General features: G+C 44.1%; 1 protein-coding gene across 1 annotated transcript; it reads left to right on the top strand.

Annotated features, from left to right (window-relative positions):
- Positions 1-51223: 51223 nt before the first annotated feature.
- Positions 51224-54356, top strand: LOC123936086 (thyroid receptor-interacting protein 11-like). Its single transcript, XM_045996858.1, is given in 2 exon segments — positions 51224-52173; positions 52175-54356. Coding segments are annotated over 2 exon segments (3132 nt in total).
- Positions 54357-72089: the final 17733 nt, after the last annotated feature.

Genomic DNA, 72089 nt, shown 5'->3' with positions numbered 1-72089 from the left:
AGGGAAGCAGTTCCAGGCAATTTGCAGAACTTGCAGCTGCACTGGGGTTTACAACTACCAGCACTGTTTGCTATGCCTCCAGGCTTGGAGTGCCCTGGGAGACAGCAGGCCTCTTTCTTATGGCCCGGGTTCCCCTGTTCCCTTCTGCTCTTCTGCCACCAGGAGCTTTGGAGCAGCCTCTGCTAAAGTCCTGGCCTCCTGCAGATACCCCAGTCCTAAGCCCCTTCCCAGGTCTCTGAGGCAGGAGAGAACTGTGCCCAAAGGGTGTGGCACAACTAAAGGTTCCCCAAAGCCCTACTCAAGGACGCCACCTCCCGCTTGAGACACCCCCAAACCCCCACGCCCCTCACCAGACCCTAAATAGGGCATTTCCCTAGGGAATTTGCTCAGGAAAGGCCCTTCAAATAAATACTAAGCATGAAGAGGTGCAAATGTGCACCTGTTCAAATAGAACGAAACTTTACCTTGGGGCATAACACAGTATTAACTATTTCAGAAATACACTTTCCAAAAAAAGAAAAAAAGAAGCACTGAGTCTTTCTTTTAAATAACAAGACTATGATGACCCCTATGGCTGTAGTACACCATTCTGTAGTTAATACTCCTCCCACACCAGGTGCTTTGACAGAAAACTCTTATCTTAAAGATCTGTAAATAGGAGGATAACTGAATCTAGTCATCTGGTCAGTCTGTGATGAGTTTAAGTTCTTAGACTGGGAAAGAGAAGAACAAATATTTTTAAGTCCATAAATGAAAGATTATTAGTGAAGGATTTCAAAATAAAAACCTTAATCATACCTTAATTAAGGAAATTTCAATTACACATAGTTTTTTAAAAAGACATTATTTATTCGACAGAGAGAGAGAGCATAAGCAGGCAGGGTGGCAGGCAGAGGGAGAGAAAGAAGCAGGCTCCCTGCCTAGCAAGGAGCCCCATGAGGAACTCGATCCTAGCACTCTGGGATCATGACCTGAGCGGAAGGCAACCGCTTAACCGACTGAGCCACCCGGCATCCCACGACTACACATACGCTTGCCAAAAAATTTTAACAGATAAAATCTTCCTATTCAGAGATTCAGAAATGTGTAAGTATCTACTGACATATCCTGAGGGTGGAGGAGTGAGACATAACCAATAAATTATTTTCAATAAACTTTAGACAAGTCATTTGGCATCGTGATATTTCATTACTACATTTGAAACTGCCAAAACTGACATAAACCACAGCATAACTGGAGGAACCAAGAAATCATCCAGTTCCATGGATTTCAGGGAACCTCAATTAACTGCAACCCACGATTTAAAATCCCAACCCTCTCACACCAGTCAGAATGGCTAAAATTAACAAGTCAGGAAATGACATATGCTGGCGAGGATGCGGAGAAACGGGAACCCTCCTACACTATTGGTAGGAATGCAGGCTGGTGCAACCACTCTGGAAAACAGCACGGATGTTCCTCAAAATGTTGAAAATAGAACTACCCTATGACCCAGCAATTGCACTACTGGGTATTTACCCTAAAGATACAAACATGCACCCGAATGTTTATAGCCACAATGTCCACAATAGCAAAACTGTGGAAAGAAACTAGATGTCCATCAACAGATGAATGGATAAAGAAGATGTGATATATATACACAATGGAATACTATGCAGCCATCAAAAGAAATGAAACCTTGCCATTTGCGACAATGTGGATGGAACTAGAGGGTATCACGCTTAGTGAAATAAGTCAATCGGAGAAAGACAACTATCATATGATCTCCCTGATATGAGGATGTGGAGATGCCACATGGGGGGTTAGGGGGATAGGAGAAGAATAAATGAAAGAAGATGGGATTGGGAGGGAGACAAACCATAAGTGACTCTTAATCTCACAAAACAAACTGAGGGTTGCCGGGGGGTCGGGGGGTTGGGAGACCGGGAGTGCGGTTATGGACATTGGGGAGAGTGTGTGCTATGGTGAGTGCTGTGAAGTGTGTAAACCTGGTGATTCACAGACCTGTACCCCTGGGGATAAAAATACATTATATGTTTATAAAAAATAATAAATAAAAATTTAAAAAAATAAAATCCCAACCCTGCATATATGTCTACACATACATAATATCCTTCAGTGTATTTTTAAACCTTTTATCCTCAACGTAATTGCAGTAAACGGACACTGTGTATACTGTACTTTTAGACACCCTAAAGCACTGAGAAAAAACCAAAAATCTATGAAACATCATTACACTGAATTTCAGTTAGTCTGGACAGCCACATTCCACAATCCTCGCAACCCTTCAATAAAGAAAAAAAAAACAACTCTAATTGCAGATTTTCATGTTGCTAAGATTCAACAAAATCAGAAATGAGTTCTTCATAAAGAATGCTGAGGCATTCTTAGTACATTTACAGGTCCAGTAGACAAGAAGAGGCACAGAACAAGGAGGCTGGGGGCCGGGGGAGGCAGAGAAAGGGGCAAGGAACACTTTACCTACCTACCTCCCCCAATTATCACTCCTGTCTTGAGCACCAAAATGCAATCTCCCCTCTTATAAAGAAACGTCAATGATGTACACCAAAAGTACAGGTCACGATGAGTTCACTGTCATACATTTGGTTCCAGAGTACTCAACAACAAATTTCAAGACTTGTGACTCCCTCAATTTTCTTAATGGAGGAAAAAAACCCCAAAAACAAAGACAGCAATGCATATACTGGAAAGCAGAATCAACACAATTAGAACACAGAGGCCAAAGGCCTAATTATACGTGCTCCATCCGACCCTGTCCAGACACCACTGCCTTGGCAGAGTCAGTCATTCACAAACTCACTGCTGACTCTGACTACTGATTTTCATGATGCCATGCCATGTTCTTTCAAAGAATTATGTAATTTTCTGAGTGAGTCTAGTGATAAACAGTACTTCAAAGGTGATTTGAGGACAGTCAACAGTATTATAATGCATATTCTCCACCCATTTTCAGGAGTTTATTTCATCAAGAGACAGAGTGAGAAAAACTCAACATTATAGAGAGAAAAACACAACAAGCAAACTAAATTGCTTAACCTAATAGGCTTATGTTAACCTTTTTCATCAGAGACGATATGAATACCTAGTAAGAAATAATAATCTCAGCATAATTCTAAACAAAGTAGGCACTCTATTATTGCCCTTATGTAATTTAAATGGCCCTGGAAAAGTGTTCTCCCTTGAGACAGTGAAGAAGGAAGGAAAGAAGTTAAGAGAATGCAGTTAAAACACTTTGGTTCCATATTAATTTGTCCATTTAATTATGTCACCTTTCTATTTCTTCTATCCTACTAACTGGGTATGAAATCAACTAGGTTACTTCACTTTTATGAGTGTAAACTTCCTCAGGTATGAAAGTTGGAAAACCAACTCTGTATCAGGATTGCTTTGAGTGTTACACTGGAAAAAAAAAACAACAACAAAAAACTGGTATGGTTGATGGAAAGTGCTATACAAATACACAGTATTTGAGAATATCCTCTGAAGACTTACAGTCTACATGCTCATGTGCCTGGTGCAATACACTGCACACGAGTGCTCAAATATGTGTGCCTTTATTGCATCCTTATTTAAAACCCAGGTCCCAAAAGTTCCATTCTGGAAACAAATACTATCTCATGGACTACTTACGTAATTTTCAGTAGTAATATCATTAAGAAATAAGTTGTGCCTTGTGAATGATGAGTCATTCAATCCAATCCAATCCAAACCACCAACAGCTTTATTACTCTTAACTATGTATTCTGTGTTAGGTCCTGTGCCAAGTTCCTTCAAACATTCTCTCACTGAAACCTTAGAATACCCCTATGGAGAAGTGACTGTTCACAAATGAAACACTACAGCACAAGGTTAGGTCACCTGCCCAAGGTCACCAGGTTAGCAAATGACAGGGCTGCTGTTACTCAAACTGGGGTCTGACACCAACACCTTGGCTCTCAGCTCCAACTACTGCTCTCCAATATGGTCAACACATGGGGCTACTGAGCACTTGAAAGGTGGCTAGTCTGAACTTAGTTGTGCTGTAACTGTAAAATGCAGACCACATCATAGTATCGATGAAGTTCCAGAACATAGGTGAGGTTCGGTGGGGTGAGGTCCAGAGCCATTGACCGAGAAAGAATTCTTGAGACATCTTGGATGCAAAATGGTGCTTTATTAAAGCATGGGGACAGGACCCGTGGGCAGGAAGAGATGCTGTCCTGAGGTTGTCAGGAGTGATCTATTATATGCTTATAAGTTGGGGAGGGGATAAGTTAGGGATGGTGTCAGTCTCTAAGGAATTTTGGAAGCAAGGTTTCTAGGACCTTGAGGGGCTAGCTATTGTTTTGGGGAAAAGGTTATTCATTACCAGTAATAAAACCTTTTTCTGAGACCCTTTAGATGTCTACCAGTGGGCCATATGCCTGGGAATGACTGTCAACGCTATCTTGGAAGATTAGAGATAAAGTTTCCGAAGGAATTGTTAAAGTAGACTTACAGGATCCTGGTCGGGGGTACAGGGTCAGTCAGGCTAGGATTGCCCTTTGCCCTTCGCAAAACCTTAAGGTGGGGGTAGTTGAGTCCCTAGAGGAGAGTCACTCTACCGGTTTTAAGGGCTTGTCAGGAGGTAAGGAAATTTAATAATTTTTCTTCTGCCTCTGTTTCCCACATCATTCCCCCCCTGAACAATGTTGACCCTTAAATCTTTATGGTAGCTGAAGGGGGAAGGTCTCATCTTCTGTAACTTCTTCCTGCTGAATAGGGGCGTAGAGTTGTCCCTACCTACTCGGGTCAACATTGATCAGTTGAAGAATTCGTAGGGGAGTTACAAAAGAGGGAGGCAGCTGAATCCAGCGCTGACAGTGAAGAAGTGTCTCTGTGCGGGGTAAGGATCATCTGTCCTCGTGAAGTCATTGCAGCAATGGAATCACGGCACCAAGTAGAGAAACACTGAACAAGGCAACACATTAAGATTACTAAGGCCGTAAGAATGAGAAGTCCAAAAAGGAGATTTTTAATTGTTGGCCATAGTCCTCCTTTAAACCAGGAACTTAACCAGTCACTGAGAGAGAAAGAGAGAGAGAGAGAGAGAGAAGGATGCTGTAGAGCCTCAATCTGGGTATTCTTATCTTTTATTAGTCCTGTGACATTTCGGTGATATTCTGGGATGTACACACAACATTCTGCTTTGATGATGGCACATGTGCCATCCTGTGCTGCTGTCAGGACATCTAAGGCAATCCTATTTTGTAGGACTGCCTTGCGCATCTGTGAGACTTCGCTATTAAGGAAGGAGATGCTATTTAGTGAATCACTGAGTGCTTTTGCAGTATATTTATTAAGGGCTTCTACATGCCAAATGACATCCTCTAGTCCCACAGATGGAGCAATTATGGATGTGCAGTGATCAAACCATTTAAAACAGATCATGTCCATCTTTGCTTTAAACTGGTTGATTAGCTGGAGTAGTGATGACTTTAGTACTGCGCCCATGAATCCCGGCAAATCCAAAGGTGCAGCGACCTATCCACCCTGGAGGAAGCCAGGTTAGTTCCACATATCCAGTGGGTTCCATTTGGAGCTGGCCATCTCATGCCAGGCTGCCTGACCCAATCAGAAGCAAACCAGTCAGTAGGATGGAGTACTATTCTTTGGGAACACATTTCTAATGATAGCCATCCTAGATGTCGTGTGTTATTTGCCCAAGTATCATATGTATGATTTCTTTGTTCCCAGAATAAAACAGCCTTTTGACTGAGCTGTCCGATAGTGGGTATGAGCCACAAATATGTATCCCAAATTTGATATATGCCATCGTTGGTATAGTGATAAGGAGGGTTTTGTAGCTTAGGTCCTAGTTGCTGGGTATTAATTTGTGGGCTTGTATGGTCAGTTAGGACTTTAATAGTTTGAGAGTATGAAAAAGTTTGGTCATGTCCTGGTGAACTCCATGTTTCACTGAGCCTGGGCCAGGAAGAAACATCTTGATTAGTGATAGATTTATCCTGGTACATACTGTCTCCATATATTATATCTGAAAGATAATCCTGCAGAGAATGCCAATCAGTGCCGCTAAAGGGGAAACCCACCAGGGCAACCCAGACGTACTTGACATAGGCCAAATTCCACATATTCAACAAGCTGTTTGATTACGTGGTTCAGCATTATGCTATGCCCACTGCAGAAAGGAACTATCAGTTAAGATAGGTGAAAGGAAGACAAAGAGAATTAAAACCTTCATTTCTGTTTGAAGAGAAGTTTGAGATCTTCTATGGGCTCACAGGAAGAAGCACATTAATTTGTTCACTGGGTTCCTGTGAAGGAGGTACAGGTTTTATTCTAGATATATGGACCCATGAAGAGTGTCCTGCTAGCTTTCCCACAATGGGAGTACATAGTATGACCCGATATGGACCTTTCCATTTTGGATATACGTTTTCTGTTGTACGGGACTTCCAATTTTTTTTTTTTTTTTAATAAACCATGTCTCCGGGATTTACATGGGTGGGCTTGCAGCTACAGTTAAATCAGGTTTGGGGAGTATATGATTAGTATGTTCATTGAGTAACTTATAAGTTAAACCAGTCTCTAGTGAGTAATTTAAAAAGGCATTAGAATCTTCATCTAATAACAGATCTACAGAAATAAATATAATATAATATATATTATAACTCATTACTACATAAATAATTATTATAATAATTATTATTATATAATACTATTATGTAATAACTCACAAGAGCTGAGTCCTAGAGGTTCTTTTGGAGAAGTTCTCATCCTGCGAAGTCCCATTGGTAGGAAAGTAACTCAATTTTCCTGGGTTACTAGACTAAGCTTAGTACGAAGACTTTTTAAAGTATGATTAGTTTTTTTCTACCTTTCCAGAGGATTGTGGATGCCAGGCTGAATGCAGCAAATATTTAACTTTTTAAGGCTTTCGCAATTACAAAGTGATAGTGAGCACTATGCCACACCTAGCTTTTCTTATTCTTTTCATGAAAACTATTGTCACCACTAAACCAACTATCATTTGTATTTTAAACAGGGGCATCTTAAATCTGGCCAAACAGAGGAAGCAAGACCAATAGCCGCTGAACAGTTATGCTCTATAGAGAAGGTGATAGTTAAGTTAGACAATTGTTGGGGAATCAATTCTGTTTTTCAGTTGTTGAATCATGTGCCATGGGCTCTTGTTATTATCCCCACAGAATAAAAATGCAAGAAGATCAGCTAAATGAGCTACTGTGCAACCTTTCTGAAGTTCACCTCAAATTGTCTAGCTTAGGTAAACAAACATGTAGAGACAATCCAATCTAGAATTTAACATCCATAAAGGTGTGTTATTACGATGTAATTTTTCTCTCTAAAATAACCCTCATTGTCAGAGATAGCCAAATCAGGACTCGTTTATTTGAAAACAAGTCCATTTTAAACAAACATGGCCTAATTATTTACATAAGCTCAGCAAGAACAGTGAGTGATCATATAGATCTTTTAGAATCTGCTTTGCTGGAACTTCTTATAAGGAATCTCTAGGTTGAACCTTATTAGCCTCTCCAGGCCAGAAACCAAGCCCCGTACTTGCCATCACACATGCCTGCAATACCTGTCCATTTGGGTGAATTCCTCTTCCTGAGGTTCCCAAAGTATCCCGAGGTTCCAGCACCTGCCAGGAAGTGACATTCTTTACTCACCTGGTGAGGCTGCTGGGAACTCTGTAAGCAAGGTATCGGGCCAACAGTTCCAAGGGGCTTTATGGCTCCAGGTTTCAAAAAGGCAACCTTAGTTCTTTAAAGCTGTCTGGTCATATCTGAGTCGTTCTTTCTGTCTTTCTCAAATAGGACATTCCAGTCAAAGCCTTGGTAAAATAACCCATGTTTCCAATGGTGTCCTGTTAAAGGAGAACAGATTCTTATCGAACTTATGCAAATGATCGATTGCCATGGAGGAAAGAATTCTTACTGAGACCTTTTGAGTTTGAGGGCTCAGATAGAAAAGTTGAATGCTTTATTTACACATAAATATATTTACATTTCTGTAACTCACGGACATCTTAAGAAAAAAGTGTCCTTAGTCTGGAAGAGCTAACATTAGAGAACCAGCAATGTGTAAAATAACAGCTACAACACTATAAGCTTTTAGTTCATTTAGACCCATGTTATGAATTCTGGTTTAGTCTGAATGCAGCTTTAGTTAGTTCTGGAAATTCTTACCCATTTTAGTTTAATATATTGAATACCTGTATTTGTCCTGAAAGTCCTTTATATGAATCTCCGTGAAGATAAAAACTCATTTTACAAGAAAATCAAGACTTTGTTCCAGATTTAGATCTTGGGGAAGTTTGATAAAACCTTTTAAAGCACATGCCTAAACAGGATTAAGGATGTTAAAGATCTGTTAAGGAGAATTACAACCTTCATTTTTTTTGAAGAGAAGTTTGAGGTCTTCTATGGGCTCACAGGAGTAAGAAAGCACATTAATTTGCTCACTTGGTTCCTGTGAAGGACATACGGGTTTTATTCTAGATATATGGACCCATGAAGAGTGTCCTTCTAGCTTTCCTGCAGTGGGAGTACATAGTATGACCCGATATGGACCTTTCCATTTCGGATGTAGGTTTTGTGTTGTATGTGACTTCCAATTTTTTTTTTTTAAATAAACCATGATTTACGTTGCACCTGGGCCCACTCCACTTTGAATGTTTACCTGAGACACGGGTGGGAAGATCTAGAGTGGGTGGGGGGGGTGTTAGGTTCAGGGGGTGCTTTCTTCCTCCTTGGAAGTGAAGAGAGAAGGTGCATGAAGCACCAAGGATGGTCTAGAGGCCAGTTATGCAGGCCACACCCAAGCTGGTGCAGAAACAGGAGAAGGGGGAGGCAGAAGAAACAAAGTCCTTCCAGGAGGCAGAGAAAGGATTTTAGAGCTCATCAGCTCCAACAGAGGGGCAGAAGCCATGTTTTCCCACCAGGAAGGGAGGAGGGGTTCAGCAGTCCACGTAGGGCCAGAGAAGACAGGGAATTTCCCCGAAACAAAGGGAGTACTGGCAGCTGCCTGGGAATATTCCTCGAAGTCTCTGTCTTGAGTTAGACTAACCCCAGTTGGCTCCAATTATAGCCATTAACATCAGTATAGGAGAAATGAGTATAGGAGAATCCCCACATTTATTAGGAGAAACAGAGAGACATAAATTCAGAGTCCCCTTTCCTAGGACTGGCCCTGCAACCTGGCTTTACTAGAAGGCTTATTTATGTAATTATCACCCAATATGTCAGGAGGGAGTTTACTAGCGAACTCGTTCAGGCAAACACATTCTGCAAAAGGCCCTTAGGTCGGGCTCCTGGTGTAGAGCAATGAAGGCCTATGCATGAGCAATGAAGGCACCCTAGGATCATTCACTCTGTCTCCTGCAGAGGACATCTAACTGATTGATCCCACTGAGGCCATGCAGTGTTACAGGAGCTCAGTCCTTTCCTAAGTTTTGCAATCCAAATTATTTCCAGTGGGTTAAAAGGCACCCCACGGTAGAGTCCTTGGGACCTAAGGAAGCCTACTGAGGCCATGCTCCCAGAAAAGTAAAGAAGGTCCATTACGAAATCTCCTCTGATGCCTGGGTGGCATCCCACACAGGATATGTCAGCGGCGCCCCTGTGTCAAAAGCGACCAGAGGCGTCCCTCAAGACATCGCTAATGATCACCATTCTAACTTCCCAGGAAGGCATACGTGCTATAAAAGGCCCTGGAGGGGTGCTGGCGTCCCTCCTCTTCCCCATCGCATCCTAGGCTACAGATGGGTGCCTGGTGAATGGACTAGGATATTGTGCCATCCCATACTGTAAAAGTTGTATGACTGCCCTGCCATTTTTAACCCACAGGAAACATAAAAATGTTTGGCAAGGGGAAATTACCCAATTTCTTAGCTTTAAGTAGTTTGTAGAAGACACTGACATGAAACAGTAAAGACTGAAATCCATCATGGTCTATGTGACATTCCAACACATGTGGTCCTTATAGCCAACTTCCCTAGGAAAAGATCCTCGGTTGCATTTTAATTCAATTTGGTACTGCTTCCCGTCGGCTCCCAGTGGAGGGAAGGAAAGGCAAGAAGGGCTACACCACACATGTGGAAGGGATCACATTAGATCAATCAGGAAGAAACCTCACACGGGAGTCTTAAGATTGGCCGCTGTCCTTCCTGGTGACTTAGGTGGCTGTCCTGTGCCCAAGAAAGACAACTTTATGTAAGAGCAGGAATAAAGAGAGGGCATCAAGTTTCTGAGTCTTATTACCATTCTGGCCAGGGTACTAACTTCCAGCCAAAGTCAGATGTTCTCCTCCCCGTGGGGTAGCCACGGGCTAGAGGATTACAGCCTGAGCAATCGACATGCAAGTGTTCCAATAAGACCATACTCCTTGAAAAGCCCTGAAATGAGAGTAAAGGAAGAAGCGAGAAAGTACTCACCAATTTTGCACCAAAGCTCAGAGTCCAAATGTAAAGACTCACAGCCCCACGTTGGGCTCCAAATGATGAACGTCTAGAACATAGGTGAGGTTTGCTGGGATGAGGTCTGGAGCTGACGACCAAGAACGAATTCTTCAGACATCTCTAGTGCAAAATGGTGGTTTATCAAAGCACAGGGACAGGACCTGTGGGCAGGAAGAGATGCTGCCTGGGGTTCACAGGAGTTCTCTATTATATACTTGTAAGGTGTGGAGGGGATTAGGGATGGTGTCAGTCTCTAAGGAATTTTGGATGCCAGGTTTCTAGGACCTTGAGGGGCTAGCTATTGTTAGCGGAAAAGGTTAGTCATTAATAGTAGTAAAACCTTTTAGTGAGACCCTTCCGTTGTCTATCAGTAGGCGACATGCTTGGGAGTGATTGTCAACACTATCTTGGAGGTTTAGAGATAAAGTTTCCAAAGGAATTGTTAAAGTGCAATGTATAGACTTACATTGGACAACACTGGGGAGTCATAACATCAATACCAAGAGCAAAAAACAGCTTTAAGTTTACATACACAACATGTAGTAGAGGATAAATATACTCTCCCATCTCAGCTAATAGCTATTTAAATGCTAACTTGGTGTAACCAATATAAACAAAACTCTACAATCTCAATGTAAAGGTTATTTAAATTTCAAAATTCCAGATTTAGATTTTTGGAACTTATTATGAATACTGTTTTTCAAACTACAGAAGTGATACCAACTCATCTAAACCACAGAAATTATAGAGAAGCATACATATACACAAAAGAATCCAAAGAATCCATCACGCTACTGCTCAGAATATTTGGATCCCTCATGACTTCCAGGTAAATATACTAAATTAAGTGATATGAAATATTAAAGTGGGATCATATGCTTTACCACTTTGAAACTTCTTTTATTCTAATACTGTGAACATTTCCTTTTATTACATATTCTTTCTAAAACTTCACATTTTATTTTGAAATAATTACAGATTCACAGAGTGCTACAAAAACAGTATGAAGTCCCATATAATACGCACCCCATTTCCCAGACAGGGTTGCATCAAAACCAGAAACTGACATTGGGACGCATGTGTACCATTTCAGGTCACCTTATCACATGTGTAGATTCATGTAACAACCACCACAATCAAGATCAGATTTCATCAACACAAAACGTTCCCTCTCAGTACCCCTTTCCAGTCACAACCACCCACCCCCGTCCCAAACTCATCAGCCCTAACCCTTGGTGACTGCTAATCTAACTCTGTGATAACAAAAACGTGAATGGCTGCCTACAGTGTATGACCTGCAGAGATTGGCTTTTTTCACTCCACATCATATCCTTGAAATAAAAGCCAGCTGCTGTATGCATCCAGAGTTTGTTCCTTTTTAATTGCCGATAAGTATTAAATCTGGTATGGATGTACCACTCACCTACTGAAGGACATTTGGGTTATTTCCAGTTTTATGGTATTTTAAGTAAAGCTGGTATTTTTAACAGCTGCAAAATATTTGTAACTATTGCATAGCTTTGTATCAATTCTCTGATCTCTATGTAGGCTGTTTCTTTCTTTCTTTCTTTCTTTCTTTCTTTCTTTCTTTCTTTCTTTCTCTCTCTCTCTCTTTCTCTCTTTCTTTGTTTTTAACTTGCAGCAAGAATTACTATAAAGGCGCCTGGGCGGCTCAGTGGGTTAAGCCTCTGCCTTCAGCTCAGGTCATGATCTCAGGGTCCTGGGCTCGAGTCCCACCTCGGGCTCTCTGCTCCGCAGGGAGCCTGCTTCCTCCTCTCTCTCTGCCTGCCTCTCTGCCTACTTGTGATCTCTCTCTGTCAAATAAATAAATAAAATCTTAAAAAAAAAAAAAGAATTACTATCAAACTCCACTTTTTGGGCCACAGACCCTTGTGGTCTTAGCAAAAGACCTGCCCCTCATGAAGCATACTACCAACATTTAATGAGTCCATCGGCCAGGCAGCTAATTTTGTTAAAATAATGATGCAACAAACGTATTTACACAGAAAAGATATATGCAGAGAACACGAATTCCTAGTTAAAATGCTGGGTCACAAGCCACAAATATTTTTAAAGGAATTGCTACCAACTGACCTTCAGAAAATTTGAAGCAGCTTATCTGAGCCACCAAGGCTCTGTTACCAATGTCCACTTCTTCCTAGATGCACTAACAGTTTTGTAGTCTTTAAAATTTGACTTGCCAAAAATGTTGTTTTGTATTTAAGTAATAGAAGTTATACATTCCTTATGGTCGCTGACTTAATTTGTCGTTCTTTGATTAACTACTTATTCATATTCTTTGGCCAACATTCTACTGAAACGTTAGTCTTCTGACTGTCAAACTTGGTTCCAACATACGTTACAAAGAAACAGCCTTTTAAAAATACATGTAACTGAAATCCAACACACATATTATTTTACCAATGCGCTGACAATCTCTCTCCTTCGTGTGATAAAAACTTACAAGAGGCTCCGGTAGTACCAGATAAACAGAGCTCCAGCCTTCATGCTTATTAAAGTTTGAAATTCGAAGTGAACACATGGGTATTAACCCGGTTACAAAGAGGTGTTACTACAGTAGCTACTTCCTATCCACCTGGGTGAGTGTCCCATTTCCCTCCAAGTAAGACCTTCTGAGCAGGGAGCCCGACGTAGGGCTCAATCCCAGGACCTCAGGATCATGACCAGAGCCAAAGGCAGATGCTTAACCAACTGAGCCACCAGGCACCCCAGACAAACCAGAAGGGTTTGGTTTCGACTGAAGGTCATTTTAACCTGAATTTTTATTTCTTGAAAACCTGGAATATTCTGGCAGACTTATGATATTCAACAACTTTTAGTTCTAGAAAAGAATGAACACTGTATAAACCTTCTGCCCTACATAGGAAATCTCATCTATACTCAGAAAGCAGTCATCAGGTTTATTTTCTCCCTGACTAACCACCAAGTACTCGTTAGATTTTAAGATCCAATACAGGCTGATAAAGTTGGCATCCTACATCCCCTTTAATTTCCTGTCCCCTGCAAAAGCAACTTCATCTTAAAATGTGTTGTGAATGCTCTTAATATGAAGTTTTAAGTAAGATTTTTTTTTAACATATCCCATCTACCAGTTTCTTCTCTCAACCAAAGGATCATTTAAATAGTTTTTCAAAATGAGAAAGGAGGGAAAGAGAGCATTATCTAATCCTATTGAAAAATTAAAATTTCACTTGTTTACCTTTTGATTTCAACTATTCCTGATTTCTAACACTGCAGGTTTCTTGCATTATCTTTTTTTTTATTTTTTTTTCATTTTATTTATTTTTTCAGTGTAACAGTATTCATTCTTTTTGCACAACACCCAGTGCTCCATGCAAAACGTGCCCTCCCCATTACCCACCACCTGTTCCCCCAACCTCCCACCCCTGACCCTTCAAAACCCTCAGGTTGCCCCAACCTCCCATCCCTGACCCTTCAAAACCCTCAGGTTGTTTTTCAGAGTCCATAGTCTCTTATGGTTCGCCTCCCCTCCCCAATGTCTTGCATTGTCTTTAGTGACAATTCTTCTTGGACACGACAGTCAATCACTGCATAGAACTGAAATTAAAGCTAAATAATGAAGTGAATGAGTCAAGACTTCAATTTAACAGAATTAATCCACAACTCTCAACAGAATATACTCCATGTACAACTTCCAACTTATAGGTGTATGAACACAAGAGAACTTACATGATGGACAGCATAACCCCTCCACTGATACTCAACGTGTTCTGTACCCATTCTTAACCTGCCTTTAGATGCCAGGTTACATGCACACCCATCTAGTTCCTCAAAACTGATTCTGCATATGACTGATCTCCGCTTCCTTAACAGACTTTTAAGACTTTCTCGGCCACTTAAATAACCAAATGGACAACCAAGAAGGATTAGGAATCATCAGAGTTCTCCTTCAGGTAAATGTGCTCATGCTCTGAAGCTCCAAACGACTCCAGGAAGTACTTTCAATGCACTGCCTACAGCGTCCAAGACTCAAGTTCTGGGTTTAATTTCCAGCACATGGTGAGAACAACAAAACGAGAAAAACAAGTATATTACTTTTAAGGACACACTTCATAAAGACAACTTTCCACTATACTAGTAACATTACACACAGAGGATTCAAGCCCTAATATGAAAGCTTATTTTTTTAAAAATATTTTATTGATTTGACAGACAGAAACCACAAGTAGGCAGAGAGGCAGGCAGAGAGAGAGGAGGAAGCAGGCTCCCTGCGGAGCAGAGAGCCCGATGCGGGGCTCGATCCCAGGACCCTGAGATCATGACCTGAGCCGAAGGCAGAGGCTTTAACCCACTGAGCCACCCAGGTGCCCCATGAAAGCTTATTTATTCCATAAAACTTTTAAACGGAGGGAAGGGGATCCCAACTGAAACTCGTCTTCATCTATTGTATATACATTTACTGCACCCCTGTCAGTGCCAGGCACTGTACTACATGGTTAAGAAAAATAAAGATGTGAAAAGAGAGGTCCTGCCCTCAGGGGGCACCTGTGTGGCTCAAATTAGTTAAGGGTCAGATGCTCATGATCTCAGGGTCATCAGACGGAGCCCCGTGTGGGGCTCAGAGTCTGCATGGAGACTGCTTACAACTCACTCTCTCCCTCTGTCCCCACCCTCCCTCCCTCTCTCAAATTAAAATCATTAGGTTGTTTTGTTTTGTTTTTAAAAGGTCCTACCCTCAAAAAAGGTAAAACATAACAGGTGATCAAATTAAACTTCTCTTCAAGTGTTAAATGAGTTATACATGATTTGGAAGGTGAGGCAAGCAAATAAAAATACAATTCAAGTGTTATGAAAATGAGCTACACCTGACTGGAGTGATGAAAAGGCTTCCTGAGACATCTAGGAGTCCAAATGGTAGTGAAGCAGGACACAGAAGCAAGGGAAAGCATTTCAGAGAAAATCCACAGGAAGAGAAGATGTGAACATATGGAAATGAGGTATCACAGTCCAAGCGCGGGACACAAGCAGTTTGGCAGGAAACATACACCCCCTCTATGTGGAAGGCAGACGGGGTTTGGTGGCAGTTTGCTTGCAGAAATCCTAGAGGAACACGAAAGGACTGAATCAGAAGCCCCTCGTGATGCTCAGCATTAGGACTTCATTTTAAAGGCAATGAGAACGAGCAGGTCATTTAAGTGAACTAAGCAGAGAGAGTTGGATTCGCCTGCCTCAGTCATGGACGCATAAGGCTGGTGATGGTTATTATAACAGTAAATGGGAGTTACCAGCCTGTGGGGAGAAGTGGAAAGGTGTGGATGACCTCTGAAGTGAAGGAAGAGCTGAGAAGGACGGAGGAGGGAACAAACAACTAACTTGTATTGGCCTGCCCAAGAAACGACCTCTAAGAATCATAAATCCCAGATTCAGTAAGGCCTTTCCCAAAGTACCCACACAGACCAACTATCTCTCCCACAGACTCATTTATTCCATGGGTGCGCCTCCCACCACTGAAGACCTTTTTGTCTCACCTTTTCAACATCTATTCAGTTACCTGAATGCAGGCATTTTCTATCTACTTCACCAATGACTTGAAATAGCAATGACTGATAAAACACTACAACCGAGGAGGCAAAAGCTTACTCCCTTTATGTGTTGTAGAAAAGTTCCACACACCAGGCTTGATCCTTACACCCAACGATGTGTGAATTTACACTACCGTTCAAAGAAGACACCTGTGTTCAAGGATGCACGTAATAAAAAGATACCAAGGAGATATCCTATTTCTAGAATGTGTAAGGGTCTACATGCAGAGTGAAGCTCTACAACAGTCTGAGGATGAAACAGCAGGACTGGTAAACTCAGAACCACGCACACAAACACGGATGACTCTCCATAAGGCAGTCAGTTCCAGGAGTGCATCGAACTGGATGACTCCACTTACACCAAATTCAGAAACATGCGCAACAGCTCCCCAGCAACGGAAGTCAGGAACAGCGGCAGAAGTGACCGTCAAGAGGGTTATCATGGACTCTGGGGTCCTGGGTGCAAGTCACATGGTGTGTTCCCCTTGTGAAGGTTCCTCAAGCCTTTGGCTTAGGATCTGTGCACATCTCTGTATATATGCTGCGGTTCAAAAAGTTTACTTAAAGGGGTGCCTGGATGGTTCAGTGGGTTAAGCATCCAACTCCTGACTCTGGCTCAGGTCATGATCTCAGGGTCCTGGGATGGAGCCTTCAGTCTGGCTCCTGGCTCAGTGCAGAGTGTACTTGACATTCTCTCTCTCTCCCTCTGCCCTCCCCCTACCCCCTGCCCCCAAGGAGACTCTCCCAAAGAAACAAATGTTTTTAAGAGAATAAATAAGCCTAAACAAACAAACACAAAACCCTCCTTACCTTAAAAAGGAGGAGGAACTTCCCCATGGGGAGGAAGACTCCATAACCAAAAAGGCCCTGGTGACAGAGCCAAAGAGAAACTGAGAGCCAAAAGACTGCAGCATGTTTCAGTTCAGACTGCAAAGGAGACATTCAGGGGTCCACTATTACCGGAAGTTCTCACCAACTGAGTTAGTGCTGACAACTCCCTCACACAGCTGCCGTTTACCAAAATAGTTTTTATTCATCTTGGAATTTCTTCAGCATCGACAGACGCACAGGATGAACGTATGTCACTCAAACCTCCCATCCCAGCAACTAACAGGATACAGTGACCAGTAGTTAGCTGTCCTGCCCTCAGTACACGGCAGGCAACCAAGGAAAAGCCGACTAGCCTCTACACAAAGGTTGCAACTTTACATTATCCCCAACCCAAGGAGCTAAATTGGTAAAGCCTACAGCAATAACCTACAGAAGTAACTATCCCTTGCCCCAGAAGGAAGGAGATTGCATGCTGCCGAAAAAAACAAGTATGTACCTTAACGCTGTCTAGAAAGAGGTTCTCATCCCTCTGTAGTTCCATTCTGCTCTGACTTCTCAAAACACTTTCCACTGGCCAAAATTATTTTACTTTTCTGGTTACTTGCTTATTTTCTGCTTACTTGCTTATTTTCTTCTTATTTTTCCCGGCTTTTAAGAGTTTTAAGTCCTCAGATCTTAGAAATCTGTGATCACATCCTACTCAATGAGAGACCTCAAAAAATCACACGAAAACCCTTGAACAGAAGAGGGAAGTATCCTGTTCCCGAATTATTTCATCTTTATTAATTTAACATATTTGTTAAAAATCGGAATGTCACTGTCATCATCTGTAACTCTTGAACAAACTTCGAACATTTCTATGGTTTTTAACAAGTTGGTAAGTAAGATTTTTTGGTAAGAAACATGTAGAAACTGAAATGCATTTCATTAGAAGATAATTATCATCAGCAACACACTAGATGTAAACTTGAATTTGGTTTTGCTCTTCACCAGTAAAGTTCTCAAGTTCTTAGGAGTTTCCTACTCATTTACTTGAACATCATCTAAGGGAACACTCAAAGCAAAACCACAATAAAGTGATCTGGCCTCTGAGGGATACTACATGTAAAAAAAAAAAAGACTCATAAACAAAACACAATGACTATTGCTTTAAATAACAAAAACATTTCTAAACTTTCATATCATTTGATGGAATTCCCTGTTTCAGAGAACAAAACAAAATCTATTCAGCTCCCAGGAAGCACTTTTTATTTTAACTACATTTGTGCTATCCTACTACAAAAAGGGACATGAATTTGCTATAAAAACTTCTACAGAAATTTTCGAGTTCTTGAGCACTTTCATTCAAAGCACTCTTTATTGAAAGAGTTAGTGGAAGACCCAGAACTGCTCCACCAGTCACTGGACCAAATCATCGCAGAATTCTATTCCTTAGGTTACCCAATAACCAAGGTAATCCCAGGTAGAAATAAAGGAGTGAAATCTGGGCAGGATCCCTGTAGTCAACGAACAATATCCAGTGAGAACTATGGAGTGCCACAACACAATCATCATAGTGGAACACCACCGATTCAAAAACAAGTACCGGATGAAATGATACTTTCTCTCAATCGACCTCGATCTTCAGAGATTCTCCGGGCAGGCACCCCTCCCCAGCTCTCATACCCATATACCCCAATGCCTTCCTATGAAATGACATCAAGAGTACCCTAACGTCAAACTCCAACATTAAGGACACACACTGCAGATTCCACTGAAAAGATGACCAGAAGGCTACAAAATCAGCTTTGACATTTTCTCCAAATCTATCTAAACATTAAACGTGGGGTAGTTCAACTCCTTCTGGTACCAGATGCCATTTACTACCCTCACACAAAGGAAAAGGAATTCTTTCAACATGCTTTTCATTGTAATGAGACTTTCAACACAAAAACACGTCAACAGTCTATTCATCTCACCATTTGGCAGAATTGTCCTCCATCACCCCGCTGCAGAAGATCATCAGAAAACAAACAAACACAAACTGACAGTTCAGCTTTCCAAAAAAAAAATACACTTTCTTTACCTAACCCCAACATTTATCCTCAAACACAAGAAAGGAACAGACATTTGCCGCTCCAGACAGGAAAAGCACAACCAGCAGCCTAACTGTTCCTCCACCACTAAATCGCTCAGAAAAGAAACCAGTAATTCAGGACAGGCAAATTAAAAACATTCTACACATGGCCAAAAGGAAAGGTCTAAACTCCTAGAATCCACAGCAAAATCGCTGCTTCCTCTCTTTTTGAGTCCATACCAATAACCCAACGGATACAAGTATTAAACCAACCCAGCCCATTAGAAATGAGACCAAAACCTGGACAAATGCCCTCCCTTAAGTCACGCACTGAATAGGACCACTTTGCACCCAACACGAAATACACACAACCAAAACCACACATCCACCCCCAAATGCAAAAAAGCCATCCTCAACAAGTTGGAAAGAGGGCCTCAAGGAAACCCTCCACCCTCTCCTACACCTTAAGCAACAAAAGTCCTTCCACAAAAGCTAACCCAGATCTTCAAGTACCTGGTGGAGGCGCCTTCCGTCACTTTGCAGAGGCTGCATTTCAAGGCTTCAGCGCTGCTTCTGAAGGTGCAGAAGCTCCAGTCCCAAAAGCCTCTGTCTGGGGCAGGTTCGCTAGTCTTTCTGGCCTTCAGAGGAGTGAGTAGTCGGGGAAAGGGGAGGGAAGAGACAGGGAGCAAGTAAAAAGGGGGAGAAACAGCAAAACGCAGGCGCTGGTGAGCCTTTCCAATTTCCTAAGCATCCAGTCTTGGAAACTCCCTTTGGGCGACCACCCACCCACCCTTTCCGGGGACCAAAACAGCGACAGGGGAGTGCACGGGGAGCCCCCACCGGCACCCCAACCTTGGGGCCTGGACCATGCTGCCTTGCACAGCCAGTGGCGATGGCGGAGGCCCTGGAAAGGCCACGTTGGTCGCAGAGATCGGGTGGACTTCTGCACTGGAGCGAGGGGCTGGGGGGGGCCCGGCAGGGGAGCCACAGGGGGGATCTGGAGGGGGCGACGGAGAGTGGGTGGGCGCCCTCCCTCCCCACCTGGTTACATCTCCCTTTGCCTGGGAGGAGTGGCGGGCTGGGGCGGTGACAGAGGCAGAGGGCCCCTGAGGAGGAGCCTCCAGGGTTGCTGTGAGCACAGCCGCCAGCCCAGAGCGGGAGCGACACCGCCCGCAGCTGATGCCACAGCCTCCCCCCACCCTAGGATCTCCATTTCAGCAACACGTGCCTCCCCCCACCTGGCGTGGCCTGGAGACTAGTCTTGGCCGGCTCCCGCCCGCCCCCAGCCCTCCCTCTCCTTCCACCATCTCAGTTCCAAGCAAGTATCTGGTCCGGTTCTTCTTGTTGCCCAATGACAAGGATGGGCTGTACCCCCGCCCGCCCCCCCCAATCCGAAACCAGCGCCGCTGGAAGGAGAAAAACCGGCCCCCCACTTCTCCGCACGCATCTTCAGCCCTACCTCCGCCAATCCTCAGCCGCTGGGCCTCTAGCTCCTGCAGCCGCCACTTGCACCGCCACTTGCACCGCCACTGCCTACCTCGCCTGCCCCGCCGCTTACACCACCGCTGCTTGCACCTTCGCTGCTGCCCTCTGCGCCGCCACTGCTTGTGCCACCGATGCCGCCTTAGTCTGCGCTGCTCGCGCCGCCGCCCTCTGTTCCACTGCTCCCGCCACCGCTGTCCAAGCCGCCGCCACCGCCGCCGACCTCACCTGCACCACCTTTTACAGCATCGCCGCTTGCACCGTCGCTGCCGCTGCCTGTGCTACTGCCACTGCCACTGCCTGTGCCACCGATGCCATCTGAGCCGCCTCCGCTTATGCCGCCCGGGCTGCCATCCAAGCTGCCACCACCGCCGTCGCCGCCCTCGCCTGCACCGCCACGGACCTCGCCTGCCCCGCCGCTTACACCACTGCTGCTTGCACCATGGCTGCCGCCATCTGCGCCACTAACACCGCTTGCGCCGCTGCCGTCTGAGCCGCCGCCGCCGCCTTAGTTTGCACCGCCCGCGCCGCCGCCTTCCAAGCCGCCGCTGCCCCCTGTGCCCCTGCCGCCAGAGTCTGCGCTGCCCGCGCAGCTGCCAACGCCATCCAAGCCGCCGCCGACCTCGCCTGTGCAGCCGCTTACGCCACCGCCTCTTGCGCCGTCACTGCCGCCATCTGCGCCACTGCCGCCGCCTGAGCCGCCAACGCCGCCATAGTCTGTGACGCCGCCGCCGCCGCCGCCCAAGCCAACGCCGCCGCCACCCAAGCCAACGCCGCCTTACTCAGCTCCGCTCACGCTGCCGTCGCTTACGCCGTCGCGGAAACTATGGCGGCGTCAGCGGTGCAGGCGGCCCTGCTGTAAGCGGTGCCGCAGGCGAGGTGGCAGCGGCGGCTGCATGGGCGGCGCAGACTCCGGCGGCGTCGCCGCGAAAGCGGAGCAGAAGTCCGCTGCAGCGACGTCGGCGGCTCATAAACCACCTGCGCCTCCGCCGCCGGCAGAGACTATGGCAGCGTCGCAGGCGTCAGCAGCGCAAGCAGAGGCGTCGGCGGCGCAAGCGGCGGCGTCGGGGCCGTAAGAGGCGGCGGTGGCGTTAGCGGCGGTGTAAGCGGCGCAGACTAAGGAGCCTTCAGCGTCGCAGAGGGCGGCAGCAGCTTGGGCGGCGGCGGTGCAGACGGTGGCAGTGATGGCGCAAGAGGCGGTGGCATAAGCGGAGGTGCAAGCGAGGTCAGCGGTGGCGGGGGAGGCTTGGAAGGCGGCAGATGCGCGGGTGGCGGTGGCAGCAGCGGAGCAAAAGGCGGCGGCTTGGAAGGCTGAGCGTGGGCGGCACAAGCAGTGGGGGCTCAGAGGCAGCGTGAGCGGAGCAGAATAAGGCGGCGGCGGCTTGAGCGGCAGCGGCGTCGCAGACTATGGCGGCGTTGGCGGCTCAGGCGGCGGCAGTGGCGCAGATGGCGGCAGTGACCACGCAAGAGGCGGTGGCATAAGCAGCAGCACAGGCGAGGTCGGCAGCGGCGGCTTGGATGGCGTTGGCAGCTGCGCGGGCAGCGCAGACTCTGGCGGCGGGGGCACGGGGCAGCGGCGGCTTGGAAGGCGGCGGCGGCGGCAGAGGGCAGCGGCGCAAGCGGTGTTAGTGGCGCAGATGGCGGTAGCCATGGTGCAAGCAGCAGTGGTGTAAGCGGCAGGGCAGGCGAGGTCCGAGGCGGTGGCTTAAGCGGCTTTGCAGGCGAGGGCAGCGGCGGCGGCTTGGGCGGCGAAGGTGGCGGCTTGGATGACAGCCTGGGCGGCATAAGCGGAGGCGGCTCAGATGGCATCGGTGGCACAAAAAATTACACAAGGGCACCTGGGTGGCTCAGTTGGTTAAGCGACTGCCTTCAGCTCAGGTCATGATCCCAGAGTCCTGGGATCGAGTCCTACATCAGGCTCCCTGCTCCTTGGAGAGTCTGCTTCCCCCTCTGACTTTCTCCCCTCTCATGCTGTCTCTTACTGTCTCTCTCTCAAATAAATAAATAAAAAAAAAACTTCAAAAAATACACAAAAACCCGGAAACAGAAGAGGGAAGTATCCTGTTCCTGAAATATTTCATCTTTATTAATTTGTTAAAAATCGCAATGTCACTGTCATCATCTGTAACTCTTTTTTTTTTTTTTTTAAGATTTTTTATTTATTTATTTGACAGAGAGATCACAAGCAGACAGAGAGGCAGGCAGAGAGAGAGGGGAAAGCAGGCTCCCTGCCGAGCAGAGAGCCTGATGCGGGACTCGATCCCAGGACCCTGAGATCATGACCTGGGCCGTAGGCAGCGGCTTAACCCACTGAGCCACCCAGGCGCCCCGATCATCTGTAACTCTTGAACAAACTTCGAACATTTCTATGGTTTTTAAAATCAAAACCTCCCACGTGCCTTCAACAAGTTGGTAAGTAAGATTTTTTGTAAGAAACATGTAGAAACTGGGCGCCTGGGTAGCTCAGTGGGTTAGGCCACTGCCTTTGGCTCAGGTCATGATCTCAGGATCCTGGGATCAAGTCCCGCATCGCGCTCTCTGCTCAGCTGAGAGCCTGCTTCCCTCTCTCTCTCTCTGCTTGCCTCTCTGTCTACTTGTGATCTCTCTCTGTCAAATAAATAAATTAAAAAATCTAAAAGAAAAACACCTCCAAACAGGTCATGGTCTGGGGTCCTGGGATCGAGTCCCGCATTGGGCTCTCTGCTCAGCGGGGAGCCTGCTTCCCTCTCACTCTCTCTGCCTGCCTCTTTGCCTACTTGTGATCTCTCTCTGTCAAATAAATGAATGAAATTTTTAAAAAACATATTCTAAAAAAAAGAAGCATGTAGAAACTGAAATGCATTCATTAGAAGATAATTATCATCAGCAAACATTAGATGTAAACTTGAATTTGGTTTTGCTCTTCACCAGTAAAGTTCTCAAGTTCTTAGGAGTTTCCTACTCATTTACTTGAACATCATCTAAGGGAACACTCAAATCAAAACCACAATAAAGTGGTCTGGCCTCTGAGGGATTCTACATGTTAGGCCGCTGCCTTCCATTCGCGTCATGATCTCAGGGTCCTGGGATCGAGTCCCGCATCGGGCTGTCTGCTCAACGGAGAGCCTGCTTCCCTTCCTCTCTCCATGCCTGCCTCTCTTGTGATTTCTCTCTGTCAAATAAATAAAAAATCTTTAAAAAAAATTTAAAAAAAGACTCATAAACAAAACACAATGACTATTGCTTTAAACAACAAAAACATTTCTAAACTTTCATGCCATTTGATGGAATTCCCTGTTTCAGAGAGCAAAACAAAATCTATTCAGCTCCCAGGAAACACTTTTTATTTTAACTACATTTGTGCTATCCTACTACAAAAAGGGACATGAATTTGCTATAAAAACTTCTACAGAAATTTTCGAGTTCTTGAGCACTTTCATTCAAAGCACTCTTTATTGAAAGAGTTAGTGGAAGACCCAGAACTGCTCCACCAGTCACTGGACCAAATCATCGCAGAATTCTATTCCTTAGGTTACCCAATAACCGAGGTAATCCCAGGCAGAAATAAAGGAGTGAAACCCGGGCAGGATCCGTGTAGTCAACGAACAACATCCAGTGAGAACTATGGAGTGCCACAACACAATCATCATAGTGGAACACCACCGATTCAAAAACAAGTACCTGATAAAATGATACTTTCTCCCAATCGACCTTGATCTTCAGAGATTCTCCGGGCAGGCACCCCTCCCCAGCTCTCATACCCATATACCCCAATGCCTTCCTATGAAATGACATCAAGAGTACCCTAACGTCAAACTCCAACATTAAGGACACAGACTGCAGGTTCCACTGAAAAGATGACCAGAAGGCTACAAAATCAGCTTTGACATTTTCTCCAAATCTATCTAAACATTAAACGTGGGGTAGTTCAACTCCTCCTGATACCAGATGCCATTTACTACCCTCACACAAAGGAAAAGGAATTCTTTCAACATGCTTTTCACTGTAATGAGACTTTCAACACAAAAACACTTCAACAGTCTATTCATTTCACCGTTTGGCAGAATCGTCCTCCATCACCCCGCTGCAGAAGATCATCAGAAAACAAGCAAACGCAAACTGACAGTTCAGCTTTCCAAAAAAAAAAATACACTTTTTTTACCTAACCCCAATATTTATCATCAAACACAAGAAAGGAACAGACATTTGCCGCTCCAGACAGGAAAAGCACAACCAGCAGCATAACTGTTCCTCCACCACTAAATCGCTCAGAAAAGAAACCAGTAATTCAGGACAGGCAAATTAAAAACATTCTACACGTGGCCAAAAGGAAAGGTCTAAACTCCTAGAATCCACAGCAAAATCGCTGCTTCCTCTCTTTTTGAGTTCATACCAATAACCCAACGGATACAAGTATTAAACCAACCCAGCCCATTAGAAATGAGACCAAAACCTGGACAAATGCCCTCCCTTAAGTCACGCATTGAATAGGACCGCTTTGCACCCAACACGAAATACACACAACCAAAACCACACATCAACCACCCCCAAATGCAAAAAAGCCATCCTCAACAAGTTGGAAAGAGGACCTCAAGGATCGCTCTCCACCCTCTCCTACACCTTAAGCAACAAAAGTCCTTCCACAAAAGCTAACCCAGATCTTCAAGTACCTGGTAGAGGCGCCTTCTGTCACTTCCCAGACACCGCATTTCAAGGCTTCACCACTGCTTCTGAAGGTGCAGATGGTCCAGTCCCAAAAGCCTATGTCTGCAGCAGGTTCTCTGGTCTTTCTCGCCTTCAGAGGAGTGAGGAGTCTCGGAAAGGGGAGGGAAGAGACAGGGAGCGGGTTAAAAAGGGGGAGAAACAGCAAAACACAGGTGCTGGTGAGCCATCCCAATTTCCTAGGCATCCATGCTTGGAAACTCCCTTTGGGCGACCGCCCACCCACCTTTTCCGAGGACTAAAACAGGGACCTGGGAGTGCACGGGGAGTCCCCACCAGCACCCCACAACCTCTGGGCCCAGACCGTGCTACCTTGCACAGCCAGCGGCGATGGCGGCGGCCCGGGAAAGGCCGCGTGGTCGCAGAGAGCTGGTGGACTTGTGCACTGGAGCGTGGGGCTGAGGGACCCGTCAGGGGAGCTCCTGGCCGGATTTGGAGGGGGCGGGTAGGGGCAGCCTGAGGCCAGCGGCGGAGAGTGGGCTGGAGCCCTCCCTCCATCCCCACATGGTTACATCTCCTTTTGCCTGGGAGGCGTGGCCGGACCGCTGCGGTGGCAGTGGCAGAGGGGCACTGAGGAGGAGCCGCCAGGGTTGAGGCGCGCACAGCCACTAGAGCCTAGCAGGCGCGACACCGCCTCCCGCAGCCTCCCCGGTCCCCAGGATCTCCATTTCAGCAGCGCGCGCCTCCCCCCCGCCCGGCGTGACCCCGGAGACTAGTCGTCGCCGGCCCCTGCCCGCCCCCAGCCCTCCCTCCCCTTCCACCATCTCAGCGAAAAGCCGGCCCGGGAGCCCTCGCGGACCGGCTTCCCACACTTCTCCCCGCGCATCCTCAGCCCTACCTCCGCCCGTCCTCAGCCGCTGGGCCTCTAGCTCCTGCCGCCGCCACCTGCGCCGCCGCTTGAGCCGCCAACGCCACCGGAGTCTGCGCCGCACGCTCCGCTGCCGCCGCCCTCTGCTCCGCCCCAGCCCTCTGCGCCGCCGCCGCCACCGCCTGCGCCGCGGACGCCGACGCCGCCTTCCTCTGCGCAGCACCGCCTCCTGCACCGCAGCCCTCTGCGCCGCCACCTCCGCCACCATCCGTGCCGCGCTCTGGCCGCCGCCGTCTGCGCGCCCTCTACGCCACCGCCGCCACCCGCGCCACCCGCGGCCGCAGCCCAGAGGACTGCGGCGGCGGCGGCGCAGAGGTCGGCGCGGACGGTGGCGTTGGCGGCGGCGGCGCAGAGGATAGCGGCGGCGTCGTGGCGCAGGCGGCGGCTTTGGCGGCAGCGGCGTAGGCGCCACCGGCGGCGCAGAGGGCGGCGTCGGCGGCGCAGAGGGCGGCGTCGGCGGCGCAGAGGGCGGCGTCGGCGGCGCAGAGGGCGGCGTCGGCGGCGCAGAGGGCGGCGTCGGCGGCGCAGAGGGCGGCGTCGGCGGCGCAGAGGGCGGCGGCGGCGGCGCAGAGGGCAGGGCGGTGCAGAGGGCAGGGCGGCGCAGAAGACAGCGGCGGCGCAGAGGGCAGCGGCGGCGGCGGCGGCGGCGGCGGCGGCGGCGGCGACGGCAGCACAGAGGGCGGCGGTGGGAAAGGCCTTACTGAATCTGAGATTTATGGATCTTAGAGGTCGTTTGTTGGGAAGGCTGATGCAAGTTGGTTGTTTATTCCTCCTCCATCCTTTTTCAGCTCTTCCTTCACTTTAGAGGTCATCCACACCTTTCCCCTTTCCCCACAGGCTGGTAACTTCCATTTACTGTATAATAACCATCACCAGCCTTATGCGTCCATGACTGAGGCAGGCGAATCCAACTCTCTCTGCTTAGTTCACTTAAATGACCTGCTAGTTCTCATTGCCTTTAAAATGAAGTCCTAATGCCGAGCATCACGAGGGGATTCTGATTCAGTCCTTTCGTGTTCCTCTGGGATTTCTGCAAGCAGACTGCCACCAAACCTCATCTGCCCTCCACATAGAGGGGCGGTGTGTTTCCTGCCAAACTGCTTGTGTCCCACGCTTGGACCATGATACCTCATTCCATACCTTCACACCTTCTCTTCCTCTGGATTTTCTCTGAAACGCTTTCCCTTGCTTCTGTGTCCTGTTTCACTACCATTTGGACTCCTAGATGTCTCAGGAAGCCTTTTCATCACTCTAGTCAGGTGTAGCTCCTTTTTTTAACACTTAAATTCTATTTTTATTTGGTTGCCTCACCCTCTAAATCATGTATAACTCATTTAACACTTGAAGAGAAGTTTTATTTGATCACCTGTTATGTTTTATCTTTTTGGAGGGTAGGTCCTTTTAAAAACCAAACAGAACAACCTAATGATTTTAATTTGAGAGAGGGAGGGAGGGTGGGGACAGAGGGAGAGAGAGAGTTGTAAGCAGTCTCCGTGCAGACTCTGAGCCCCACACGGGGCTCCATCTGATGATCCCGAGATCATGAGCGTCTGACCCTTAACTGATTTGAGCCAGACAGGTGCCCCCTGAGGGCAGGACCTCTCTTTTCACATCTTTATTTTTCTTAACCATGTAGTACAGTGCCTGGCACTGACAGGGGTGCAGTAAATGTATATACAATAGATGAAGAGGAGTTTCAGTTGGGATCCCCCTTCCATCCGTTTAAAAGTTTTATGGAATAAATAAGCTTTCATATTAGGGCTCGAATCCCGTGTGTGTAATGTTACTAGTAGAGTGGAAAGTTGTCTTTATGAAGTGTGTCCTTAAAAGTAATATACCTGTTTTTCTCATTTTGTTTGTCTCACCATGTGCTGGAAATTAAACCCAGAACTTGAGTCTTGGACGCTGTAGGCAGTGCATTGAAAGTACTTCCTGGAGTCGTTTGGAGCTTCAGAGCATGAGCACATTTACCTGAAGGTGAACTCTGATGATTCCTAATCCTTTTTGGTTGTCCATTTGGTTATTTAAGAGGCTAAGAATGTCTGCTAAGGAAGCGGAGATCAGTCATGTGCAGAATCAGTTTTGAGGAACTAGATGGGTGTGCATGTAACCTGACGTCTAAAGGCACGTTAAGAATGGGTACAGAACATGTTGGGTATCGATGGAGAGATTATGCTGTCCATCATGTAAGTTCTCTTGTGTTCATATACCTATAAGTTGGAAGTTGTACATGGAGTATATTTTGTTGAGGACTGTGGATTAATTCTGTTAAATTGAAGTCTTGACTCATTCACTTCATGTATTTAGCTTTAATTTCAGTTCTATGCAGGGATTGACTGTCATGTCAAAGAAAAATTGTCCGTAAAGACAATGCAAGAAACCTGCAGTGTTAGTCACAAATCAGGAATAGTTGAAATCATAAGGTAAACAAGTGAAATTTTAGTTTTTTCAATAGGATTAGATAATGCTCTCTTTCCCTCCCTGTCTCATTTTAGAAAAACTATTTAAATGATCCTTTGGTTGAGAGAAGAAACTGGTAGAAGAGATATGTTAAAAAAATCTTACTTAAAACTTCATATTAAGAGTATTTGCAATACATTTTAAGATGAAGTTGCTTTTGCGGGGGACAGGAAATTAAAGGGGATGTAGGATGCTAATTTTATCAGCCTGTATTGGATCTTAAAATCTCTCGAGTACTTGGTGGTTAGTCAGGGAGAAAATAAACCTGATGACTGCTTTCTGAGAAGAGACGGGATTTCCTACTTGGGTAGAAGGTTTATACACTCTTCATTCTTTTCTAGAACTACGAGTTGTTGAATATCATAAGTCTGCTTGAATATTCGAGGTTTCAAGAAATAAAAATTCAGCTTAAAACGACCTTCAGTCGTTCTGTTGTCTTGGGGGCCTGGGTGGCTCAGTTTGTTAAGCATCTGCCTTTGGCTCAGGTCATGATCCTGGGGTCCTGGGATTGAGCCCCACATCGGGCTCCCTGCTCAGAAGGTCTTACTTGGAGGGAAATGGGGCACTCACCCACGTGGATAGGAAGTAGCTACCGTAGTAACACCCCTTTGTAACTGGGTTAATACCCGTGTGTTCACTTCGAATTTCAAATTTTAATAAGCATGAAGGCTGGAGCTCTGTTTATCTGGTACTACCCAAGTCTCTTGTAAATTTTTATCAAATGAAGGAGAGAGATTATCAGCGCATTGGTAAAATTTAAAAATAACTGATGTATTTGTAGGGTATTTTCCTGTATCATTCCATATAGTCCTGATTCTCCTTTATTTTGGTTGTGAAGGTGGTGATACATGCTTAGAAGAAGTTAGGGGACAAAACATCATAAAGGTCACTTTTATTCTGCCCATGCAGAATTATTTTTATTTGACCAATTTATTTGTTTATTCCCAGGACCACAAATATTAGAGTTATTGCAGTGTTCCAGGTACTGTTTAATATGCTAGTTCATTGAATTTTGAAAGTGCTGTAGGTTGTATTTCCGTGTAGAAATGAGGGTATCGGGCAGCGTATGATAACAAAACTAATTGAGTCTCTGGTTTGAAAGACATCAATTCTGACCTGTTGGTTTCGTGGTTCATTTTGGGTTTTTCTTTTCTAAGGAAATTTTTTGTGATCACTTCATAGTTTAGGGATTCCTTTTTGTAGGAAATAAAGCTAACATCCAGTTTCCAGTTTTCTTTTTGTTTTGTTTTGTTTTACTTTGGGGGAGAATGAAAATATGTCTTTGGATTCTTAGTATCTGGGGCATGATTAACGTTGCCTGAAGTCTTTCATGGAAAGGGTAAGTATGTAAGGCAATCCAGGTTTAATGTTTTTCTACTAAATTTGTTTAACGTTGTGGTTCTCCAATTTTCCTATGTATTGGAATCCCCTGGAATGCTTGTTGAAACACATTGCTTGATTTCTGGCTCTACCCCCCACCTTCTGTGTTTTTTTTTTTTTTTTTTATGAAGTAGGTCTGGGGTAGGGCCTGTGAATTTGCATGTATTTCTTAGAAGTTCCTAGGTGATGGTAGTGCTGCTAGTGCTGGCCTAGAGAGCACGATTTGAGAACTATTGGCTGGGTGACCTTAAATTCTAAAGAGAAGCCAGCCATGTTTCTTAATGAAACTGGAAACAGTTTTGATGTTACAGAAAATTGATGTCTTGGCATTTCACAGGGAATTTAAGAGAAGTGATCTACATTCATGTTTTTATTTAGTTATTTAAAGGATTTTATTTGTTGGGGGAGGTGGGGAAGAGTGAGGAAGCACAATCAGGGAGAGGGGCAGGCAGAGGCAGAAGCAGGCTCCCTGCTAAGCAGGAAGCCCCATGAAGGACTTGATCCCAGGACCCTGAGACCGTGGCCAGAGCTGAAGTCAGTTGCTTCAGTGCCTGAGCCACCAGGCATCCCTACATCAATTTTTTTTTTTTAACTTAGAGCTGGAATTAGAGGCGATTTCTTCATAAATACATTGTGTGTAGTAGAAGAGCACTTACCAGTTGGGGAACCATACCTACTAAATTTTTATCTTCCACGTTGAAAAGTCACATATTGTCTTGGGCTATTAATATGTGTGTTGTGTCTCAGATACATGTATTTTTAAAAGGCTGTTTCTTTGTAACGTATGTTGGAACCAAGTTTGACAGAAGACTAACATTTCAGTAGAATGTTGGCCAAAGAATATGAATAAGTAGTTAATCAAAGAATGACAAATTAAGTCAGGAACCATGAGGAATGTATAACTTCTATTACTTAAATACAAAACAACATTTTTGGCAAGTCAAATTTTAAAGACTACAAAACTGTTAGTGCATCTAGGAAGAAGTGGACATTGGTAACAGAGCCTTGGTGGCTCAGATTAGCTGCTTCAAATTTTCTGAAGGCCAGTTGGTAGCAATTCCTTTAAAAATATTTGTGGCTTGTGACCCAGCATTTTAACTAGGAATTCGTGTTCTCTGCATATATATTTTCTGTGTAAATACGTTTGTTGCATCATTATTATAACAAAATTAGCTGCCTGGCCGATGAACTCATTAAATGTTGGTAGTATGCTTCATGAGGGGCAGGTCTTTTGCTAAGACCACAAGGGTCTGTGGCCCAAAAAGAGGAGTTTGATAATAATTCTTTTTTTTTAAGATTTTATTTATTTATTTGACAGAGAGAGATCACAAGTAGGCAGAGAGGCAGGCAGAGAGAGAGAGGAGGAAGCAGGTTCCCTGCTGAGCATAGAGCTCATCTGATGCTCATCCATCCCAGAACCCTGGGATCCTGACCTGAGCAGAAGGCAGAGACTTTAACCCACTGAGTCACCCAGGGGCGTCCAGATGTATGTTTTTTTTGTTTTGTTTTGTTTTCTCACTTTTTATTTATTTCTTTTCAGCGTAACAGTATTCATTGTTTTTGCACCACACCCGGTGCTCCATGCAATACGTGCCCTCCCCATTACCCAGATGTATGTTTTAAAAGTCTGTTGAAGAACACTAGATGAAATCCTGTTTGTTTTCTTTTATAACTTTTATTTTTTGTGTCATTTTAAAAAATCTTTGCCAAACCCAACATCACCAAAATTTTCTCAGATTTTTTCTAGTAGGAGTTTTACAGTTTTAACTCTTATATTTGGGTATATAGTCTGTTTTGAAGTGATACTTGTATGCAGATTGGTAAGGGTGAGGTAAGCTGTTTGGGGGGTTTTGGGTTTTTTCCTTGTTGTGTGTTTTTTTTTTTAAAACATATGGCCATCCTGTTATTTTGGCATCGTTTATCGGAAAGATTATTCTTTGTTCATTGAATTGCCTTGGCATCTTGGTGAAACGAATGGACTGTGTATTTGATGCTGTTTCTGGACTCTCTCTTGTTCTGTCAGTCTGTTTTGTCTTTACACTGGAACTATACTGTCTTAGTCTTGTTTTTTTAAGGTCTTAAAATCAGGGGGTATAGGACTACTAATGTTGTTCATTTTCAAAGTCAATTTGCCTCTTCTACTAGATCCTTTGTATTTGCATATAAGTTTTAGAATTACCCTGTCAATTTTTAAAAATTTTTAAAAGATTTTTATTTATTTGTCCGAGAGAGGCAGGCAGAGGGAGAAGCAAGCTCCCCACTGAGCAAGGCTCCCAGTGCAGGACCCAGTCCCAGGACCCTGGTATCATGACCTGAGCTGAAGGCACATGCTTCCATGACTGACCACCCAGGAGTCCCCACCTTTTCAATTTCTTTTTCTTTTTTTAAAGATTATTTATTTATTTATTTGACAGATGGAGATCACAAGTAGGCAGAGAAGCAGGCAGAAAGAGAGAGGAGGAAGCAGGTTCCCCGCTGAGCAGAGAGCCCAATGCGGGGCTCAATCCCATGACCCTGGGATCCTGACCTGAGCTGAAGGCAGAGGCTTTAACCCACTGAGCCACCCAGGCACCCCACCTTGTCAATTTGTACAAAAAAACCTGCATGGCTTTTTATTGGAATTCACTGAATTTGTAGAAAACTGACACAGCTTAACCAGATTAGTTCAGTGTTCAAATCCCTGAAAATGGCGTCTCCTCTTTAGGTCTCCTCTTTGTTTGGGTCTTCTCTCAGCAGTGTATTGTGGGTTTTAATGTACCAATTGTGCATATCTTGTGTCAAATTCATCACGAAGTGTTTCACTTTTTGATGCTCTACAAACATTTCTACTTTAAGGATTTCCATTTCTGGTTGTGCTTAGCTGATTTTTACAAATAGTTACTTTTGTATGTCTTATACTACCTTTTTGCTAAACTTACCTATTCTGGTAGCTTTCTGAGGATTTTGCAGTTTTTTCCATAGATGATCTTATCTGTGAGTTCAGACAGTTTTACTTTTCCAATTTGGATGCCTTTTATTTTTCTCTTCTTACCTACTGCATTGTTTAACTCTTCAGAACAGTGTTGAATGAAAGTAGTGAAGAGCTCACATCCTTGCATTGTTCTTGGGTTTTAATGGAGTAAAACACAATCTTTTATCATAAAGTATGGTATGAGCTGTCGTTTTTGGTAGGTTGAGGAATTTCTCTTCCAGTTTGCTAAGAGTTCTTAATTAAGGAATAGATGTTGGATTTGTCAAGTACATTTTCCTGTTCTGCATCTCCTGCATTTTTTCCCTCTCCTGCATCTTTTAAGACAGTCATACAGTTTTTCATATTTAATGCTGAATCGCATTGGTTGATTTTTGGAATTCTAAACCAGCCTTTCACTCCTGGGAAAAATCCCACTATGTATTCTCTTGGCAGTAATCTGAGTTAGATTGTTTTCTTTTTAAAGAGTATTTGCATCTGGGATGCCTGGGTGACTCTGTCTGTTAAGTGTCTGCCTTGAGCTCAGGTCATGATCCCAGCATCTTGGGATGGACCCCTGTGTCAGGGTGCCTGCTTTTCCAACTCTCTTCAGCGCTCGTGCTCTCTCTCCTTATCTCTGTCTCTGTCTGTCAGATTGGTTTAGCTTTCTGGCAGTGTACTTGGTTTTGTATTTAGACTGATGGGGCTCTCCTAGAATAAGTTGGGGACGCATCATTTTTCTTCTCCTCATTTTACGGGAAGAGTTTGGATAGAATTGGTATTATTTCTTTTGAAGCGTTTGTTAGAATTCACCAGTGAAGCCATCTGGGCCTAGAGTTTTCCTTATGGAGATTTTAACTACAAATTAAATTTCTGTAAGAGTATAGGGATATTTAGATGATTTGTGCCCTCTTGAATGAGTTTTGGCACTTTGTCCCTTTGAAGAAATGTCGGAATTTGCCCATTTTATTGAAGGAAAGGTGTTGATAATATTCCTGTATCATCCTTTTTGGTACCTGTAGCAGCTGTCTTGTACATTCTTGTACATTGATTTTAATTCCTGTAGCAGCTATTGAGATGTCCCCTTTCTTATTCCTTATTGATGATTTGTATCTTTCTGATTTTATTTTTCTCAACAAGATTTTGATTTTTTTTTCTTCTTTGTTTATCTTGTTTTGTCTTGATTTCAGATCTGGTCTTTCTTTTGCTTATTTTGAGTGTCATTTGCTCTTCTATTCCTAGTTTCCTAAAGTATCAGTGTGGTCATTGATTTGAGGACCTTTTTTTTCATGTATAGGCATTTGATGCTATAAATTAACTTCTCAAGTATTACTTTAGTTACAGTCCATAAAATTTGATAATGTATTTCATTTTCGTTTGGCTCAAGCTATTTTCTGATCGTCCCTTTCTCTTTTGGCTGACGCTTTTTTTGAATTGTTGCTTCATTTCCAAATATGTGAGGATTTTCCAGCTATCCTGCTGCTTTTTACTTCTGATTTAATTCTTTAGCTTATTAGATGGATTAAGCATCTAGAATTATGTCTTGATGAATAGAACCCTTTGTCATTATGAAATCAACTTTGTCACGTAATTTTTTTGCTCTGCTACTACTTTGTTGTGTATTAAGTAGATTGAGTAAATGAATAGGGTTAGCATGACGTACTGTTATCCATATTTGTCTTTTTATTTGACGTGGATTTCTTATATGCAGATATAATCGGGTTTCTTTTTTGTAAATATTAATAGTCTTTGCCCTTTTAAAAAGTCCTTGTTCAGTTATTATGATTATTGATATGATTCGTTTTAAATCTCTCTTTCTATTTCTTTTCTGTTTTTCCCACCCATCCTCTTTCCTCTTTTCTTCTACTGTCTTTGGCTTAGTTGAGTTTTTTTTTTTTTTTTTTTTTTTTTTTTTTTTTTTAGATTATTTATTTATTTGACAGAGAGAGATCACAGGTAGATAGAGAGGCAGGCAGAGAGAGAGAGGGAAGCAGGCTCCCTGCCGAGCAGAGAGCCCGACACGGGACTCGATCCCAGGACCCCGAGACCATGACCCGAGCCGAAGGCAGCGGCTTAACCCACTGAGCCACCCAGGCGCCCCGAGTTTTTTTTTTTTTTTAATCCAGTTTACATGATTTCTTCTTAACTGTAACTCTCTGGTTTTAGTTGTTTAGTATACATCTTTAGTATATATCTAAGATTATCTTCAAAAGACACTTCTTTCCATATCCAGTTGACCACTGAACAACTTGGGGATTCGGGGTGCTGGCCCCATATAAAGTTGAAATCCAAATATAACTTATGAGTCTCCCAGAACTTACATACTTCCAGCCTACTGTTTACAGGAACGCTTACCAAGAACATAAGCAGTCAGTTAACATATTAGGTATGCCGTATATATTATACAGTGCATACTGCGGTGAAGTAAGTGAGAAAAGCAATACTAAGAAAATCATAAGGAAGAGAATATACACTTACAATATTTTTCGTACCATGTATTTTTTAAAAGGAAATCCACTTGTAATTGGATCCACATAGTTCAAACCGTGTTTTTCAAGGGTTATCTGTAGTATATGAGTACAGGTATGCTGCCACTTTCCTGGACCTAGTCTTTCTGCTGTTAGCGCTATTGTAATCCTCCATAAGAGAATTTGTATATAGTCACTTATCTTCTAAAGAGATTGTAAAATATAGGGGCGCCTGGGTGGCTCAGTGGGTTAGGGCCTCTTCCTTCAGCTCAGGTCATGATATCGGGGTCCTGGGATCGAGCCCCACATTGGGCTCTCTGCTCAGCATGAAGACTGATTCCCTTCCTCTCTCTGCCTGCCTCTCTGCCTGCTTGTGATCTCTGTCTGTCAGATAAATAAATAAAATCTTTTTTTAAAAAAAAAGAGATTGCAAAATATAAAAGAGGAAATCTTTTCTATTTTTCCACATACCTGTCACTTCTGGTGCTCTTCATTCTTTTGTGTAGAGCCAGATTTCCATGGGGTAATGTTTTCCTTCTGACTGAAGGACTTCCTGTAACATTCTTACAGTTTGGGTCTGCCGGTGAGTGATTCTTTTGTTTTTTATTTCTCAGTTTTTATTTTGCCTTTTTCTGGTAACAGTTAAATGTCTAAATGTTCTGATAACAGCTGAGTGGTCTAAATGTCTAGCTTTTTGAGGATGCAACGCATATATAATACAGTTCATCGCTTTAAAGTGTGCAGTTCATTGGTCTTGAGTATATTGGCAGAATTATGAACTGTGGCCTCATTTCATCACCCTCCAAAGGAATCCCCTTGTTTTTCCCTGTTACCCTTCAGGGTACCCCCACTCCCAGTGCACACAGCCATCCCCAGTCCTAGGGAACCCCTGATAAACTCTCTCTCTAAAGATTCGGGGTTCTGGGTATTCTGTATAAATGGAATCAGATGACATGTGGTCTCTTATGACTGGGTCCTTTCACTACCATCATGTTTCTTTTTTTTAATATTTTATTTATTTATTTGACAGAGAGAGAGGTCGGTCACAAGTAGGGAGAGAGGCAGGCAGAGAGAGGGGAGAAACAGATTCCCCACTGATCAGAGAGCCCGATGCGGGACTCGATCCCAGGACCCTGAGGTCATAACCCGAGCCAAAGGCAGAGGCTTAAGCCACCGAGCCACCCAGGTGCCCCTACTGTCATGTTTCTTAGGCTCACCTTGGAAACATGTATGTTGTAGCATGTATCAGGACCTACTCCTGTTAATAGCCAGATAATATTCCGTTGTATAGGTAAACCACCTTTTGGCTACGAGTGAATAATGCTGCCATGAACATTAGTGTACACATTTTTGTATGGATCCATGTTTTAATTTCTCTGGGATTTAGGCTTAGACTTGGAATCGCTGGGACAAATGGTAACTCTTTAACCTTTTGAAGTGTAGGCTGTTTTCCAAAGTGGCTGTACCATTTCATATTGCCAATGGTGTATGAGGCTTCCAGTTTCTGTCCTTGTTTTGAAAGTTGTTTTCAGTGGGTATAGAATTCTGGGTTCAGTTTCTTTCTTTCAGTACCTTAAAGGTGGTGTTCCCTTGTTTCCTGGGGTTCATTATTTCAGATGAGTAATCTGCTGCCATCCCCCAACCCATTTTTTCTTTGTCTACAAAGTGTGTCTTAGTTGCTTCTAAGATTTCTCTTTATCTCTGGCTTTTAGCAGTTTGTGATGACCCTTGGTGTTGTTTTCTACATGTTTCTTGTGCGTAGGGTTTGTTGAGCAGCACTGTGCTTTCTACCTAAAGCCTTTAGGCTATCGGTAAAGAAATAAGGAACATATTTATAAAATGAACTAATGTTCAGTCCTTATTCATAGTGACTATAGTTGTAGCTGGCCCAGAAGAGCTAGAATTCTTTGAATTGCCATGGGTACTGTTTTTCCTCCATGGACAAATTGCTTTAGAATGGACCTTAGAGATCATTTTATCCAGTCATTACATCCAGGAAAAGTAGAATCCGGTGAGCTTAAGTGACTGACCCCAAGTCACCAAACAGGTTTGTAGTAGTAGACTACTAACTAGACTTCTGGACTAGTTTTGTCCTCTTCTGCCAAGTCGTATCACCTTCCTGACAGACCAAGAATTAGGAAGATGATAAGAGGCATTCCTCTGTACTCTGCAGTATGAGTGCTATTATGCCTTAGATTTTACAGTTTCTTTACATTGAAGATTCAGAACCGTGGTAGGCACATGTGTATTTCATAACGAAATAAGAACCGTTTCATCTCAATTTCCTGCTCTCATTTTTCTCTGTATAAAACACTTCTGTGAAATACTCCCCATTACAGTCTGAACTATCTTAGACTTCCAATACTTGGGTGTTGTCATAGGAAGTCCTGTGATTTGGTTTGCAGGACAGGGAAATTTGATACGAGGGGATTCAGGGTGTGAATTAGCTTTCTCTTGATTTCTCTGAGCAACTGATGTCTCCCAGTGGGAGAGATGCATGAGCGTGGGTGGTGATTTGTTGTTGTTGATGTTACCATCACATGCATAACACTCACTAAGATTTCCTTTGTTTCTAGACTCCTTTCCTTTGATTATTCTTCTCGGATGATTTTCTTCATAGATGATTGTGGAGGTCCTGTAGTACTTTGGCAGAGGTGGAATGCTTTATATGCTTTTATTCTTTTTGAAGTTTATGAGATTAGCTCTATAGTACTCTGCATTGTTTAGTCATATGGAACATTTGGTTGTCTTTGGAGTTGAGGTTTGGTCAGTATGGTTATGTGAGTCTTTCAGAAGTACATTTAGAAGTACATGATGAGAGAAGCTGTTAGAGACGTTCAGATGGAGTTTGGAAAACTGAAATGTTAAAATATTTTAAAGAAAATACTTAAGAAAATTATGACTTCTTTTAAGGTCAGATGTACTGAGGTATCCATATAGTCAGATTAATCCTTCTTGGTGTACAGGTCTGTGAATGTTTATGAACTTATAAACCCTGTAATTACAACCAATAATAATATTTGCATCATCCACAAGAGTAGCATTTTCGTTTTCATCATCAACAGTGTAGAATTCCCTGTCTGTGCATCCTCGGTATTTGACATTGCCAGTTCTTCGTTTTTTTTTGTAATACCAGTATAGTAGATTTTAGTGTTCTATCATTGTAGTCTTAATTTGCATTGCCTTAATGACTAGTGATAAGTTCTTTTCATGTTTTTTTTTAAGATTTTATTTATTTGACAGAGATCACAAGTAGTCCAAGAGGCAGGCAGAGACAGAGGGGGAAACAGTCTTCCCACTGAGTGGAGAGCCCTATGTGGGCTCAATCCCAGGACCCTAGGATCATGACCTGAGCTGAAGGCAGAGGCTTAACCCACTGAGCCACCCAGGCACCCCATCTTTTCATGTGTTTTTTTGTTAGTCACCCACATATCTCTGGGGAAATGCCTTCAGATATTTTTTTTGCCCATTGCATTTATTACTCAGCTTTCATATAGGTTTTCATATATTCCAAATAAATAACAGTTTATTAGGTAGATATTTTGCGTATTTTCTCTCCTGGTCATTGGCTTTTCATTTCCTTAATGGTGTCTGTCAGTGGGAGAGGGAATTTGAGGAAGGTGGTCAAAAGGCACAAATGCCAATTTATAAATTATAAGTACTAAGGATGAAATGTACAGCATCATGACCATGAGTCTGTTGTATGGTGTATAGAAAAGTTGTTAAAGGAGTGCATTCTGAGAGTTCTTACCACAAGGAGAACTTTTTTCCTTTTTATTGTATTTATAGAAGATGATGGCTGTTCCAAACTTGTAGTAATCGTTTTACGACATACATAAATCAAACCTTCATGCTGTATAACTTAAACTTTTTTTTTAAGATTTTTATTTATTTATTTATTTGACAGAGAGAAATCACAAGAGAGGCAGGCAGAGAGAGAGGAAGGGAAGCAGGCTCTCCGCTGAGTGGAGAGCGCGATGTGGGACTTGATCCCAGGACCCTGAGATCATGACCTGAGCTGAAGGCAGCGGCTTAACCCACTGAGCCACCCAGGTGCCCACCTTAAACTTTTATAGTGGTATGTGTCAATTATTTTTCAAACCTGGGGAAATGCTCTCTTTCAGAAAACGGAGATTTTTAATTTTTTGAAACTCAATATAGGTATTTTTTTTCTTTTGCAGGTTATGCTTTCTATTTTTTTTTTAAGATTTTACTTATTTATTTGACAGGCAGAGATGACAGGTAGGCAGAGAGGCAGGCAAAGAGAGAGTGCGACGGGGTGGGGAAGCAGGCTCCCTGCCGAGCAGAGAGCCCAATGTGGGGCTCTATCCCAGGACCCTGGGATCAAGACCCGAGCCGATGGCAGAGGCTTTAACCCGCTGAGCACCCAGGCGCCCTGCTTTTTATGTTCTAGCCAAGGAATCTTTGCATAGATGGGGGTCCTAAAGATTTCCCTTTATGTTTTCTCAGAAGTTTTATAATAACTTGGAGGTTTTACAATTAGGTATTTAATCCATTCTTATATATGGATAAGAATATGGATTGAGGTTCTTAATTTTTATGTATCCCCACGTTTTTCTGTACCATTTATTGAAGACTCTCCTTTCTCTAATGAGTTACATTGGTATCTTTGTTCAAAATCAAATGATCCTATGTATGTGTGTATATGTATCTGAACTTTGTGTTTTTGCCAATACCACACCATCTTTAAGTACTATTAGCCGTCGTCATAAATCATGAAATCCAGTAACATCCGTCCCTCAGCTGGGTACTACTTTTTCAGAATTTTTTAAAATTACTTACTTACTTACTTAGAGTATATGAGGTCCTCTTTTTCCATCCTCATTTCTGTGAAATTCGGTGAGATTGTGACGGGATTGCATTGACTCGGTAGCTAGCACTGCCCAGTAGCAGTAAGAACTTCTTGTAATGAGGGTAAAGTTTCCCATCTATGCTGTCCAGTGTGGTAGTGACTGACAACACGTGACTTGAGCACTTGAAAAGTAGTTAGTGAAGTTGAGGAAACGAATTCTAAATTTTATGTGATTTTAATTAAATGCAAATGTAAATAGCCATGTTCCTAGTGGCTGCTGTGTTGGGTATCATAACTACGGGTCATTTTGAGGAAAATTGATTTTAACATTAATAAGTTTTCTCACCTACAAGCATGGTATATCTCTTACTCAGTTAAGTCTTTGGTTCTGTCCTCAGTGTTTTATAGATTGTAGCCTACAGAATCTCGTACATATTTTGTTACATTTATCCCTGAATAGTTAATGTGTTTTTTTGATGCTATTGTTAAGTTGTACTTTATGTTTTATTTCCAGTTTTTGGTAATATGTCAATAATACTGTACTTATTTTAGTATTTCATTTATTTAGTATTTCATATTTCATATTTCATATTTCACTTATTTATTCACATATTCACTTATTTAGTATTTCATTTTTCATATTTCATATTTCACTTATTTAGTATTTCATTTTTCAGATATGAAAGAATTTTGCACTCATGGTGCACTCATGGTGAAAAAACTCAATTTTTCATTACGTGTTACCCTTTTTAGGTATTGCTGGATTCAATTTTCTAATTTCTTAAGGAGTTTTGGTTCCATATTCTTGAGACAGATGGATCGTTCTCTTGTGTCGTCTTTATTTTTGGTGTTCTGGTAATGCTGACTTCATAACACTGAGTTGGAAAGTGTTCTTTTGGGAAGGAAGAATTGGTGAAGAATTCTTTCTGAAATTTTTGGTAGAAATTCACCAAAGAAGTCGTCTTGGTGGGGATATTCTTTTGCTTTTGTTTTAATTGTTGAAGTCTTTAAGTACAAATCAGTTATTTTATTTTTTTATTTTTTTTTTCTGTTGTTGCCCTCTTTTTTTTTTTTTTTTACAAATCAGTTATTTTAAATATATATAGATCTATTTCCTTCACCTATTCTTATGTAACTTTTGGTAATTGGAAAGATTCTTTGAGACATCTCATCTAAGCTGTCACATACACAAATTGTAAGTTTCCCTTATCCTTTTAATATCTATAAGATTTGTAATGATGTCTTTTTCTTGATTCTTGGTAGAATTTGCATCTCCTTTTTTCCTTTGACTTAATGTACTTTCCTGTTTTGAAAACCTTTGGAAAAACAATCTTTTAAACTAACAGAAAAGGACAAAGTAATACTCATCCTCTAAATTTAAGAAATGTTAACTTTTTTGTACATTTGATTTGGATAGTTTTGATTAAAATATTCAAACACTGAACATTTTGCAGGAACTGAAACAGAGAGCACGTCTTCTGACTTTTTCTCCTTCAGTGCCTTTCCGAACCACTGTTACTGAAGGAGATCTATATCATTCCTTTGCATATTTCTCTATCTTTTCGTACATGTTTGTATGAATTCATCCTCTGGATAAGCCTTTTTTCTTAGTTTGGAAAATCTGTCTAAATGGTGTACTTTACGTATCTGTTTGCACCTTGGGTTTTTTCTTTTTGTTGTGAAATCCTTCTCTGTTTGTTAACTGCATGGAATGTTCAGAAGGTATAATCTTCTGGACATTGTCCCCAGAGTTATAATTTGAACTTTGGTGTTCCTTTCTTTCGGGGCCTTTATAGTCTTTTCTCATGTTTTCTGTCCTTTGTCTTGTTACCTGTAATTTCAGGGTGCAAAAGGACCACAGTATGTGCCCATCTTGATGTTCTTTCTTTTATAAGTGTCAGGTAACCTTACAGTTTTCAGATGGCTCCTTTACTGTTGCTTTTTACTTTGAAATGGAAAGGAAGGCTTCTCCACCTTTATTCTCCGCCCTCCTTTTTCTGGCAGCTGTCCTTTGCATTTGAAGACTTGATGGGTGCCATCAGTAGGTCACCAGGTGGAAAGGGGATAGCTGTGCATGCTTTATGTGGAGTTCAGAGATGAAGATGAAATCGGGCTCCCAAAAGACTGAAGTATAAGCAGTTCATTGTGACAATTCTTTCCACTAACCAGGTATCCTGTCAGATGGGAGTTGAAGGTGTCAAGGTGCTAAGAACCTAGGTTGGTGATTTGAACTGACTTGGTAAACTTGGAACTAATAATGAAGGGTATGCCTTTTTGTGTGTCCTACAATCTTGAAGGCATGGCTTCATCTGTACCATACCTTTCTGATTGAAGAGATTGTTCCAGGGTTTTGGTTAAAATTTTAAACCCACCTCTAGAGATTGTTTTTTGCAGCTTGATGTAGAAGTTTTTGGTGCTGAATTTCTTTCCTGTGTTTGTTCTCTGGTGTTTAAGAATCAGTAGCTCGGGGCGCCTGGGTGGCTCAGTGGGTTAAAGCCTCTGCCTTCAGCTCAGGTCATGATCCCAGGGTCCTGGGATCCAGTCCAGCATCTGCCTGTCTGCTCAGCAGGGAGCCTGCTTTCCCTCTCTCTCTGCCTGTCTCTCTGCCTACTTGTGATCTCTGCCTGTTAAATAAATAAATAAATAATCTTAAAAAAAAAAAAAAAAAGAATCAGTAGCTAATGATTGATTGAATCACTTTTCTTTGGTCTGCTGTACAGAAGGTTTATACCCCATAAAAGAAGAGTCATATATTACAAGACGTGAAACGTGATGCAGCCTCAGAATATGTGAACTACTGGTATTCCGTGGAGGTAGCAGTGCAAATCTGCTATGTTGAATTTTTTTAACTTTAAAAAAACTTCATCTTGAAATACTTGTAGATTTATATGCAGTTGTAAGAAATACTAGTGACATCTCACATCTCCTATAACCTTTATCCTGTTTTTCCCAGTGATAACGTCTTGAATGACTGTAGGAAACAGTAACACATCCAGAAACTTGACACTGACACAATCCAGACTTTATTTAAATTCCCAAGTTTTACTTAGACCTATATGTGGGCTGTCAGGTAGAGGAAATGAGAAAGAAAGCGAGTGTGTGTATGCGTATTTAGTTGTAGGCAATGTTACCATACATGTAGTTTGTAATGCCACTGTCACAGTATAGATACAGAATAAGTCCATCACAAGAATCCCTACAGTCCTGTCCTCTGCTCCCAGCCTCTTCGGCAACCACTCATCTGGTCTCTCTTGTGATTTTGTCATTTCAAGAAGGTTTTGTAAATGGAATCATATGTATGTTACCCATTAAGAGTGGATTTTTTTTCACTTAATCATAATTTATTTAAGGTGCATTCAAATTGTGTGTTTTAGTAGTTAATCCCTTTTTACTCGTAAGTGGTATTCCATGCTGTGGATGTACTGCCTATAATATCCAGCCATCAAAGGGTGTTTGAGTTGTTTTCAGTTTGGGGCTATGATACAGATAAAACTGCTAGAAACACTTATGTAAAGGTTTTGGTGTGAACATAGGTTTTTCTTTCTTTAAAATAAATACCCAAGAGTATACTTACTGAGCAATGTATTGACTGCATTTTGTTTTTTTGTTTGTTTTTTTGTTTGTTTTTTGACCATGTAGATAAGAATGAAATATCTGCTGTGTTAGACATTGCTAAACGATACACCTTAAATGGAAAACTGCCATCTTAAGTTGCTTTTAATACTATTACAATTGGTGTTTGAAAATACAATCTTTGGCCTTTGGTAAATGTGAGAATATTAAATTAAATTAGCTTCTACTAAAATTTTTGGAGGGTTGGGTTTTCACTTATAACAGCCTTTTTTTTTAACCTTATTTTATAACAGCTTTTTTTAGTATTGTAATACACAATTCACCTGTCAAACAATTTAGCGAGTTTTTATACATGTGCCCATTGAACAGATTTTTGTGGAGAGAGGGAGAGAGAATCCTGAAGCAGACTCCCCACTCAAGATGAAGTCCTCCGCCGGGCTGGATGCCAGGACCCTGAGATCGGGACCTGAGCCGAAACCGAGAGCTGGCCGTGCATACCATTTGGTTTAAATGGTAAAGGTGTTTGTTAATTCCCAAGATACCCATTGAAGGGCAAAGGCCAAAATGGCTTCAAATGGCCTTGGAGATCCAGGCTTCTTCCGCTACTTCTTGTTTTCCTAAGGCTGGTTCTTCGAAGTTGACAGAAGACCTTCACTGGTAATTTGGGCTTCAGCTCCTGGTTTAGAACACTAAAGCTTTGGTTCCTCGTAGCGTACACCAGGGAGAGTTTAAGCTACCATAGCATTTTCCAGGTTGTGTAGACCAGAGTTCAGGCTACTGCACCATTTTCTAAGTTGTAGTTATGTTTATTGGTTCCTGGTTTTCCCACTGTGACCTGCCTAAGGGATGTGGAAGGACTGGTACCTAACATAGAGCTGGAGGAAAGGCTTAGGAAGTCAGTCAAGTGAGTTTTAGGAAATAATCTTGGATCTCTTTTCCTATGAACACAGAACTTGTGGTTGAGCAGAGTTGTCTGACTGGCTCTTGCCAGCGAGTTTGCTGAGGGAATATATGGTGGCAGGTCTTCTAGGTGAGGTATGAGGTGAGGTTCTGTTCTCTGTAGGGTCCTGGGAAGGGATTTAGGCACCTGAGCAAATGAAGAAACGGCTGCCGGAGAGGGGTGGGACGATGAGGGGCTGTGTATGTGAGCAGCAAGACGGATGGCTGAGTCTACTGAGGTTTGTAATGGAGCACGAAATGTGCCTCTTTTGACCTTTGGAGGTAGCTGATTGTCCTCCTCGACCTGGTTCCTGAGAACTGGGCCAGAACCTATTGACCTCACCTCCCCTGCCTCCTTTCTTCCCTTCTAGGTCTGCAGTATGCCTTAGCTACTGGCATGACCCTTCCATCCAGCATTTTATAAGACTGTCTAAGGAGAGGAAGGCCCCCAGAATTAAGAGAGGCAAGTGATTCCCTCCCTCCCAACGTCCCCTCATCAGCCCAGAGGCCTGAGGGTTTAGGGGTTCACTCTTCAAAAGAGAGAGTTCCAGTGTTCACTCTCTCCAGTGGCATAGGGAAGTGCTCATTTCCCAACATCCTCACCAACACAACGACCTGTTCATTGTGGTTCATCTGATATGTGAAAAATGGTATCTTACAGTAACTTTATATTATTAGGGGTACCTGGGTGGCTCAGTGGGTTAAAGCCTCTGTCTTCAGCTCAGGTCATGATCTCAGGGTCCTGGAATCAAGCCCCGCATCGGGCTCTCTGCTCAGCAGGGAGCCTGCTTCCCTTCCTCTCTCTCTGCCTGCCTCTCTGCCTACTTGTGATCTCTGTCTGTCAAAAAAGTAAATAAAATCTTTAAAAAAATTTTTATTTTATTATATTCCTCTTATTTGGGGGCTGAAATTAAGGATGATTTTTATATGCTTAAGAACCATTTTTAGTATCTTTTACAGTGAACTGTCCAAGTAAGGAATCACCTTTTTGGCCGTATTAAAGTGATAATAACACTATTAGGCTCTGCAAGACCTTTCTATCAAGGAAGGCAGTGAAAGGATTTGAGATGAGAGGGTGACTCATTCTCAATCAGATTGAGAAACTAGCCAAATGACCCCAAGTCCTTGGGCATGCAGGGAATCCTGGCCGTGAAGATAGAGCCTCTGGGTAGATTCTGTAAGAAATGCAAAGAAAGTTTAAAGTGACAATAAGGAGATGGACCTTCCTTTGAGCTGAGGGTGAACCCAGGCTTTAGGAAGATGGGGCCAGGCCCGCCTAAGAGGCCTGAAGCCTCCGTCCGGGGCTCCTGAGGCAACTTTTGTAACCAGAGGCAGGGACCCACCTTGGAGCCCTGGGGACCTGGGTGCCCCCAAGCAGCATGTCAGCAGCCTGCCTGCCTTCTTTCTCTGCATGGGCTGGCATGTCCAGAGTGCTTCCCAAGTAGGGTGTGGTGAGCATCTTTTCAGTTTTTGTTTCAACATCCAGTCTGTTTTGGACGATATTCTATAACATACAATAAAAATTATTTCCTAGAAATAAAATGCAAGATAACCTGTAAACTACAAGCTCACATGATTTATTAGGAGAATCAATAGACACAGAACTCCTATATCACATTGCAATACATTTCTAAATGCTGCTCAAGTTTTGTTCTTAAGATAGTTATGCTTTAAGCAACAGGGCTGTAGAACACAGATTTTATCTTCCTTTCCCCACTTTTATTCGCCATCTCCTTTACCCAAGCTCCCCACCCTGCAGCTGAATAAATCCATTTTTGGGGCAATGTTCACTCATGCCTTCCTCTCCCGCAGACGGTATGTGAAGTCAGTTTTCTAAGCATAGAGGATTTTACCCACACAAGATGGAGATGAAGGGAACATGGTAAGAAATACGGCTTTATTTTATTTTATTTCATTTTGCTTAGACATTTATCTGCCCCATATTCTGACCGCAAAATATTATTTCATCTTGATCTCACATTTTGAGGTTTAGCTGAGTCCTAAGTGGTTTGTACCTGGCCACGAAAAAGCATATTTCGAAGAGGAACATTAAGATCTGATATTTTGATGTAAAACACTTGTCTTTCCTGTGTACAATCATGGGACATTTTATGGTAACCTTTAAAGATTTCATTTATGTATTTACTGGAAGGGGTGAGCATGAGTGGGAGGGCCAGAGGGAGAGGGAAAAGCAGGCTGTCAGCCGAGCAGGGAGCCCAATGCGGGGCTTGATCCCCAGCAGCCTGAGATCCTGACCTGAAGTCAAAGGCAGATGCTTTACCGACTGAGCCACTCAGGTGCCCCAAGCAGCATTTTATTTCTAAGATCTTTATTTCCACCATTAAATCATTAAATAGGCTGTACTGACTCTTGTTCCAGCAAGTTTAAGTTAAAAAGAAGAGAATGTGAAAGTCCTGATTTCTCCCATGATTCTGCAGAAAACTCACTGACCCCAAAGAAGAGCAGCCGAATCCTCATTTGCTCTTCTCCTGGGGCAGGCTCTGCAGGGATGTTTTCCGACCTCACTGAGCGATAACTTGTCTCTCTGTGTCTCTCAGGATATTTTGCTGTAGTCTATGGTGTCAGTCAGCTCATAAAGGCATTACGATGGAAGACAGAATGTCACTGTCAGATTCTAAATCTTGGGACTGGGATGGAGACCACCTTCTGGAGCTTAAAGGTAAATGAACATTCGCCCTCTTCTTTCCTGAATTGTTTCATTTGTGAAGGTGCCTGCCTGGTTCAAAATGTTAAAAATATATTAGGAGGAGATGCAGTGACTGCCTGTATCCCCCCCCCCAGCCGCTACTTGCGCCTGCTGCCGCCGTCACCCACGTACTTGATGTCACTGGGGCCCTGGTGAAGGATGGGTGCTTGGCTTCTCATCCTTTGCTGTTATCAACAGGGCTGCTGACAAAAAACCCTTGTCGATGTGTCCTCTGCATGAGTGGAAGACCCTGCCGGTGGGATCGTGAGCCCTAGACCCCTGTGTCTGCTGTATTCACAATCACGAAGATTTATTGTCAGCGTGACAGTGTCTTCAGTAGAGTTTAGAGATGTGCAGGGCTGGGTGATAGTGATATGTACAAAGGCCTTTCATAGCTGTTGCTTGATGTGATCCCTCACCTGCTCTGTTAACAGGCAAGCACAGGTATAACTACTCTCACAGGAAATGAGACGGGTCCGGTTAGTGGCAGAACCAGGACCGAATAGACTGCAGATCCCGCAAGTCCAGGTTGCTTCCCTGTTCTTTGTCCAGAGACTTGTGCTTGCTCAGGGGGGGTTTTGTGGTCCATCAGTCAGTGGTGCCTCTGTACCTCGGTGACCATGGTGTGGAGGAAGGAGCTGGAGCAGAATGCAGGGGCAGAACGTGTGCAGTATGAGCAGAAGCCACTGGAGAAATGCCTCCTCTCGGCCCTATACCCTTTCGAATTGGTCCCCAGGTTTGTTTTGTCCTTCGTGTCATGTAGTTGGGTTGATGGGGAATAAATCTGACATTTTCATTTCTGGTCCCAGTACACTGACACTTAGGTACCCCTTCCAAGGAAAAGGTTATCTGCCAGTAGTAAGGATGGCAAATAGCACAGGGTAGGAAAGATTTAGTGGAGGTGTTTTGGATCGGTCCAAAGGGTTTTTAAAAAACTCAAGTGTCCTTGAAAAAAAAGAATGCCTGTTCCAACCATCTTCATGTTCATTCCCTGCTAGACGGTAAAACCACCTCACTTGACAATGGCAAGGTCTCCAGTATCTTGTAGGTCTTCTTTAGCATAGCAAAGTTCTTTGGAAACCCTTCCCTTTCCTAACCTCCCCCACCTTCCAAGGGTGTATCCATTCCCCCCACAATGCTGATGCCGCTCTTTCTGCGCACGGATCCTGTCCCCATTCTTTAGTAAAACCACCGTTTTGCACCAGAGAGGTCTCAAGACCTCTTTCTCGTCATCGGCTCTGGACCTCACCCCAACAAACGTCACCTACCTTCTAAAACTCTGTGACTACACCCCTGTCTACGTGCTACCTCCTACAAATGACAGCAAAGTAGGCACTGCTAGGCTTTAGGGGACAGGCGTCAACTCTGGAGACAGGATCAATGCCCACTCAGATCATAGGGTGGAGTAGCAACCAAATTAAACACAAAACAAAGCCACTAAGCAAAAAGTTATGGGGGAGGGACCCCAAACCCTCAGTAACAAGTTTAGAAAACACGAGGGGAAGGAAAAGCATTTTGGTACACACACACCAGAAGAACTGTCACATGTGCTTTGGCCAAACCACACTCCCCCTTTGACCCAGGCATTGGGGAAAAACCAAAAAAGCAAAAGCTGTGGAAAACTCACACTTTGGTATCTCATCCAGAATAAACAGTCAGTAGGTCCAGTACAGCCAACAGCCCTAAGGACCTTGAAAGCGGAAAACTCACACTTTGGTATCTCATCCAGAATAAACAGTCAGTAGGTCCAGTACAGCCAACAGCCCTAAGGACCTTGAAAGCGGAAAACTCACACTTTGGTATCTCATCCAGAATAAACAGTCAGTAGGTCCAGTACAGCCAACAGCCCTAAGGACCTTGAAAGCTGAGCCCCAGATGACTGGGCACATGACCATCACCTCCAGGAGCTCTCAAAACCACCAGCGGTTCCTGTTCCAACAGCCGGATGGTCTACAAACCCTGGTGTCTGCTGTCATTTCGTAATGGATACTGTTTCCTGTCAGGCATTAAAGCAGAAACCAAAGAATCCTGGAGAGGATCTGCTTCCAAACCCAGAGTGAGAAAGGCTTTTTAAAAAGCTCTTAAAAGGGGCGCCTGGGTGGCTCAGTGGGTTAGAGCCTCTGCCTTTCGCTCAGGTCATGATCCCAGGGTCCTGGGATCGAGCCCCGCATCGGGCTCTCTGCTTGGCAGGGAGCCTGCTTCCTCCTCTCTCTCTCTCTCTCTGTCTGCCTCTCTCCCTACTTGTGATCTCTATCTGTCAAATAAATAAATAAAATCTTTAAAAAAAAAAAAAAAAAAGCTCTTAAAAAAACAAACAAACCTAAAAGTCGGCCCAAAGCATTTGTACAGTTCTTTCCTCCCAGAGGCCTGGGTTTGGAGGCAGTAGCACCTCTACAGTCCCTCCAAGGATGCCAGGAATTCCGGAGGCAGATCCTCTGGGCCCCCACATCCCCTTCACTCTTTCCTGCCATCGGGCACTTGGAGGCTGAGGATCTGCAGAGGTGGGGATCCCCTGAAAGGCAGAGAACACCTCCCTCAGAGCACAGCATCCATCGGGCCTCAGGCACATCCATGACCAGAGTTTTCGCCCAGGGCAAACCCTGGTGTGGAGGGCAGGGGAAGGCTCCGGTGAGTCCCTCCAGGGCGGTGCTGGGTGGGGCCATGACCAAGGGCTGTGGAGACCCACGCAAGGGGCAGGGCATCTTGGAAAGGCAGATCCGCCAAGGGGCTCTTCCTGGACTGCTATGCTGGCCTGAGCTGGCCTCCACTCTGTGGCGTGGCGCAGTCCCGGGCCAGGACCCCCTGTGCCTGGTGCGTGGTGGTGGCAGGGGATGGGAGCACGGCACCAGGAGAACAGCCAGCCCTCCCATTCAGGCCCCGGACCTCACCTGGCGCAGTCCTGGCTGGCTCGAATGGACACATTTACAGGCCAGGGTCTGGTTGGCCAGCTGCTTCACGCAGGGAATTGCTGCTTCATCGTGGCGGTGGGGTGGGCAGCGGGGCTCCTGCGGGGCAGCTGCTGGCTTGTTTCCTAACCCTATCCCCGGACTAGCCTCAGCCGGGACTGCGGGGTGGGGGGGTGGAATCAGGCCTCTGCTGCTGCACACCTGGGCCACTCTGTGCAGGCGGAGGACCCGAGGACGAGGCGAGTCCACCGTGCTGCGCAACCGCCTGCCTGCTCTAGGCGCACAGCTGCGGGAGGCGATAGAGGCGCAGCGTGGGCGGTGGCCAGTGAACCGCCAAACCGAGTCACGAGCCAAGCTGTCCCCGCAGAACTGACGGGGCAATGAGGGGCAGGGCACTCTGCAGCCACTGGAGGCTGGAAATACCCAAAGTCTCTGTGAGGGCCGTCTTCTGCGCGGATGTAGACCTCTGTGAAATGCACCAAGGATCCTCTCTCCTAGTTGGATGGATGTGTGTGACCGTGTAATTTCACCTGAATGAAAAAGGTACTATTGCGTGGAAAGAGCAAGCCACAGGCCTTTGTGTACTGTGATCCCACTTAGGGGGAAGTGGAGGACCATGTGCATTTTCTGGGGCAGGCACCTGGGCGCAGTCAGGCGGGAGCATGCACTAGGGGCCCACCCAGGACAGCCACCAAAGCATGGGAAGGAGGGCAAGGGCCCAGGCCTGGGTGGGAAGTTGTGGGGATGAGTTGTGGGGACCCTGACCAGTGGCCAGCGGGCCTTGGCTCTTTGGAGCTACCTGACCAGCAGAGGCCCACAGGCCGGGGAGGGGCATGCAGGCGTTGCCTGGAAACGTCTGTCTGCTTAGGCACCTGGAAGTGTTCCTGAGGGGGGCAGGGCGGGGCACGCAGGCGTTGCCTGGAAACCTCTGTAGGCTTTTGATTCTTAACCTCTGGCAGGCAGGGGTTCTGGGACACTTGGCGGGGTAGTCCGACTGGGCTGGACGCTTTCACACCGCGGACCAGAGCAGTTGTATGACCGTCAGATGTTCTCCTGGGCTGGTAGGCTGGGCTCTGGCCTAGGCCATTCCCTAGGGGCCGTGGACAGCAACCAGACCTCTTTGACCAGGTACATCTTCAATATTAAAAGACATATGCCGGGGAAAGGGACTTTCCCTGGGGATGCCATGGGTTTGGCTGATGTTATCTCATCCCAGACACAGATCAATAGACTCCGCCATGAGATGGAAACATCGGCAGCTGAAGTGACTCATTGGAAGAAGTCGAGCCAGTGTTCCACCCAGGGACCAAATACCATCGACACGGAAGCAGTGTGGAAATTGAAGAGCCACATCAGGGACCTAGAGCAGCAGCAGATGCGGGAGATGGATGAACATCAGCTGGAAGTGGCGGTGTTGCAAAACACCCACCGGCAGAAGCTAGCAGAACTCACTGACCGGCACTGCAAACAACTTATAGACTATCAACGGATGGATCTACTCTCCAAAGAGGAGATTGGGAAACTCACTCAGATTATCCAGCAAAAGGATTTGGAGATTCAGGGTCTTTCTAGCAAAATCTCTGCTGCTTCTCACTGCCAGAATGGGCATGTGGAACAACTTCAGTGCCAATTGCAAGAGTGTGCTTTGAAAAGTGAACAGGTCTTGGCCGTCCTACATGAGAAGACGAGGGAGAATAGCAATCTGAAAAGGGACTATCACAGAATGACTGATCGACTTGCTGTCAAAGAAGCAGAGCTCCAGAGGATGCAAGAGGAAATTCAGAAATTGTCCACTAGAATGGAAAGCAGCAGCCAGGAGGTGTTTAGAGAAATGATTCGGAATTTGTCACACATTATTCGAGAAAAAGACCTGGAAGTGGATGCGTTAAGTCAAAAATGCCAGACTTTATTGACGATCCTGCAGACACCCAGCACTGGTCATGAGGTTGGAGGAGTTTGTATCGATCAGTTCCAGCAGCTTCTACAGGAACGGGACACTAACACAGCGGGTGAAGATCATGGAGGAGTGGAAAGAGCAGGTGCTGACCACGGTCCAAAATATGAAGCGTGAGTCCCCCCAGCTTCAGAGAGATCTGCGGCAACTCCAGGCATGGGCTTGCACCAACAGCAAGAAGGTTTTGAAACTGCAAACGACCTCTCTTGACCAGATCCACACTTACCAAGGACATGAAATAAACTTGCTAGAGCTAGAGAAGGAACTGGCACAAGTTCAGCTCCGCATTGGGGAGCTTTGCAATGCCAAGGACCTCCTTTTAGGGAACCTTGACGTGATTTTCCTCCAGCCCTCCAGCGACTCCGCAGAGGCAGCCGAAGCTCTTAAGGCTATGAAGTCTGACCGAGTGAGTGAGTCTTCTCAGGTGCTCCAAGAGAAGGTAGAAGAGCTCAGTAAATCAGGGCAAGGAGGAGATACAATGATTCGAACCCTCCAGGAAGATCAGTGGAGATGGATTGCTTCAGGGGCTACCACGGGGGAAGGAGAAGGCAAACCACAGGAACACAGTGATTCCGATTCCCACATGGAGCAGCAGAAGGAGAAACAGGCTGTTCTACAAAACTTCCTTCAGGCTCAGGAGCTCCAAATCCCAGCGAAAAGTGAGGAACTGGTTTCTTTACAAGAGAAGCTCAGGGGCCAACTGAGTGAGAATGAGCTGCTGAGGCAGGCAGTCACCAATCTGAAGGCGAGAATAGCAGATTTTGAAATGGATGTGTGTCGGCTGAAAGAGGAAAATGCGAAGATCGTGGAAACGTCTAGAGAAAAGGATATGGAAAATCAGGCATTGCAAGAGACAAATCGGCTGCTTTCAAAGATGCGGAGGGAGGAGGAATCCCAGCATGCCGTGATGAAAGAGAAGACACTTGCACTGGAGCAACTGCTGCGAGAGAAAGAACAGGGTGAGACCGGGGAATTGAACCAGATTGTGGACGCCGTTCAGTCGATGCAGGAAAAAGCAGTTGTGTGTCAACAGGAGAGAGATGTCATGTTGGCACTGAAACAGAAAGAAATGGAAACTTGTGCCCTCCAGAAGGAGGTTCCCCAGTTACGTGAGAGAGAATTGCGCCTAACCCAGGAGCTGGAGAGAGGGAGGAACCTCACTGCGGAAGCCCAAGATTCTCATCGCCGGGAACCTTTGGCCTCAGAAGACCAAGTAGCTCAGCTAAGAGAGGAAGTAACGGTCCTGCAGGGAAAACTCGTTTTGTCTTCCACTGCCATGGAAAAGGCCAGCCACGGAGCCAGTCTGCAGGTAGAGTCGCTGTGGGAGCAATTGCACGTGGTCACCCAGCAGAAGGAGGAAACTGCTCTCTGGCTTGCTGCCTCCCAGGAAGAGGGAAGGCACTATGAGCGAAGACTAGCAAACCTCAAGCTGGAGCTCGCCGAATGGATGGAAAAGGCAGACACCCTAGAGGGAAAACTGAAGTTGTTACAGGGACGATTGCATCAAACAAATGCTGACTTGGAGGTTAAGGAAGAGCAACTCCAAGAGTTCAAGAAACGGAATGAAGTCCAGCAGGAAATACTGGAGGACACACAGAAGAAACTCTTCACCTTAGTAAGTAAGGCCGAAGGAACGGTGGACAAAACCCTCCTAAGGAGACTCTTTGTGGGATCTTTCCAGGCAGCTGATGCGAAATGGCAGGAAGCGTTGAGGTTGATGGCAAGCACGCTGGGGATCCGAGAAGACCAGCTGCAGCAGCTGCGTGGTCAAGAGCCTGCGGGTGTGCCCAGCGGGGTGACTGGGGGCCCTGGATCCAGAAGCGCCCCCAACGCACCTGCGAAGCCAAATCACCAAGCTGTGGCCAATCATTCTTTTTCAGGACTTTTCATGCAGTTTCTAGAAGCGGAATCTCATTCAGCTTTTCCACCGCCAAAACCCTCTGCTCATGACGTGAAACCCCCAGATTCAGGAGGAAGGGGAAAACTGCCTAAGAAACAAGGCCCACCACGACTGAATGCTACCCTGGGATCCACATGCCGAAAAAACGATGTCCACCCCCGCACCACAGCTGTGTCTCTTATTAACCCACCTGGACCGGAAATGGATGGATCAGAGCACCTTCTTCTAAATGTTATCTCTGATTCTTTACCCAGTTACACGCCCTGTATACTGACACCTGCCAAGAAGGTTGGAATGGTGGCCAGAGACCTCTCAAAGAAATAGATGATTTTGAAGCCAGAGACGAGACCACACTTTGAAGATCCCAAGTCACTCTGTGTGTCTACCTTAATCCCAAATGTCCTTTTTCAAAATGTAATCTCTTTGCAGTTTTGCTTTCAGCTTAATAAACATATTCTTTTATGACTTAAGAAAAAAGGGGCCATTTAATGACTGTAGAAGTATTCGCCAAAGTGAAAACAGAAAACAGTGGTGACTTTTTTTTTTTTTAAAGATTTGTTTATTTGACAGATAGAGATTACAAGTAGGCAGAGAGGCAGGCAGAGAGAGAGGAGGAAGCAGGCTCCCAGCTAAGCAGAGAGCCCGATGCGGGGCTCGATCCCAGCACCCCGGGATCATGACCTGAGCTGAAGGCAGAGGCTTCAACCCGCTGAGCCACCCAGGCGCCCCTGACTTTTTTTTTTTTTTTTAAGATTTTCTTTATTTTTTTTTTTTGACAGAAATTGGGGGCACACAAGCAGGGGGAGAAGCAGAGGGAAAGAGAGAAGTAGGTTCCCCATCGAGCAGAGGTCCTGACCTGTGACCTAATCCTAGGACCCCAGGATCATGACCAGAGCCAAAGGCAGATGGTTAACAGACTGAGCCATCTGGGTGCCACAACAGTGGTGACTTTTTTAGGAGAGTTGACACTTCTGGGCTTGGAGCGTGTGGTCAAAGGATTCTTCCAATAATGTCTGTAATGATTTAAGGTTTTCCTAAGGGTCAGGTGTGTTCATATATCTGATCTAGGGAACACATCAACTTGTTTTAATCTTCCAAATATATCAAATATACAAGCACACACTCTTTATATGGGAAACAAGGTGAATACCACGAAAGTACAAGATGAATATAAGGTAAAAAAAAAATTAAAAAAGGCAAGTTTGTTTTTCCCAGGTCAGTCTCATTTCTGTTAGCTTATGTTTTATTTTCTATTTTTTCGAAATCATTTCCTTTTCTATTGTCTGCAAAAGCACTCTATGGGTAACCTGAATGCTCTCGGGCCTTATGTATATCTGCCTAGTTAGGAGTATTTTATTCTCTGACTTGCTTTTTCTTCCCCTCCAAATCACTGTGCATTGGAGACCATTTAAAATGGGAATGAATCCCATCTTATTCTTTTTTTTTTCTGTTGTTTATTTTCAGCATAACAGCGTTCATTGTTTTTGTACCACACCCAGTGCTCCATGCAGTACGTGCCCTCCCTATTACCCACCACCTGGTTCCTCAACATCCCACCGCCCCCCCCCCCGGCCCCTACAAAACCCTCTGGTTGTTTTTCAGAGTCCATAGTCTCTCATGGTTCATCTCCCCTTCCAGTTTCCCTCAACTCCCTCTCCTCTCCATCTCCCCATGTCCACCGTGTTCTTTGTTATGTTCCACAAATAAGTGAGACCATATGATACTTGAGACTCTCTGCTTGACTTATTTCGCTCAGCATAATCTCTTCCAGTCCCTTCCATGTTGCTACAAAAGTTGGGTATTCATCCTTTCTGATGGAGGCATAATACTCCATTGTGTATATGTACCACATCTTCCTTATCCATTCATCCGTTGAAGGGCATCTTGGTTCTTCCCACAGTTTGGCGACCGTGGCCATTGCTGCTATAAACATTGGGGTACAGATGGCTCTTCTTTTCACTACATCTGTATCTCTGGGGTAAATACCCAGCAGTGCAATTGCAGGGTCATAGGGAAGCTCTATTTTTAATTTCTTGAGGAATCTCCACACTGTTCTCCAAAGTGGCTGCACCAACTTGCATTCCCACCAACAGTGTAAGAGGGTTCCCCTTTCTCCACATCCTCTCCAACACACGTTGTTTCCTGTCTTGCTAATTTTGGCCATTCTAACTGGAGTAAGGTAGTATCTCAATGTGGTTTTAATTTGAATCTCCCTGATGGCTAGTGATGATTACCATTTTTTTCATGTGTCTGAGAGCCATTTGTATGTCTTCTTTGGAGAAGTGTCTGTTCATATCTTCTGCCCATTTTTTGATCTGATTATCTGTTTTGTGTGTGTTGAGTTTGAGGAGTTCTTTATAGATCCTGGATATCAACCTTTTGTCTGTCATTTGCAAATATTTTCTCCCATTCCGTGGGTTGCCTCTTTGTTTTGTTGACTGTTTCCTTTGCTGTGCAGAAGCTTTTGATCTTGATGAAGTCCCAAAAGTTCATTTTTGCTTTTGTTTCCTTTGCCTTTGGAGACATATCTTGAAATAAGTTGCTGTAGCTGATATCGAAGAGGTTACTGCCTATGTTCTCCTCTAGGATTCTGATGGATTCCTTTCTCACATTGAGGTCTTTTATCCATTCTGAGTTTATCTTTGTGTACGTTTAAGAGAATGGTCGAGTTTCATTCTTCTACATATCGCTGTCCAGTTTTCCCAGCACCATTTATTGAAGAGACTGTCTTTTTTCCATTGAATATTTTTTCCTGTTTTGTCAAAGAGTATTTGACCATAGAGTTGAGGGTCCATATCTTGGCTCTCCACTCTGTTCCACTGGTCAATGTGCCTGTTTTTATGCCAGTACCACGCTGTCTTGGTGATCACAGCTTTGTAGTAAAGTTTGAAATCGGGTAACGTGATGCCGCCAGTTTTGTTTTTGTTTTTCAACATTTCCTTAGCAATTCGGGGTCTCTTCTGATTCCGTACAAATTTTAGGATTATTTGCTCCAGCTCTTTGAAAAATACCGGTGGAATTTTGATCGGAATGGCGTTAAAAGTATAGATTGCTCTAGGTAGTATAGACATTTTAACAATGTTTATTCTTCCAATCCAAGAGCATGGAACGGTCTTCCATCTTTTTGTGTCTACTTCAATTTCTTTCATGAGTGTTCTGTAGTTCCTCGAGTACAGGTCCTTTACCTCTTTGGTTAGGTTTATTCCCAGGTATCTTAAGGTTCTTGGTGCTATAGTAAATGGAATCGATTCTCTAATTTGCCTTTCTGTATTTTCATTGTTAGTGTAGAAGAAAGCCACTGATTTCTGTATATTGACTTTGTATCCTGCCACGTTACTGAATTGCTGTATGAGTTCTAGTAGCTTGGGGGTGGAGTCTTTGGGGTTTTCCATATAAAGAATCATGTCATCTGCGAAGAGAGAGAGTTTGACATCTTCCTTGCCAATTTGGATACCTTTAATTTCTCTTTGTTGTCTGATTGCCGTTGCTAGAACTTCTAATACTATGTTGAACAAGAGTGGTGAGAGTGGGCATCCTTGTCGTGTTCCTGATCTCAACGGGAAGGCTGCAAGCTTTTTCCCATTGAGGATGATATTTGCTGTGGGTCTTTCATAGATAAATTTTATGAAGTTCAGGAATGTTCCCTCTATCCCTATACTTTGAAGCGTTTTCATCAGGAACGGATGCTGGATTTTGTCAAATGCTTTTTCTGCACCAATTGAGAGGACCATGTGGTTCTTTTCTCTTCTCTTATTGATTTGTTCTATCACATTGATTGATTTGCAAATGTTGAACCAAACTTGTAACCCAGGGATGAATCCCACCTGGTCATGGTGGATAATCTTTTTAATGTGCTGCTGGATCCTGTTTGCTAGGATCTTGTTGAGAATTTTGCATCCATATTCATCAGTGATATTGGTCTGAAATTCTCTGTTGTGGTAGGGTCTTTGCCTGGTTTGGGGATCAGGGTAATGCTGGCTTCATAAAAAGAGTCTGGAAGTTTTCATTCTGCTTCAATTTTTTGGAACAGCTTCAGGAGAATTGGTGTTATTTCTTCTTTGAAAGTTTGGTAGAATTCTCCAGGGAATCCGTCAGGTCCTGGGCTCTTGTTTTTTGGGAGGTTTTTGATCACTGCTTCAATCTCGTTACTAGATATTGGTCTATTCAGGTTGTCAATTTCTTCTTGGTTCAATTTTGGGAGTTTGTAGTTTTCCAGGAATGCATCCATTTCATCTAGTTTGCTTAGCTTATTGGCATATAACTGTTGGTAATAATTTCTGATGATTGTTTCTATTTCCTTGGTGTTAGTTGTGACCTCTCCCTTTTCATTCATAATTTTATTAATTTGGGCTTTCTCTCTTTTCTTTTGGATTAGTGTGGCCAATGGTAATCGATCTTATTGTTTCTTTCAGAAAACCAGCTTCTAGTTTCACTGATACGTTCTACTGTATCTGGTGTCTACCTCATTGATCTCTGCTCTAATCTTGATTATTTCCCTTCTTGCATGTGGAGTTGGTTTGATTTGTTGTTGATTCTCCTGTTTTTTAAATATAGAGAGAGCTGGTGTATTCTGGATTTTTCCATTTTTTTGAGGGAGGCTTGGATGGCTATGTATTTCCCCTTTAGAACTGCCTTTGCTGTAACCCATAGGTTTTGGACTGAAGTGTCTTCATTCTCATTGGTTTCCATGAATTCTTTAAGTTCATCTTTGATCTCCTGGTGGAACCAAGCATTCTTAAGCAAGGTGGTCTTTAGCTTCCAGGTGTTTGAGTTCCTTCTGAAATTTTCCTTGTGATTGAGTTCCAGTTTCAAAGCATTGTGATCTGAGAATATGCAGGGAATAATGTCAGTCTTTTGGTATCAGTTGAGTCCTGCTTTGTGACCCAGTATGTGCTCTATTCTGGAGAAGATTCCATGTGCACTTGAGAAGAATGAGTATTCTGTTGTTTTAGGGTGGAATGTTCTGTATACGTCGATGAGGTCCATCTGGTTCAATGTTTCATTCAATGCTCTTATTTCTTTATTAATTTTCTGCTTCGATGATCTGTCTATTTCTGAGAGAGGCATATTAAGATCTCCTACTATTATTGTATTTATATCAGTATGGCTCTTTATCTTGATTAATAGTTTTTTTTTATGTAATTGGGTGCTCCCATATTGAGGGCATAGATATTTTACAATTATTAGAACATCTTGATGGATAGTCCCTTTAAGAATTATGTAGTGTCCTTCTATATCTCTGACTACAGTCTTTATTTAAAATCTAATTTATCTGATATGAGAATCGCTACCCCAGCCTTCATTTGAGGCCCATTGGCATGAAAGATGCTTCTCCATCCCTTCACTTTCAGTCTGGCTGTATCCTTAGGTTCAGAATGGGTCTCTTGTAGACAACATATGGATGGGTCCTGTCGTTTTATCCAGTCTGCAACCCTGTGTCATTTTATGGGCACATTTAGGCCGTTCACATTGAGAGTGATTATCGATAGGTTGTGATTGACATCGTGTTACCTTTGAAGTCTTTCTGGCTGTAGATTTTTTCTATATTTCTGTTCAATGATATTCTTGGGATTTTTTCTCTTTCATAGGACCCCCCCTTAATATTTCCTGCAGTGTCGGCTTGGTGGTTGCATAGTCTTTTAAGCCTTGCCCGTCTTGGAAACTCTTTATCTCTCCATCCATTTTAAATGTCAGTCTTGCTGGATAGAGTATTCTTGGTTGCATGTTCTTCTCATTTAGTACTCTGAATGTATTTTTCCATCCCTTCCTGGCTTGCCAGGTCTCTGTGGAAAGGTCTAAAGTTATTCTAATGGGCTTTCCTCTGTATGTAAGGAGCTTCTTTGTCCTAGCTGCTTTTAAGAGGGTCTGTCGTGAAACATAATTCCTCATTTCAACTATAAGGTGTCGTGAGGACTTTCAGGAATCTAAAATCTTGGGAGGAATTCGCTCAGCTTCTAGTATATGAACATTGTTTCCATTCGTGAGATTGGGAAAATTTTCATAGACAACTTCTTCCACTGTATCTTCTAGACTTCTTTCTTTTTTTTCCCCTTCAGGGATTCCAATAATTCTGACGTTGTAACGTTTCATGGCATCATTTATTTCCCTGATCTGTTTTTGTGGCTTCTGAGCTGTTTGTTCCATGCTTCTTCCTGATCCTTTCTGTCTATCTGTTTGTCCTCCAGATCACTAATTCTATCTTCTGTCTCAGCAACCCTAGCTTTTAGAGAATTTAGATTAGATTGGAACTCATTGAGAGCATTTTGAACATCATCCCTGGTGGCTTTCAGTTCTGCCCTAATCAATTCTGTTTGGTCATCCATGGCTTTCTCCAACCTAGCTATTGCCTGGATAATTGTTAGTCTGAATTCCTTTTCTGACACATTGTCTATGTCGATAGCCATTAGCTCTGTTGCAGAAGGTCCATCCTCTGTATTTTTCTTCTGTTGGGTATTCCTCGTTCTAGTCATTTTGGTAAGAGATGACTGAACAGATGCAGCTGAATGTATCGATTGTGGTGCAGTCAAGGTGCACCCTGGAACGCCTCTGTGCAATCAGGATTCCTCACCCAAATGAGAGAAAAAAGAAAAGAAAAAGAAATAGAAAAGAAGAAAGAAAAAAAAAGATAGAGACAGGAAAAGAAGGGAAGATACAAGAGAAGGCTCAGCCCAAATGGGCCCCAAAGTAAGATTTATGAAGTATACAAAGAAAAGCAGACAAACAAAAAGACTGATAAAAGTATATGACAAGAGAAAAAAATATATATATAAGCAAAAAAAAGGGAAGAACCTCATCATAAAGAACCCCAAGTATATGATTTATATATTATGAGGACCAACACAAATTCACAGAAACACTGGCAGAAGGAAAAATTGGGAGCGTGGTTATAAATTCTCAGTGTGGGCGAGGAAGGGTATTTTGATTCTTCCTGGATGTATCTTGATGTTTTTGTAAAGGGACTCAACTTTCTTAAGTTATAGGGGTATTAGAAACTGGTTTGCCTAGAGGGGTAGCTTTGATTGGGGAAAGGGGATTACCTTGAAGTTTAACTCTATATGTACAGTAGAAAATAAAAATTAAAAAAGAATAAACTGGGGGCGCTTGGGTGGCTCAGTGGGTTAAAGCCTCTGCCTTCAGCTCAGGTCATGATCCCAGGATCCTGGGTTCGAGCCCCACATCGGGCTCTCTGCTTGGCAGGAAGCCTGCTTCCTCCTCTCTGTCTGCCTCTCTGCCTGCTTGTGATCTCTGTCAAATAAATAAATAAAATCTTTAAAAAAAAAAGAATAAACTAGACTAAGTTAAAATTAAAAAGGAATTAAAAAAATAGAAAATCAAAAGAAAAACATGGGTGTATGTATCCAAAAGTTCAGGTTAGAAGGTTATTAAGGAATTTGATGTACTGGACATCTCAGTTTGATGGTAAATAGGTTAAAAAAATTATCTGTTTGTATTAAAAAAAATAGAACCAGAATATTGGTAAAGAGTTACAAATAAAAATTGTATTTATGAAGTAGTGGTGGTTGTTCTCTTGTAGTCTTTTTTTTTTTTTTTCCTTCCTTCCTGGTTGGTTTTCTGGGGGATCGCCTTGCCACGTGGGTTTTCAGACAATGATGTTCTTTGAGTTAGGTCCTCCCGCTCCCCTCAAGGGGGTGAGCTCTGAGGAAACCGTTATTTTCAGGCTTTTGTTCTCTGGGGGTTTTTATGTTCTTTCATCTGTTTTCTCTCGCCTTGACAGCTTTTGATGGTTTTTGGAGTTTTAGAGGAGAGCAAACTGCACTCAGATCTCCCTCTCAGAGAGAAGCCTCAGAATGCTCTGCAGAGCTGCTGCCAGAGTCGGTTCTGAGTCTCTGTCCCTGGGGATGCAGGAGCTCCTCGTTGTACCCAATACCAGGGCAGCGGTGGCTGTCTAGGCACCTCCAGACTGCCAGAGAGGTTCCAAGCAGAGATCGCACACTGAGATTTTCCCGCTGTCCCAGGCTGGGAATGTCTGGTTTTTCTGGATGCCAGAGCTCCAGGCTAGCGCCTATGAGCACCTCTCCCAAGGGAGGGTGTGGGATGCGCGCATTACAGGATTGCTGTCTGGCCAGGCTCCCAGCCCCTCACGGGGGCCAGAACCCACTTGTTCTCGGGTGCGCTGGTGGCTCAGGTGCACTGGCGGCTCAGGGACAGAGACCTGGTTTCTCCACCGCACTCTCTCTGGCTCAGCGCCAGGGGAGGCTGTCCTGGGTCCGGGGACTTAGGTCCCTGTCCCTAACCACCCAGATTCCCACTATTTCCCCCCCGCGATCCTTTGCTCTTTGTTTTTTGAGTGCTTTCAACCAGACTCCAAGTTAATGCTGGTCCCTAAATGCAGGGCACTCTCATATTGTGGTATTACTTTCCAATGGATCACCTCTGGTGGCTCCCTCCCCCTTTTGTTTATCTTCTGATATAAGTCCGATGTTCCCACTCTGCTTTACCTGCCACTGGCGTCTTCTGCTCCTGTAGAGATCCAGATGTGTATAATTCTGATCTCAGGCTGATTTCATGGGTGATCGGAGTTCTTTGGTAGGTAATCAGCTCACTTTAGGGTACAGGTTGAAACGGCGCCTCCTCCTACTTCCCCGCCATCTTGACTCCCCTCTTTTTAGTTTTTAATTTTACTCTTCGTATAGCCTTTATTTTTTAAGATTTATTTATTTATTTATTTGACAGAGAGAATGACGGTGAGAGAAGGGATACAAGCAGAGGGAGTAGAAGAGGAAAAAGCAGCCTTCCTGCCAACCAGGGAGCCACGTGCAGGGCTGGATCCCAGGACCCTGGGATCAAGACCTGAGTGGAAGGCAGAGGCTGAAGGACTGGGCCTCCAAGTGCCCCTCTTTGCATAGTCTCTCACTTCCTTTTTTTGTTTGTTTTTAATTTATTTGTCAGAGAGAGAGCACACAAGCAGGCAGAGTTGCAGGCAGAGGCAGAGGGAGAAGTAGGCTCCCCACAGAACAAGGAGTCCAATGCAGGACTCCTTTCCAGGACCTTGGAATCATGACCTGAGCCCAAGACAGCGGCTTAACTGACTGGGCCACTGGGGGGGGGGGGCAGTGTCCCATTGCATAGTCTCTTAACATTAGGTCCCTTTATCATCTCCCTTTCAAGTTCATACCTGCTCCTCTGCTCACAGCTGAGGCAACAATTTATTGCAAAAAAGAAGTCTTCTCAACCAGTGTCTGTTTTAAAAAGGGTCACCTCAGGAGAACTAGAAAATGCCTTTCTCTGACATTCCATTTTGTTCTGTGCTTGCTGGCTTCAGGTTTTAGAAACAGAGCTATCTGGAAACAGTTGGTAGAACAGTGACTAGACTGGTGTCTAGATACAGAACGACTTAAGGAGGAAAAGAATTCCAGTTGACAAGATCATGAAGTCTGTGTTTTTCTTGGAAATTTACAGCTGAATAGGACTCCGGATGACTGGGCTTCCCTGACTTAGCAAGGGATTTTCAAGAGGTGGGCTGGACAATCTTTTGAACTATTAGTAATTTAGATACTGGTATTTTATGTTATTTTTCAGGATTGAAGTCCTAGGTGATCTTTCCCTTTCAGTTGGTACCGTTTTATAAAGGAAGCCTCGTAAATTGTCTATCTTATCTTCTTTTTTCTTTGGATTTCATTTGTTTATTTGACAGAGAATGCCTGTGTGCCTGGAATTGAGCACACACTGGGGGCGGGGGGGGCGGGGGTTGGGGGGACTCGAGGGGTTGGCACGGAGAGGGGGAAGCTGGCTCCCCGCCCAACAGGTAGTCTGATGTGAGGCTCAGTTCCAGAACCCTGGGATCATGACCTAGGCCAAAGGGTAATGGTTCACCAGCTGAGCCCTCCAGGTGCCCCTGTATATCGGTACTTCCAAAAGTCATTGATCTAATAATGAATTTCATGAGAGAGGACATGTCTGATGAGTTGGAATGTTCTGGTCAATAAGAACTTGTGACATTTTAAAGTTGGTAACACTTAAGCATTTCAGTAATAGAACACAAACTTTGAGAATATATAAATTTCAGTCTCTTTTCAGAGAGACTAATGCTGAACTGCAAGTTGGCTTCTAAAGAGATTTACATGCAACTTTCCAAAATCCATACCTAGTTGTAAAAACATATGCAAACAGGAAATGTCCTATTCAGACATGAGTAAATTTAGTACACAGCAGCATGTTGATCCCTAACTGGGGAACTTTGGCTAAACTTAGTGTTGGGCCTAATCGTATTTGTTAAATCAGCTAGTGGTAACTTGAATCATTGTGATCCTCTCGTGGTTTTGAAAGGTGTATTTTCAGAATTAATTTTATTCAGAACATGCTCAGAAGATTGTATAAGGATATTTGCTTTGTTCTTCTCAGTGACCAGTGTATTCTTTACTTTTCAGTTCGTTTTGCAAGCCCCAGAAGCTTGCTTTGTTTCCAGTTCATTGATTTTTGTCAAGTAAATAGATCAATTTGCTTAATTAGTTTTTCTTATTCATCCTTCCTTTATCTAGGCCCTCTAGTTTTATATGAAATACTGTTTTAGAAATGAGGGTTTTATTTGTAACTCTTTACTTTTTCAAGTGTCTTCTCTGTACAGTGAAATTTAAATTTGCAGTAGTTTTCTCCAAAGTTTTAGTACTAGTATGTTGAAGTGGTGACTAGTGTTGAAGTGGTGACTAATAAGGTTGAACATCTTTCATGTGCTTTGCTATTTGTATATATATATTTGGTGAAGTGTCTGCATAAAACTTTTTACCAATATTTTTATTGGTTTGTTATTTTACCGTCAATATTCATTATTCACAGATTCTACATTTGCAAATTTTCATACTTGTGAAAGTGTATTAGAAACTGAAATCAATACTCAGTAGGATTTGCATACATTCATGTTTGCAGAACAGTGAACAATTTGAGTCACTCAAGATGCGTGTTCCCAGGTGAGGTCAAACAGTCACCCTTTACCTCACTGTTTTAGCTCTCACATTCAAGTTTACTTTTGACAGTCTGTATAATGCAATGCTCTTCACACTTTTTTGTGTGTTTTGTTGGTGATTTCATTGATTAAAATGACCTTCAAATATAATGCTGAAATGATGTGTAATGTTCATGAGTATAAGAAAGATACAATGTGCCTTACAGAGAAAATGCATAAGCTAGGTAAGCTTTGTCCAGCTATGAGTTTTATAGTGCTGTTAGCTATTATTTCAATTTTAATTATTAACATTGTGCATTAAATAAGGTGTCTTAAAACAGAAACACACATAAAACAAGGTTATGTATTGATTAGCTTATGAAAATGTTTCAGTCAGAGACTCCTTAGGAACCTAACCCTATAGATTCTCTAGGAAGAATGTTCTCTGTTCAGTAATTCAGTGTGTGTGACGACTCCACAGACAGTACTAACATAAATAATGATAATCAAGTGTACTTACTTTGAGCATTCCTCATGTATTCTGGATATAAATCTTCTGTCTGATATGTAATTTGCAGAAACTCCCTGTTTGTGGCTTGCTTTTTAATTCTCTTTACCGAGAAAGAGAGTAAAGAGCAAAGTGTTCTTTTTAGAGTAAAATATTTTAATTTTGATGTAGTTTAATTTGTAGATTTTACTTGTGGTTTATGGGACTGCTTTATGTGTGGTATCTGAGAAGACTTTGTCTGAAATGAGGTCATAAAGATTTTCTCCTAGGCTTTCTTTAAAGAGTCTGTAGTTTTGCGTTTTATGTTTGCTTTATGAACTGATTTAATTTTTCTATGCATTGTGAGGTATAGGTTGACATTCCTTTTATTGAACATGCATGTCTACTCATTCCAAAACTATATGTTGAAAAGATTGCCTCTTTGCTATTGATTTACTATTGTACTTTATTTAGCATAATGTTTAGAGAAATAAGTTTGATCTTTAAGAAAAAATGAAGATAATGATAGGTATAAAATCAGTTTAAACTAGCTTCATGGTTTGTATGACCGACCTTGATGAATCTTGGCATCCATGCCCTGAAAAATAAATCCGTGCTGTCCCCACATCACAGAGAAGGACACGGAGGGTAAGAGAGGGAAAGTAACTTTCCAGGCAAAGAGTAGAAATTGGAAGAATGGAAACTGGTCCTGTTATCCTCCAGAGGTTCAACTGTCAACTCGTTTTTTTCCATTTCCTTAATAAACGTTTACTTTTTAGACTATGAACCAGTGCTCCATTCTTTCCCTCCAGGATTCTCCCCAGGACCCATCAGAGAGGGCTCTGGGGCCAGATTCTCCCTCCCTGTTCCAGGGGCCCCGGGTGACTCCTTCTGTCTGTTCAAAAACAAGGACACAGAGATCTTGGTGGGGGGGCCCTTCCTTGGCCATGGGAGTCCACCTCTGCCTAGCTTTTCCACGCCCTGCTGGAGGGTGAGGTCAGGGTCAGGGGTAGTGAGGTGGCTGGGGAAGGAGGAAGAGGCCGAGGGTATCCCAGCCTGGTGATTCCACTTACCTGCCAGACCATTCTTCCCAGATCCATCCAGCATCCCATTGATCTGCTGCTGCTGCTGCTGCTGCTGCTTCCAGATCCCCACCAGCACCACAAGAGGTGAGGGGGAGATCTGCCCTGTGGGGACCCAGGGATCTTGTAAGATGCCTCCAGCCCTTTCCATGGCTGCCCAATCCCCCATTCCTTCCAGGGATCCCCGGAGCTCTGTTCCCCAGTCCTGTAGGATCCCTCACTCGCTCACCTTTCCCAGGGTCCAGGAATCTCTCAGTCTTGCCAGGGGCCCAGAGCTCTCCCCCCAGTTCATGGGGTCTTCCTGCCATCTGGAGCCCGAGAGCTGATGTGGGCAAAGGGCAGGGCATAGCACAGGCCTGAAACAGGAGGGACCTGTGGTTGTCACCCAGGCTGCCATTAAGAGCTGTGAGACATGAGGCACTGGATCTCCGAAGACACTCAGCCTATGGAGATGATGAAACCAGTGTCTCTGTGTTCTCAACATGTGGCTTCTTCTTGTCCTCTGCACAGTTATGGACACAGGCATGTACACTCTCAATTCACTGAAGGAAACGAGCACTGGGCCAAACAGCAGGTAAGCAGGACAGCTGGATCTCAAACTCTAGGCTCCCGGCTTGTCTCCAGGGGCTACAAAGGGTTTCATAGTGTTGTGCCCGAGTCTTCACGTCTGAGAGAGCACCAAGGAGCCAATACCGATGCAATCGCATGAGGGTTTATTTGACAAGATTAAGCTTGGGCCCAAGTATACCCGACGCAGCAGAGTAGGGACTTGGACCCTGAACCAGATTACAGGCAGAGTTTTTAAAGGCTGGGTAGGGGTGGACTCAGCAGTGGGTGAGGACAAAGGGGGTGTTCAGAAGGGCTACCAGGGTAAAGAAGACTGTCAAGATATTGGAGGCTTGGTTATTATCAAGCTAAGGCTGTTTTTACTTCAAATGAGGCACTAACATGAAGACAGTTGGGAGTTTCCTGGTGGAATGTCACATTCCTCCTATCAAGCGTCCTTGTTAGTGAGATTTAGCACTGGGACATTTGTGAACCGAGGGAGACTCCTGTCCTGCAGAATTGTGATTTCTACACTTTAACTATTTGTTCACACATACTACCGAGGGGAGAGGAGCAGGTGGAGGAGGGGTGCAAGGTGCCAGCTTTTGCTTTGTCAAGATGGCTGTACTTATGTCAGGGCTAGACTTGAGGTGGGTACAGCCTTGGTTTTCTTGGCCTCCACAATAGATAGGAGGCTGATTCTGGCTTTGGGGACACCTCCTCAACTCTGTGACTGATCTCACATGTTTGAGGCCCCCAAACTCTGTTCCCTGCTTCTTTCCCTGCTCCCAATTCCAGATCTAATCAAGGTGACTCTGGCCATCTTTCATGGAAGTCCCTGGTCCCCCTGACAGGCTCTCTCCTATTCACTTTTGGGCTCGTCTGACTCCGGGTGAGTCAAAGCTGGTCTCTCCTTCCACAACCAGGACAGCCCAACTCTGGGGCTTTGAGGTGGACAGCGGCATCTAAGCAGAATTTTATACTTTGTTTTGTGATCCTTGTTTTGTTGCTGGCTTGTTTTTTATAGTTTCCATGTATGTATGTTTAAAATCTTCTCCTAACTGAGGATGGCGGGAGTGGAAGTGGGTAGGAAGGATGGGGTGGCTGGGGGATGGTCATTGGGGAGGGTATGTGCTTTGGTGAGTGCTTGAATTGTGTGAGACTGATGAATCACGGACCTCTACCCCTGAAACAAAAAATACATGAGTGCTGTGGAGTGTGTAAACCTGGCGATTCACAGACCTGTACCCCTGGGGATAAAAATACATTATATGTTTATAAAAAAAAAATTTGGAAGGGGAGGCGAACCATAAGAGACTATGGACTCTGAAAAACAACCTGAGGGTTTTGAAGGGTCAGGGGTGGGAGGTTGGGGGAACAGGTGGTGGGTAATAGGGAGGGCACGTTTTACATGGAGGACTGGGTGTTGTGCAAACAATGAATACTGTTACGCTGAAAAAATAAATAAATTTTTAAAAAAGTTAAAAAAATACATCATGTTAATTTTAAAAAAAGCTGTTGTTCTATTTAAGCAATACTAGAATGGTTCCTGTTTACATGAAATTTCCATAATGATAAAGTGGTGCTTTGTAGAGTACTGATATTCAGCTGTCTTGGGCCAGAAGGATTTGAGGAAACATTGTGAGAGTCCTAGGGAGACACAGTTTAGGAAACTCATCTCAGGACAGGGCCCAGGAGAGATGATAACAAGGGGTTTGTCTAGTCTCCTGGGTCCCTGGCCCTGCCAACCTGCTTGGCTCTCCCCACCTAGCACATCTGGAGCTGTCAACTCTCTGGGTGTTGTCCTGGATCCCCCAGGGGAGAAGCTGGTGAAAGTCTTGTCTTAAAATGCTCTCATTCCTGGAGGTCCCAGGAGATGCCATGAGACTCTGATTGGATTGTTTCCCTGTGAGGTTCATCACGTAAGGCCGGAGCTAGTGGGTAGGAGGGTCACAAAGAGAAATGACAGATCTACTCTGTTGGAGGTGTTCAAATGTCTCGGCCAATTAGGGATGGTTTTGAGACCATGCAGTCTTCTCACACTAATACCGGAGGATATTCCAGCCCAGAAGACATATTTGATTACAATTGTATCATGCTCCTATCATTCCGTTCCAGTGTTGCTCTTTTTCTTTTCTATTTCCTTTATTTTAAAGATTTTATTTACTTATTTGACACAGAGAGAGAGATCACAAGTAGGCAGAGAGGCAGGCAGAGAGAGAGGGGGAAGCAAGCTCCCTCCTGAGCACAGAGTGCAATAAGGGACTTGATCCCAGGATCCTGAGATCATGACGTGAGCCAAAGGCAGATGCTTTAACCCACTGAGCCACCCAGGTGCCCCTCTTTCTATTTCTTTACTCCTGTTCCATTGATAGAGGTACTTCTCAATTTCTAAACACATGGGAATTTCTAGTTCGCTTTTTAGCAGTAATTTCTAGCATATTATATTACCACAACATGCTCTGTTGTCTGTGATTTCATGCTTCTGAAAAAAAAATGGAAATTTCCCTTATGGCTAAAGTAAATTGGGCACATTTTTGTAATGGTCTCCTATGTGCCTAAAATCGGTAGATGTGGATGTGGTCAGATGTATGGAGACAGCTATGGGATTCAGATGGTTTGCCATCAAGATCTACATCTTGTGGGTGTTCTGTCTGCATTGAGTTGCTGAGAGAGGACTGTAGCCTCCTCTTCTGATTGAGTATTTGCTTATTGTTGCAGTTTGGTCCTCCTTTGCTTTCTACGTCGTTCAGCCAGTGGCTCTCAGACAGGAGTTTGGAAAGGAAGGAGAGAGCGCCCAGAATAGGGAACAGGGACCTGGGTTGGAGGGAGCAAACAAGAAGGATGGGCAAAGTTCCAGAGAGGACCTGTCGTTGGGATGGCACGTGGTGAGGTATTACGTGGGAAGGGTCTTTGTACCAACGAGGTCACCTGTGGCATCCATGTTGAGCTACTAGAGGCAAAGGCAGCTGATTTGTGGAGAGATTAGAATGGTTCTAGGTTGCTAAGGAAATGTTCAAACCCGGGAAGGCTTGGTGGAGGATGGATTCTCCACACCAACTGCTCCTGAGAGTTCACTTGACCTGCTAATGTGTCCTACAGACCTTGTGCTTTACTAACCTGCTGACCTCCTAACCTTTGTGAATCTTGCTCCTTCCCCTCAAGTACTTAATTTGACCCTGACCCCTTCTCCTGACCAACACCTTCCCCATCCTACCCTCTATTTCCTCCCTATTCCCATCCCTAATTACCACCCTGTCCCCTCCCCACCCCTCCCTAAGCCCTCACCCCTCCCTCCACTGCCCCCCAGCCATCTCCACCTCCTCCCTGGACCGACAGTGCCCCTTAAAAGGAAGAGGGCATGATGGTGCAAAGGCTGCTCTTCTGGCTCCTCTTGCTCCAGTGTCCCAGTTCCCCAAACCCAAATGTGAGTAACTGTGACACTTCACTAGTCTCTTCCTCCTCCTCCTCCTCCTCCTCCTCCTCCTTCTTCTCCTTCTTCTTCTTCTTCTCCTTCTTCTTCTTCTTCTTCTTCTTCTTCTTCTTCTTCTTCTTCTTCTTCTTCTTCTTCTTCTTCTTCTACTTCTTCTTTTGGATATTTGAGGAATAGAGAAATTTACTTGATTTATTTATTTGAGGAATAGAGACAAAGGGCATAGGTGTAGGGGGAAGAGCAGAGAGGGTGGGAAAGAGAATCCCAAACCAGCTGTGCAGTGAGCGCAGAGCCCCAGGAGGGGCGTAACCTCAGGACCATGAGATCGTCACTTGACCCAAACCAAGACTTGGTCACTTAACTGACTGAGCTACTTAGGTGCCCATGAGCTACTAGTGGTGTCTTCCTTCTGACTGGGTTCTTTCGCACGGTGGTTAAATAACAGCTTTTTCATGGTGTTCTTGATGGTAACTTCAGAAGAACGACAGTTCTTCCTGACGACTAGACACCACAGGGCAGGTTTCTGGGTCAACTGAAGGGGTTGTGGCCACAGCTATTTCCATTCTGTTTTGGGTCCTGTCTGTGCTGCTTGGTCCAAGAAGAGCAGCTTTAGTAGGATGGAAACCTGTAGACACCAGGTTTATAGTGTCAAGAGGAAGGATTTGTGAAGATACGAAAAGCCATTGAGCTCTTTGTCCTAAATAGGTGGTTTGTGTGATATGTACATCATATCACTTTGAAACTGTCTTTGAAAATGTCAGGAACTCTAATTCAATCGGAGTTAGTGGTTTTAGATTGCCGCTGGAAGCCCAATGAAGATCCTGCCGCAAGCCTGATAAATTCAGGGTCCATATTCTGTCTAGTTGGTTTTCCTGTCAGTGCATTGTTTCTATTTGTGAAGTTTGAAAGCCCTGGGTATCTCAAGCATTAGTGTTGGGACTAGAGTGTTAAAAAGTGAAATGTCTTTGTGCTCTGTGCTTCTTGGTTTGTTGACTTTTAGCAACTTCTGAATCAGCCCTTTCCTTCTGGTCTTGGAGGTTGTCCTCAGGGACCGTGTGTCCCACCAGGTCCATGGAGACCTGAGAATCCCAGAAGACACTAAGTGACCGCATCCTGCTGGGATATATGTCACTGGAAAATCACTAGGAGTGACGTGATCAGGAAGTGAATGAGTTGTTGTCCTTTCTTTGACCAAGTATGTGCAGAGTGTCGATTTCCCCAAAATAAGAAAGTTATGGATGTCCTTAGGATTGTCTAAATATAAAGAAATATGTGGTTCCCAGCATGAATATTTCACTCTATCATGAGAAAGTAAAACCTGTACCCCCAGGAGAAAGAGAGAGCCAGCCAACAGTTAGGGAACACCCCTGGATACAAGTAGACTTCTTTAGTTCCGCTTGCTCCAGATTATGAAAGAGGGGTCCAGAAGTGTCAGTAGTCAAGAAGGAACCTGGTATTGGGGCAGGCCCCTCCCACATGAAGACCTCTAGTCAAAATAGACTTCATTATGTTTCATTTGAGTCTTCAGAAGAGGGAAGTTCTTGGTCATCTTGATTGGAATCATTCCCCTCTACCTAGGCTGCATCTCATGGATCAGTTCACCTTTCTC

The sequence above is a fragment of the Meles meles genome, unplaced genomic scaffold (genome assembly GCF_922984935.1).
Source record: "Meles meles unplaced genomic scaffold, mMelMel3.1 paternal haplotype, whole genome shotgun sequence".
Taxonomy (NCBI): Eukaryota; Metazoa; Chordata; class Mammalia; order Carnivora; family Mustelidae; genus Meles; species Meles meles.
This window is presented reverse-complemented; position numbering and strand designations above follow the sequence as displayed.